The following is a 72,089-nucleotide window of genomic DNA, read 5'->3' as shown; positions in this document are numbered from 1 at the left end:
CCTACCTATTGGTGGTGTTGGTTTGCGTGGGAGAGCTATCAGATTCGTCAAATCGTCGTTTGAATCTTTGTTTATAAAAGCAGATAAGTCGTTTTGAAAATGTTGTCTTGAAATATTAGCGACGACGGACAAGCTGACTTGAAGAGCTGAAAAACAATAAGACTGCGCGGAAGGACCAGCTCCCGGTTGATCTTCTCAGAAATGGCAGCGAGCAGCTTTATGAAGTTATACACCATATTATGTCGAAAATATGGGTCAGAGTCATGAAGGCTTTTTTTTTGGGCAGCAGGGACTATGTCCAAGAGCTCGACGATCTCTTCCCAGGCACGCTGCGAGTTGTGGTGCCTGCGTAGGAATTAGTGGTGTTTGACAGTGGGCTCTGTTAAAGTTCTATAAAAGGCTGCATGTTTTCGCTTTTGGCTCCGCCAAAAAGACCGTATGCCGCTCAAAGTGCACAAGCTCAAGTCCTGCCCAAGTAACCATGAAGCTATATATGCTTGTGAAAAATACAGCCCTAAAAGTTTACTTAAAGTGGAAAAGGGCACTTATAAGACCGAATTAATGGTTCATTACAATGACATGTTGAAATAAAGCATCAGTAATGCATCGCTGCATTCGTAATGCTGATTTAGAGTATCGTTGTCTGACAGTTGATAAATAAATGCAACTTCACCCCGTTAAAACTGATCTAATGCAGTTAGCATTTAGCATGCCGATTTGAGATTGATTTATGTGCAATATTGTAATGCTTGGTGTTACTTGGGTGGTGCTCGGTGGGACACTAAATTGACCTGACACGACGGCTCTCTGACGAAACAGGAGGTGTTTATATAATAGGCTGCCTGTAAAACCACAAATTACGAACGAAATAAGAGATAATACGACTCGATATAATCAGCATGGACCTAGTTGAATGGAGAAGACTTTAATTTACCACACAGGCCTCTCCCGACTTAGTCTGATAAATAATAAATAAAAAAAGGCTCGGAAGCCTCCTTTCAAGAGGCTCGGAAGCCTCCTTTCAAGAGGCTCGGAAGCCTCCTTCCAAGAGGCTCGGAAGCCTCCTTTCAAGAGGCTCGGAAGCCTCCTTTCAAGAGGCTCGGAAGCCTCCTTTCAAGAGGCTCGGAAGCCTCCCTTCAAGAGGCCTGGAAGCCTCCTTTCAAGAGGCCTGGAAGCCTCCTTTCAAGAGGCCTGAAGCCTCCTTCAAGAGGCCTCGGAAGCCTCCTTTCAAGAGGCCTGGAAGCCTCCTTTCAAGAGGCCCAGAAGCCCTGCTCAAGAGGCCTGGAAGCCTCCTTTCAAGAGGCCTGGAAGCCTCCTTTCAAGAGGCCTGGAAGCCTCCTTTCTAGAGGTCTGGAAGCCCTCCCTTCAAGAGGCCTCGGAAGCCTCCTTCAAGAGGCTCGGAAGCCTCCCTTTCAAGAGGCCCGAAGCCTCCTTCAAGAGGTCTGGAAGCCTCCTTTCAAGAGGCCCAGGCCTCCTTTCAAGAGGCCTGGAAGCTCCTTTCAAGAGGCTCAGGCCTCCTTCAAGAGGCTCAGAAGCCTCCTCAAGAGGCCCGGAAGCCTCCTTCAAGAGGCCTGGAAGCCTCCTTCAAGAGGCCTGGAAGCCTCCTTCAAGAGGCCTGGAAGCCTCCTTCAAGAGGCTCAGAAGCCTCCTTCAAGAGGCCTCAGCCTCCTTCAAGAGGCCTCAGCCTCCTTCAAGAGGCTCAGAGCCTCCTTTCAAGAGGCCCAGCCTCTTTCAAGAGGCTCAGCCTCCCTTCAAGAGGCCTGGAAGCCTCCTTTCAAGAGGCCCGAAGCCTCCTTCAAGAGGCTCAGAAGCCTCCTTTCAAGAGGCCTCAAGCCTCCTTTCAAGAGGCCTGAAGCCCCTTCAAGAGGCCCGGAAGCCTCCTTCAAGAGGCCTGAAGCCTCCTTTCAAGAGGCCCGGAAGCCTCCTTCAAGAGGCCTCAGGCCTCCTTTCAAGAGGCCCGGAAGCCTCCTTCAAGAGGCTCGGAAGCCTCCTTTCAAGAGGCCTCAAGCCTCCTTTCAAGAGGCCTGGAAGCCTCCTTTCAAGAGGCCTCAGGAAGCCTCCTTTCAAGAGGCCCAAGCCTCCTTCAAGAGGCCTGGAAGCCTCCTTCAAGAGGCTCAAAGCCTCCTTTCAAGAGGCCTCAGCCTCCTTCAAGAGGCCTGGAAGCCTCCTTTCAAGAGGCCCAGAGCCTCCCTTCAAGAGGCTCGGAAGCCTCCTTTCAAGAGGCCCAGCCTCCTTTCAAGAGGCCTCCAGAGCCTCCTTTCAAGAGGCCCAGCCTCCTTTCAAGAGGCCTCAGAAGCCTCCTTTCAAGAGGCCTCAGAAGCCTCCTTTCAAGAGGCCCGGAAGCCTCCTTCAAGAGGCTCAGCCTCCTTCAAGAGGCTCAGAGCCTCCCTTTCAAGAGGCCCGGAAGCCTCCTTTCAAGAGGCCTGGAAGCCTCCTTCAAGAGGCCCGGAAGCCTCCTTTCAAGAGGCCTGGAAGCCTCCTTCAAGAGGCTCAGAAGCCTCCTTCAAGAGGCCTGGAAGCCTCCTTCAAGAGGCTCCCAGCCTCCTTTCAAGAGGCCCTCAAGCCTCCTTCAAGAGGCCTGGAAGCCTCCTTTCAAGAGGCTCGGAAGCCTCCTTTCAAGAGGCCTCGGAAGCCTCCTTTCAAGAGGCCCAAGCCTCCTTCAAGAGGCCTGGAAGCCCTCCTTCAAGAGGCCTCAGCCTCCTTCAAGAGGCTCGGAAGCCTCCTTTCAAGAGGCCCAGCCTCCTTCAAGAGGCTCAGCCTCCTTCAAGAGGCCCGGGAAGCCTCCTTCAAGAGGCCCAAGCCTCCTTTCAAGAGGCTCAGAAGCCTCCTTTCAAGAGGCTCCGGAAGCCTCCTTTCAAGAGGCTCTCAGGCCTCCTTTCAAGAGGCCCGGAAGCCTCCTCCTTCAAGAGGCCTCGGAAGCCTCCTTCAAGAGGCCTCAGCCTCCTTTCAAGAGGCCCCAGCCTCCTTTCAAGAGGCCCCAGCCTCCTTCAAGAGGCCTCGGAAGCCTCCCTTTCAAGAGGCCCGGAAGCCTCCCTTTCAAGAGGCCCGGAAGCCTCCTTCAAGAGGCCTGGAAGCCTCCTTTCAAGAGGCTCAGGCCTCCTTTCAAGAGGCCTCGAAGCCTCCTTCAAGAGGCCTGGAAGCCTCCTTTCAAGAGGCCTGGAAGCCTCCTTCAAGAGGCTCACAGCCTCCTTCAAGAGGCCTGGAAGCCTCCCTTCAAGAGGCCTGGAAGCCTCCTTTCAAGAGGCTCAGAAGCCTCCGTTCAAGAGACCTGGAAGCCGCCGTTCACGAGGCCCGGCACCCTCCTTCCACGAGGCTCTGAAGCCTCCTTTCAAGAGGCCCGGAAGCCTCCTTTCAAGAGGCCTGGAAGCCTCCTTTCAAGAGGCCTGGAAGCCTCCTTTCAAGAGGCTGGGAAGCCCTCCTTTCAAGAGGCTGGAAGGCCTCCTTTCAAGAGGCCTGAAGGCCTCCTTCAAGAGGCCTCGAAGGCCCTCCTTTCAAGAGACTCGAAGGCCTCCTTTCAAGAGGCTCGGAGGCCTCCTTTCAATAGGCTCGAAGGCCTCTTTTCAAGAGGCTTGAAGGCCTCCTTTCAAGAGGCTCGAAGGCCTCCTTTCAAGAGGCTCGAAGGCCTCCTTTCAAGAGGCTCGAAGGCCTCCTTTCAAGAGGCTCGGAAGCCTCCTTTCAAGAGGCTCGGAAGCCTCCTTTCAAGAGGCTCGAAGGCCTCCTTTCAAGAGGCTCGAAGGCCTCCTTTCAAGAGGCACGGAGGCCTCCTTTCAAGAGGCTCGGAAAGTCTATCATGCAAGCAACCAGATCGAAAGAAAATCCGTTTTTCTACTCATCTCACCATTTCGTTGGTATTGAGAAGTAGGCCGTTTTATGATTCAACGGCGAACTGTAAACCAGATATTATGATCAGGGATTGCAAAAACTACAGTCAAATTTCACTCGTTGGGCTATCTTTAGATGGGCTACGATTTAGTTAAGGCCCGTTAGTTGGGCTGTAGTAGCCCACTTAAAACGAAGGTGGACGTCAAATTATGACATCAACGGCAGTTTTTTTTTCTTTTTCGCAGTTGGCAGCTCTGAATTTCTATTGTATTCGCTGATTTGATAGATGAAATCTCAGCCCAACTAACGAAAGTCTTTCACTAGATGGGCTACGAGTTTAGCCCAACGAGCGAAAGTTGACTGTACTAATATGCAACCGATCAGTACATAGGTTTCGACTATAGGTTGAATTGGTTTGCGTGGGAGTGCTCTCATATTCGACAAATCGACGTTTGAATCTTTGTTTACGAAAGCATATATTAGTGTACATAGTGTACATAGTAGTTAGGTTATCAATTTTTCAAATAAACTAATGCCTCCTAAAGGCAAACCTGAAAAATTAGTCATACGATAAACCTTTTTTCTTCTTTTTCTTCACACTGGGACAGAGCCGCCTCACAGCTTAGTGTTCATTAAGCACTTCCACAGTTATTAACTGAGAGGTTTCTAAGCCAGGCTACCATTTTTGTGGACCCATAGTGGACCCCTTACCAATAGTGGACCCCCCAGCTATTTTTGCATTATTACAGCACAGTGTCAACATTTTCCTATGAAATTCCATCGGGAGAACCTACCTTACAGTCCTATGATTTGATTTCATGCATTGGAAATGCTATGGAAAGTAAAATTAGATGATTTTTTACAATTTTATGAAAAATAAACACGAGAGTGTCCATTATAGGAATATTTTGGGGGGTCCATAATAGGGAAGAAGAACGTCCCGAAACGGGACATGAAAATCAAATGAAGTGTCGACTATAGGGAAGCAATTTCCTATTATGGACCCCCAAGGGGTCTACTATAGGGCGAATTCAGTTAGACTTTAAAATGTTAATTTTGACGAATAACGTCGTGTATTTGGGTGTTTTATGTATGTATCGAGAAGAGGAGATACAGAGCTTGTTGTTCGATATCAAGGAGAATTATTATGTTGAAAATTTCTACTCCCCCAAGTAACATTCACACAGCTCTTTGGCATTCGATGTTATTTATTGCGGTTTTATTAAGGCAATAGTCATGCTCTTCAGCTTACAGAAAGCATTTACCATGCGTGAATTATGATCCTTCTATAGGTTGTTTTAAAAACCTTTTGAAGCAGGTTATATATTCCGGATACTATGAAAATTTTAATATGAATTTATTGAGGCACTCCTTGCCTTGATTAAACCCATATGTAAAGTAATAATAAAGCTTTGTGATGTTTGTTTTAATTGGTACTGTGAAATACTTCTTAAAGTCGTTTTGTGACTATAAATGTTGCTTTCAAAACAATTGACTTTACATGAGATGTATTGGCATTTATGAATGCTGTAAACATTGCATTTCTGATCGATTGAAAAAAAAAACGATAATTGCGAAGTGAAGGCGAGTAGTAGCTAAAAACTTCATTCTTACATCAAATATAGTCTTTAAATATTACTAAGCTGCGTGCTTACTCACAATATGCATGCTGAGCCATTTTCAGTTACATCAATTATCTCGATGCCGAAATTTGCGTTTCCAAAATCGCAAGGTGGAAAGACACTAACGATAGAAGAAATAACATGGTGTGCGTACCTGCCCCACCCATATCAAACGTTTCACATTTTCTTTGACAATGGCACGGTAGAGCACGAGATGCATTTTATTTCTCTAAAAGTGCCGTCACAAGCGACAACTAGTTTAGTATTTTATTTTTTACTTACGTGTATAATTGATCGATTCGGAATCCGTAATGTTCCGAAAACTTCCATCCATGCGGTTTGTTTATTTTTATTTGGAAAACTTGAACTGTCAAATTCTCTCTTATTATGGTGATCATAAATGTTGAAAAATGACCAATCGGCATTTGTAATAGCTAATGTATATAGTACATAAGCAATTACGCATGGAAAAAAGTTCTTTTATTGTCACATTTAAACATTGTGATTTTAAAGTTGATTTCATCGAAGCAAAGCAATTTGAACAAATTGATCACGTAAAATCATCTCGGATGCCATCGCCATATTTTTTTCACATAGCATCAGCAGACACTTTGAATTCAAATATGTATTTATACTGCATTTCATTCATCCTATTTTATAAACGAATTAGCTACGAACAATAAAAAATCAATAAATATTAATTATTATGCAGAAAAACGATTTTTTTTGTTTATCGAACAATTAGCTTTTTTAAAAAAGTTGTTAAATTGAAGTTTACTGAGAGCGCATCAGTTATATCAATGTTTTGCGCTAAATGACACAATAAATCTGGTTCGGCACCAAAATTTTATGCACCATGCAGCAACTCTGCTTCAAATATTTTTATCTATGGTTTAGTTCAGAATATTTCATTTGCATATTTGATTATGGCATTTTATGGTTTCATATAAAATAAATTTTAATTCATTTTGTTGAGACTGAACGTATTTTATTATTTCATGTGATTGTTTGAATAAAACTAGATCTAGAGAATTCCGCAGGCATCAAGATTAAGTAGCTTAGAAAAGGTTTTAACTAATGCCAACTTTCTTTTATAGCAGTTTGCACATGGATTTCGAAAGGTTTTTAATGCCAATTTGTTGTTCAGGTTTTGTCAGATTCTGATCTTGAATTTCGTCTTACATTTACACTTAAAAACCATTGCAAGAGTGGGCCAACTAGGCAAATACTACTCTTCAAGAGGTTTTGGTGTAAGCGATCGAGAGGCAAATGCCTTGGCTAGGGTTTTATTGTCGTAGAATTCAAATACTCCTGTAGCAATTCATAAAACTCAAAATGTTACTTGGCCTTATGACAGGAAGAGCAAAATTCCGCTACTAGGGTGTCCACTATTGGGCATTTTACCCTATATCATGAGGCTAACACGATGATACTTTTATGCCCAGGGAAATCGAGACAATTTCCAATTAGAAAATTGCCTAGACCGGCACCGGGAATCGAACCCAGCCACCCTCAGCATGGTCTTGCTTTGTAGTCGCGCGTCTTACCGCACAGATAAGGAGGGCCCCCACAGTTTTGCCTTTCTCGTACAACAAATTTGCACCGAAAGGCTATCATTTGACTCCTAAATCAAACTTTTCATAGAAGTCTCGGAGACCCATGATGTTATATACCAATCGACTCAGCTCGTCGAGCTGAACAAATGTCTGTCTGTCCGTGTGTGCACACGAAAACCGAAAAACATTGGCCACTTTTTCATATAGTAATTCTTGACCGATTTTCTCGCAACAAGTTGCTTTCGACAGGGGACAAAGCCTTGTTGATCACTATTGAGTTTGATAACGATCGACCATTGCGTTTTAAAGTTATTAAGAAAATTGAATCGAACTATATAAGCGCCATATAAGGTTGTTGTCTTGGCTAAATGCGAGAAAGGCAGTATCACCACTCGGTGAATTAAGTTGGTTTTTGCCTTTTTTTTATGTAAAATAGGGATTTAATACTATTTTATATAAAAAAAAACTTCCGATTCAGTTTCTACGATGAAGCGTTAAGCAACATGTTTTCTGTGAGTCGAAAAAACTGCTTCGGTGGGTTTTGAGTGCCCATAATGACACAATAGACATCTAAATAACATAAAAATTGACCAAATGATTTAACTCTGACAATAAAATGACAAAAATGACTTTAAATTATTACGAAGTTAGTTAGCATTAGACCTTTCTGACTATTTATGAACCTAATTCCCTTCGGTTCAGTTGCAAAAGCGTCTTCTTGGGCGACATATTCCGTGTACGGCTGGCAAACTGCATCGAAAGGAAATATGCAATGGGGCTGTCCACAAACCACGTAGACCGAAATTTCACTTTTCCAAACCCCCCCGTCCCCCCTAGTAGACTTTCGTAGACTTTTCCGAAACCCCTCCTCCACCCCTTGAAGTCTACGTAGACTTTTCCAAATTGTACAAAACCTCTTATGTGATTGGAAAAATATGGAAATAAACCACGTTTTATATAATTCAGCTATTCAATTCTATTTCCATGTAAACATTACAACAAAGTTAGTACATATTTCAAACATAATAAAATCAAAGTGAACAAAACCCAACAAAACGAAAATCAAATTGAAACGAAATCAAATTTAATCCTCTGTCCATAACTCCTGAAATCAAATCTCAAAGCCAATCAATTTAATTACTGTTGAATTAAATTCCTCCTAGAGGTGTGTGCCATCGCCGACATTTTTGCATCGGCGCGCCACTGATAAAATCTGTCACGCATCTGACCTATAATTCTCAACACCGGTTCAAAATTGTAAAACCGAAGAATTTTCAGAATTTGGAAAAATTTCGAGTTGAAATTCCGACAATGTTAATTCTACATTCCAATAAGTTTTGCGTGGAAATTTCGTAAAATTTCCCGATTGATAATCTTGAAATACTCCAAAGAACTCTCCGTGATAATTCCGATGCTTTTCTTGAAAGTTCCACGTCATATCCCGCTGAATAATCATCTGTTGAAATCCCAAGATTTTTCTTCTAAATTCCAAAAGTTTCCCCGTTAAGTAAGTAAGTAATTTTCCGTGGAAATTTAGAATGGTTTCCTACGATATTTTTTAATTTCTCTTGCAAATTTGGAACAATTTCTTTAGGAAATTTTAATAAATCTTATGGACATTCCAAGGAATTTTCTGAATAATTTTCGTCGGAAATTCTAGAGAGTTTTCAGTTAAAATTTTCATGAACTTCTCGTAAAAAAATCGAATAAATTTTCATGAAAACTAGAAAGGCTTTTTTACAAAAAATGCAATTTTTTCGGAAACTCAAACTGTTTTTGGTGGGAAATTCAAATAATTTCATGAAAACTAGAAAGGCTTTTTTACAAAAAATGCAATTTTTTCGGAAACTCAAACTGTTTTTGGTGGGAAATTCAAATAATTTCTCTTGGAAGTTTTCAAAAACTTATTTAGAAATTCCGAAAATTTTCCATCGATAATTCCAAAGAATTGGCATTATAACTGCCGAAGAAATTTACGAAGAATTTTCCACGGCATTTCGAATAATTTTGCTTTTATGTCCAAAGAATTTCTCGCGAAAATTCCGAAGAATTTCCAAAATTAAGAAAAAAATTTTGAGGACTTCCCAGAAAAATGTCCAAAGAATTCCTCGCGAAAATTCCGAAGAATTTCCAAAATTAAGAAAAAAATTTTGAGGACTTCCCAGAAAAATGTCCAAGGAATTCCTCGCGAAAATTCCGAAGAATTTCCAAAATTAAGAAAAAAATTTTGAGGACTTCCCAGAAAATCTCCAGTGAATATTCTGAAGGGTTTCTCGCGGAAATTCCGGAGAATTCCCTTTACAAGCTCCAAAGAATATCTTTTGAGTATTCTAAAGACTTTTCCTGGGATATTCCAAAATGCTTCCTTTGTAAAGTACGACATAATTTCCATAGTTTGCAAAGAAGTTCCGAAAATCAAAAGAAATTCTAGTAGAATCTGCAGTAACACAGAAGAACTCAACACAGAAGCATGGGCGTAGCCAGGATTTCGAGAAGGGGGGGGCCAACTTTTTTGGTCTTCTGAATCGTAGTTTTATAAAAACACATGAATATTAAAACATGATACCAAATCCAAACCAAATCGAAAAAATTATGATTAAAACAATAATGGATTTGAAAATGCGTGATTTATTGCTCATCAGATATTTTCAAATAAAGTGAGAAAAATATTAACGAAGTTAGGGATTCTTTAGGAATGCCTCCAGCAACTTCTTCGGCAGTGTCTTCAGGAATTCCACCTAAATTTTGCCGGGTATTGATCCGAAAATTCCACCATTATTTACTCCAAGAAAATCTTCACGAGCTTCTTTATAAGTTCTGCAGAATTCCCTGCAATAATTCAAATAATTTCGTGCTGTTTCCCATAATTTTTAAGAATAAGAATATTCCGTGGAAATTCCGCAGAACTGCCAGTAAACATTCCTGAGAATTTCACGAAAAATCTTCGAATTTCTTGTGTAAATTCCATAAAATTTTCCGTGAATTGTTTCGAATAATTTCTTTTGAAAATTTGAAAGAATTTCTCCAGGAATTCCACCGGAAATTTATACAGAAATTATACCGAAAATGAAATCAACAATGGAATTTTCGGGGGAATTCCTAGATTAATTCGCAATGAAATCCTGAAAGAATTCCGGATGAAACTTCAAGATTTCCACTGGGAGATCCTCCAGGAGTTTCTCCGAAAATTCCTCCTGGAATTCTTCCAGGATTTCCACCGGAATTTTCACCAAGAATTTCTCTAGGATTTCCTTTGAGAATTATTCGGTAGTTCTATCGGCAGTTCCTTTGAAAATTCTTCCGGGAATTTCGGCAGAATTGGAATTTATTTAGGCTTCTTCAGGAATTTATACAGATTTTCAACCAGAAGCTCCTCCGAGAATTTATCTGCGAGCTCCTCAGGGAATTCTCCGGGAGGTCCTCTGATAATGATGATGGTCCAGCTACAAACCCCAACAAATGTTTCAGCTAGACGAGATTTGTCTATAAGATGAATTTTCTTGTTTCCGAGAATGCTTCTGGTAGTTTCCCCGGGGTTCCTTTGAAAATTCTCCCGGGGGTTTCTACAGAAATTCTCCCAAAAAATTCCTCCGAGAGTTCCTCCGGGAATTCCACCAGCAATTCATCCGGGAGTTTCTCCGGATATTCCTCCGGGAGTTCCACCAGAAGCTATTCCAGGAAATTATTCAGGCTTTTTTTTTCAGGAAATCATTTAGGCTTTCTTCAGAAATTAAGCTGGGAGTTCCTCCCGAAGTTCTTCCGATAATTTCTCTGGGAGCTCATCCGGCAGGTCCTCTAGGAATTCTTCCAGGAGTTCCTCCTGAAATTCCTCCGGGAGTTCTTACGGGAGATCTTACGGGAGCTCCTCCGGCAGTTCCTTCGGGAATTCCTCCGGGAGATCCACCAGCAGTTTCTACGAGAATCCCTCCGGGAGTTTCACCGGCAGTTTCTCCGGGTGTTTCTCTGAAAAGGAACTCCCGGAGGAACTCCCAGAGTAATTTCCGGAGGAACTCCCGGGGAATTTTCTATAGGAATTTCCGGAGAAATTATCAGAGGAATTCTCGGAGGAACTGCCGGTGGAACTTCTGGAGTAATTTATTGAAGAACTACAGGAAGAATTTCCGGAGGCAATCCTGGAGGAACTCTCGTAAGAACTCTAGGATGAACTCCCAAAGGAACTTCCGTAAGAATTCCAGGAGGAACTCCTGGAAGAATTCTTAAAAGAACCTCCCGGAGGAATTCCCGTAAGAACTCCCAAAGAAATTCTCCGGGGAACTTCTGGAGGAATTTGTAGATAAATGCCTAAAGAAATGCTAAATGAATTTCTGGAAGAAAGCCTGATTGAATTCCCGAAGGAACTACTTGTAGAATTTTGATAAGAAAATTATTTTGAGCTTTTTAGTGGAATGTTTTCACCTGTCATAAGACGAGTTTAAACAATCCCATTGAATTCCACTTTAATTGTATCCTGACAGATACGTATTTCGACCTCAACAGTGTCTTCAGTGTCTCGTACTTGACTTGAGTCGAGTCAAGTACAAGACACTGAAGACGGCCTTACTGTTGAGGTCGAAATACGTATCTGTCAGGATACAATTAAGTGGTGGAATTCAATGGGATTGTTTAAACTCGTCTTATGACAGGTACTTGTAGAACTTTGAGGAACATCCGGTGTAATACCCTAGAGGAAGAAAAAAAATATTTCTGAAGGAACTTCCGAAATCCCATTTCCCGTGAAATTCCTGCCAAATATCGTCCAGGAATTCCCTGTAAAGTTCCTGGAGGTATTACCGGAGAATTTCTTGTAAAAACTCCCGGAAGAACTCCCACAAACACTTGCGGAGGAATTCCCTCATGGAAGTCCTGAAATAATTCTTAGAGAAGTTCCTAAAGGAATTTCCGAAAAAATATCTGAAGGAATTCCCAGAAAAATACCAGGAGGAATTAATGCAGAGATTCCCAGATGAAATCCTGAAAGTATTCCCAGATGAATTGCTGAAGAAAATCCCTGCGGATTGTTCCGAAGAAATTTCTGGAAGAACTCTTGGCAGATATCCGAGTAAATTCCGAGTGAAGTCTGGAAAGAATTCTAGTACACTTCCGCAGAAAATCTCCCGGAGAAATTCCTGAAGGAATTCCTGGAGAAGTACCTGAAGAAACTCCCGAAAAAATACCTGTAAGAATTTCTGGGGAAATACTTGGACGAATTCCAGGAGAAATTCATGAAGATATTTCTAGAGGATTTCTTGAAGGATATTCTGAAGTAATTGCGAAAAGAATTCCAGATTGGAATGCTAGATGATTTCGCTATTGAATATATGGAGGTATTCCCGGAAAATTTCCTGGAAGTAATCCCGGAGGAATTAAAGGAAGAGTTCCGAGAGGAATGCCCGGAGAAGTTCCTAGAAGAATTTCCGAAGGAATTTCTTATAGATTTACAAGTGAAATTATGGAGCTAAATCGGAGGATTTCCGTCATAAATTTTTGAAGAAACTTCTGGTAGAATTTTGGGAAGAAATTCGGTATGTATTCTTGATGGAACTCTCGAATGCATGCCTGAAGGAAATGCCGGATTCTTCCTGAAGAGAGAATAGCCGAGAAAATATCTAGAAGTAAATCTTGGAGAGAAGAAAATATATCTTCAAGGAATTTCCTCGTGAATTTCCTAAAAAAAATTAGTGGGGTGTTTCTAGATAAGGAGGAATTACAATTACATGAGAAGGATTTTCGAACGATATTCAGAGGAATTTGTGGATAACTTTCCGGAGGAATTCAGAAGCTTCTAGAGGGATTTCAAGGAGAATTTTTGAGCCCGAAATGTTTCGAGTTGTTTTGAACTTTCATATATTATGGATCCTGGATGCCCTAATAATTTTTGGGAATCTTTTGAATTTCAACCACCTATTTCTATATATGATTGGATCGTAAAGTGCACATGTTTGAGGGAATTCATTTCAGTACCCGTTCAATCTTTCCAAAATTTAGGGGGGGCGACGGCCCCCCCCTGCCCCCCTTGGCTACGCCCTTGCACAGAAGAACTTTCTGGTGTTTTGATAGTTTTAAGCCGTAGTTTAGACGCAAGAGATTATTTTGGTCAAGTCATGCAAAAAAAAGTAAAATCCTAAAAATAATCAAACTAGTGAACTCCGCTCAAAGCTGCTGTTTTCAAAAAAAAAATAAATAAAAAAAAATCTGCGTTGACTTTTGGTATACCCCCCGTCCCCCTTCGTAGAATATCGTAGACTTTTTCGAAACCTCTCCCCCCCTTCAAGAGTCTACGTGGTTTATGGACAGCCCCATGATATCATCAAAGGCCTAGTGCAGAGGTTTCTACACTATTCAGAGGGACGCCAGTAAACCTTTAAAAAAAAGGAATATATAACGTGGAATTTGCTGCTCAGCAGCCGCAACGGGTTAGCAGCTGTATAGGGCAGCCTCTAACACGGACGACCGTGCAGGTTTATTCAGATTCCCCCTACTGTAGGAATGGGCTAGTGCCTCTTGAGCGGCACACTGTTTTGGTAGTTCCTTCAAATATAACGCATATTTATTTGTTTGAAACAATTCTATATTTTTTATTGGGATTGAGTCTTCTTTTTTGCATTTCTTATACATTATCATCGATAAACTCTAAAAAAGTCATACTCTAATAAAGATTGTGATAAAAATAATGCTTTACAGTACACAAAAAAAACTATTGCGAAAATGATTGTGTTCGTTTTTCTCTGACACTCATTTATATAGTACAAAACAAAAAAAAAGAACCTGGCTGTTTATGGACTCTGGGTGTTTCCGACGTGCACTATTCTTATGGTGTTTGCTATTGTTGGTGATGGATTAGCTAAGTGCTAACTGGCTACCTGTTTATATATGCTGTAAACTAATCCGCGTAGGTTAGGGAAAAAACCAGTTCTACAACGCAGCAACCTATGGAAAAGTTTTGTGTTTTTTTTTTGAAAATATCACATTCTGCCACTATTTGGGGTGTTGTATATGTGTTGGATTATTTGCGTTTGCTTTTGTTAATGCGTTGACCCTATTCTGTGTAAATTATTCTACATGAGACGGAAACTTAACCTAATGTACAAATTACAGTATTAAAAAATTACGATATTTACAATAATAATTTTATAAAACTAGTGTAAAAATAAGGAAGATTTCGATTTCCAGTTAAAGCCAACAAAAAGAAGTAGAGAATATTCCACTAATAGTAGTAAAACAACTTCGACCCTTTTTTTCTTCAAACCAACAAAAATGTACTAAATAATACCATTACTAACTCACACATCATTAAATCGAAAACAAAAAAAAATCTGTAATTTTTTCTCTCGAATATAAACCTCTATGTCTTCATCACATTTGTTCAAATTTTGTAAATTTCATAATTCTATCGTGAAATGGAAGCCAATTGTGAAGGAAAGTTTTCATACTTAGCCTACTATGCATGTTTTAAATTCTTTTTCTAAAACAAACGAAAAATATCTCGAACAAACCAATAAGCATGTCGTTGGAAGAAAAAAAATCTAAATGAGTACCTTTTTCCTGGCTGGATCAACCACTTAACTGCTAGGTGTGTGTAGTCACAAAAATAGGGTGAACTCTACCTCTATGAGTAAAAAAAACTGTACACAAGTTGCCCTCGCTACGCTTCTATTAACAACATACTCGGTTTAAATCCTCGTTTTTTCTCCTATTCTGTAGATCGAAAACCACACTAGTTACAGCGATAGTTTTTCGACCGCAAAATTTCGTTTAGTAGGTATATAATACAAGAAATTGAAAAGATGAACCCTTTTCCGCGAAACCCATCGTGTAATAGGTGTAGAATATTTAACTACTAGTTTTCTCTCAGTGTGTTAGTGTTTCTGTACATTTTTCGAATTAGATTTCCCATTGCTCGATAACGATATCGACCTGCGAGATAAACACACTCATGATTGATTAAACTCTGAAACGATAGCAATAATGAGAACGATTGGCACATTTGTTTTTTTTCCGTTTTGGATATTTGTGTTTACAATTTCCGCCGTTTTGTTTCTATCACACGTATTTTTGTTTTTGCTTTATTTTTCTTATTTTTTTTTTGTTCAGTCATTTGTGATAAACACACGGAAGATAAAAGGATAGCCGATGTGTGGACCGCCAGCCAATGAGATCGCCTTTTCGCTCTACCGCAAATGGAAGGATGGCACCGGTGGTTGCTGAGATCTCTCGTTACGCCGGTCTCTGGCTGAGGTCCGATAGCACGAGCTATCCTCCGTCGAAGCGTCCTCTGTATGATGATTGTCACAACAATGTTGCCAAATGAATGGGAGAACAGTTGCCTATTTGTAGTACATTGAATCGGATTTGCTCAGATCCGTGGGCATCATGCTTTCGTCGTCGCTGGCTTTAACGACATGGTGGTGGTGCTGCTGTTGCTGGTGGTGGTCGACAGGCGAGGGACTTCGGTCCCGGTCGTGTTCTCGGTCATGTTCCAGCTTTAGTCGGTGTTCGTCGTCTTCCTGGTGCTGCTGGTGCCGTGCTTCGGCGGCCGCAACAGCAGCTGCCGCGGCAGCAGCCTGTGCTTGCAGTTGTTGTTGGTGCAAGTGGTGCAGGTTGCTGCTGATGGTATGCAGGGATTGAGAGTTGAGCGACAGATGACTGGGGGATGGTGGAGGTGACCCGTTCTCCTGTGAGTGGTGGGCTTGCTGTTGACGTAGCAGTTGGATGGTGGTTAAACCATTTGCGTTCCGAATCAATCTGAAACAGGTAAAAGGATAAATGTGAGTTGGTGCTAACGGTCTCCTCCGAAAAAAAAAAAAACTTACGGGTAACAGTCAACTCCATTCGATCCAGTGCCGTAGTATTTACGATCACTTGTGCTCAGGTCGGTAGGCTTCATCTCATCGAGATCGGTTTCCATCTTGATGTGGTAACCGTTGACGGCACCATTGGCGGATGCTGAGCTTTGTACTGACGATTGCGATGGGTGATGGGGGTGGTGTAACGCGCTGGGCGAAATCGGACCTCCACCGTTTGCCTGTTGATGGGAGGCCGCAGCGGCCGCGGCGGCAGCAGCTAAATGGTGAATGTTAGCACCGTTCGGCAGCAGTGACATCAGCGAGTGGTTGCCGGCACCTCCGGCCGATGCCGTGGATTGTCCGTTTGCGCTTTGACTGGCCATTGTTTGGCGAAGTAGGGAGATGTTCTTGATGCTCTTCAGCTCAGTGGGATTGCGGAGGAATCTGTCGGAAGGAAAAAAAAACAGTTTAGTCGATTGTGGAAAGTGACTCCTGGCTGTGGGGGGCTTACTGGTAACAGTGTCGTTCGCCTTGCACCTTTCGTAGAATGTTGACACGATAGTAGTACCGCAACGCACGAGACATTTTGTCGTAGTTCATCGAGAGGTGATTCTTTTGTTTGCCCCATAGTTTGGCCAATCCCGCTGGATCGACGATTTTGAACACTCCGGTATCTCGACACTTCCACGCAATATAGCTGCTGTACCGTTGAGATGGGTCATTCAAGAGCTGTTGCAGGAAATCCCACAGAAGTCTTCCATCTGGAATAGAGGGTGAAAATAGTTAGGTCTGAACAATGGTTGACAGACTGAAGCAAAAGTACTTACTTGTGTTAGGTTCAGGACCATCAGGGAAGAATTCTCGCTTGACTGGAAGGAACGCTCCAGGAGTATTGGGCGCTGAAGACGACCCATTAGAAGATGAACTGGATGGTGGTGACAGGGTTGGCGACTTTAAGCTGAGCGAATGGCCATTCGAGACGGCAGATGAGCCATTGCTGAGGGAAGCGTTACTGCCACTACTGCTTCCATTTGTGCTACCGTTGGCGGTGGAGCTCGTGACACCATTGTTGCTGCTTGCACTGGAACTATTGTTCAACAGTGACGATACCGGGTATTGGAGCGTCTTGGTGTCAAGCAACTGCAGCTGACCCAGATGTTGCGTTTCCTTGGAGATTGGGGTCAGTGGAGGGCTCTGGTTTTGTTGGGTAAGTAATGGTAGTTTGCTGTCTGGATGGGATAGTGGAAGGGGGTGATATTTGGCAGTGGAGTTGTCCTCATCTGAGTCGGATTGGTTACTGCTGCCTCCAGAGTTACTGTTTTGCGTGTGGATACTACTACTGCTGCTGGAGGATTTCTGGAAAACGTTCTGTAGCTGCTCTTGGTGGCTTTGTGGTGGACTTCCCGCTTGGGAATCAATAGATGGCGCTGGACTAAGAGTGACGGAATTCGATGCGGCCATGAACTGCTGCAGGTGGCTGTTGTGGAAGAAAGGGCTATCGGGGGGTGCTAGGGCACTCCAATTTGGTGTTGGAGGATGGCTGTGAGGTGACAGCGGATAGCGGCTAGTAGGAGTCACAGGGCTGTTCGGTAGATGGCGGTGTAGGGTCTGGGCATCACGAACCAGCATTTGCAGCACGTTGTGTAGGACGTCTCCTGCGCCTGGGCTACGTTCAGCCAGGTCGTTCTTGGTTAGTACACAGAGAGCTTTGCCATTCATTTGGAACAGATCTAGATCAAACTTGGGTAGGTCGAATTCTCGCTCACAGAACCGCAGGAATACGGCGACCTCCTCGCGACCCCAAATCCGTGGGTCGGTGTTCAACTGAGGCGGCAGTTGCGTCTTGAGGTCAGCAAGAGGACTGGGTGGTGCCGGTGGATACCGCCAGAGTAGATCCGATCCCCATATTCCAAGCGGTGCGGGAGGATTCAACGGTGACAATGGTATCGGTAGCAGCTTCATTTTGTTGCTGTGCTCGGTCGGCTTCTGAAAAAAGAAACGGAGAGATGATGATGGAAAATTAGTGTCTCCGTGGACTTGAATTGGAACGGGTTCAGGTAAAATTAAAGCGCGTATACACACATGGAGGAAAACTTGCTCTATAATGGGATAATTTTCTCACATCCCGCCGACAGTTGATCGTTGCGGTGGCCACTGTTGCCTGCAAAAGGTCATAATTTCATTACGGCGAGAGCGGAAAGGCAATCCGGGAAATGAGGACTGCCCCGAGGCTATTTTCGCTTCTCTCGCCCTTCTTTCGCTCGGACCTAGGAGGCCTACTGTGGAATATTGAGTGAAGATGATGTCGTTTCAACCAACTGAGTCGCCCATCTCGTCTCTGGAGTCGCTACCATGCAGACGACATATACAAACGAAGGAGGCATCAACACCGACAGCAGGACAGGCAGTGGAGCATGCTTTGGTCGGCCGAATCGGTCACGGTAGGAGGTACCGACGACCGGGCGAACGAATGAGTGTGTATGTGCATAGCCTAATGGAGCGCGCAAACGAGGTAAAGAACGAGGTAAGCCGGGACGTGCGAGATGGAAGAAGACTGGAGAGCAAGCACAGTGAGATGAAGTGTATTCAAATAACATCCGCTAGTTCAGGTTTTCAGCGGAAATTGATTTTTTTTATGATATGTATAAAAATATTTCTCATCTTCGTTCTTTCTTCGGCGTTTGGTTGTTGGAGAGCGTTGGCATTGGTGAGGGGACTCGCGATGGGGTAAACCGCAGAGATAAAGGGCGTGTAACCGTACAAGGAGAGGGTGAAAGTAGGAGAAGGTCAGACCATCGCATCGCATGTGTCCGAGCTGAAGCTGGAGCTGGAGAAGAGATAGCGCTAGCGCGTTTTCCTCTGGCCGTTTTTCTTTCTGTTAATTATTTTTTCATCATTGCTTTTTAAACAAAAAGAGCTCGTTCTGCGGTGAGCACAAACCAAAAGACATGGGGGAAGATTGAGAATCTCGCGCTTCTCGTTTGTTCGAGGAGGAAACGGGATGTGTAATATGTGTTTACCGTGCCTCCCTTCGAGTGTCCCCTCACCCGTTGAGCGTTCGCTTGGCCATTCGAAAGGCAAATATTTACTCGGCCCATCCTGGAGAAATGGTTTATGGGAAGAGAAACCGCCGATTTAGTTGTTCGAAGAAAACTGATTTGCTCATGCGATTTTGGATAGAAAATAGTCAACTGCTTAGGTCCAGAGCGGGATCACACGTTTGGCACAATTGGGGGGATAATTGTTGAAATGAGAAAGAGTAAACGAAACAAACAGGCCGCGGTGCTGGGTGGTGGTGTGAAACTATGGTAACTGTAGTAGAAGGCTTGCTTAGTTTGCATTTATAAAGTGCTGCCAGGGGGGTAACTCAAGTAGTCGTTTCCTCTTTTGAGAGGTTTGTTCTTCAACGAGGAATGCGAAATGATTAGCGCAAAAAGTGAAAACACTTGAATTATGAATTATCGACTAGGAGGTCACTAGCATTGGGATGGCATTTGTCGTAGCCAAACAAATCTTTACTCGATTCCATCTTTTTCGGAAAATTAGCGACTACTACGAAATGTCCTTACGCACTGAATGATCTTCATTTGTGTACTATGTCACGCTTTGAATAATCTAGCATCCCATGTCTGCCTACTGAGATTGATTTTTTTTGCTTTGCTGTCATTTCACATGCCTACTATGATTGAATTTCAAATTCGCTATCATTGTTTATTATTGTCAATTGAAATGTTTTTAGTATTTAAAGATGTTCATTATGAAATAAAATAAATCTATGTTTTTCGAGGAATGTTATCAACAAATTTGAATGATTTTTTTAGGCTCACTTTATTCCTCAATAGCAGTTTTAGGCGAAAGTTTGAAGTATAACGAGAAATTAAACTTATTTTCCCTTTGTGTCTATTGTAGTTAGGTTTGTTATTTATTTTTTCTTTATTGAAGAGATTTTTTCTCTGTGATTACTGCGATTACAGTGATTTATATTTCAATATAAGATAATTTATAATAATTGTTGACGTAGGACCTCATGTCCTGTTGGTTGGATACCTTTGATATCAGCTTTTGAACACTAATAGCAATCACGTTAGTGCGACCATTATTTCATAGTTCAATGTTAATAGTAGAAATAGCAGGAAGTAGGTTTAAAAAAAGGCTCAAATAATACGACACATTAAGGAACGTCCATAAATTTTGTCACGCGTACTGGGATTTTCTGATGTGTGACGGTCCATTAAAAATGTTCAAGTGTTTCATACTAAAATAGCGACATGGGGCATATGACACTAGAAATGTCCAACGTAATGACATAATCAATGCATTTTCCCATAAAAAATTATAACCCACCTAGTTCTTGAAGAGACATTCAAACAGTGATTTCAAAATAACCGCCAGGTGGACTGGATCTTCACCGTTCCGCCCGTTTCGCCGATGCCAAACACCCCAAACGGCACGCACATTATTGTTGTTTGACAGTTTCTGCGGGTAAACAGAATGGCATGCAGGAAACGTCCGAGAGCGATCGTTCCGTTTCGCCGCCCCTTCCCTGGTCCGTTTTTCGGATGACGTCTGATGTACGCCCGCTGAGGCCCCGCGAGAAGAGTTAAAGTTCTTATATTTTTTTTTCGGCAGCGGCGGCCCCGCCAGAGACGTTTCATTTTGGCTTGTTTTTCATCGATCATGCCAGAAAAAGGAGGAACAAAGCGAAGAGAAATGCCTTCATATGAAGGGTGAAGGTTGGCAACGGAATGGGATGGGAGAGGAGGCCGACTTTTTGACTAACGTGAACGAGTGTACAGGCGCGTCACGGCCGGCGACCCCTTGCAAAGCAGGCGCTGTTATCCGGTTACACTGTTAATATGAGTAGCACAGGTGAGCCGGCACCCTACCGAGCGAACGGGTGATCCCTAAAATGCTCCCGAACGGAATCAGTGTGTAGCTACGACGACGACGACGACAACAGAGAACGTCCAAGCCGCCGCGTCAAGAAATGCGGATGGACCGTGGAATGAGGTTTATGTACGCTTCATTAGTTCCTTCTCCTTTCATTCGCGGTTGCGCTGGGAGTTAAACCGCCCACCCCTGACCCCTCGAATCTCCGTTTCTCGTCATCGTTAACGGCCAACTGCGATCAAAGGACCGAGGGGCCATTTTTGCTCCTATGGTTGTTTTTTTTATCTGTTTCTTGTTGTTGTTCCTCCGATCTCTTTTCCTGTTTCTTCTGCGTATGTTGCGCGCTCGGACACAGAATCCGATCGCTAGCGGAGGTGGGACGCGCTCCTCGGTGATGACTTGTGGTAATTTGGTGTTTTCCCTTCTTCTGGTCGACTTGTTTCACGGGAAGTGAAACTTAATGTATGTGTTCGGCGAGTGAGTGAATGCTCCGCCGAGGCGAGAAGAGGCGATCGAAAGAAAAAAAGGAGATTCTCGAGATGAGAAAAGATCTCGATCTGACAGCAAAAAAGAGCATAACCGGTTTAAACGGAAACTAAAATGATATTATAAATAAAGTTCATAAAGTTTTATTCATCAGGTTGTTTCCATGGGTACGTCCCGCGCAGCCGGAATGTCCGGTGAGCAACAGCAGGCTCGTAATGCTCTCGAGAAAAACTGATAATGGTTAAACGCATCCAGGCCAACCACATGGACAAGGCAGGAAGATGTCGGTGGCACTCGGAGATTTAATTAGTCCCTATACGATACGCGGCGACCGAAGCAACGGAGCAAAGCAAGCGGTGCGAAAGAACATTCAGAAGACGTGAAGCCATAAAAGGTTGCCTGGCGGCTGTGGCAGTGGCGGCGGCGGCGGCGCTGCGCAACTGTAAATTTAAATCGCCGCAATTCCAAGGACTACTGTGTTGCAGGCACTGCATGGCTGCCCGATATGTACGCGGATGGAGCGGTACTCAGCAGCTGCGACAACGAACGATTGACGACTTGTACTGTCGTGGAGCATCTTCAACGATGAGTGCGTGACACTGCTTCCGCGTTTTACGCGCCTATAGCCAACGCCAGAACAAATAGGAATTGATTTTGATTTGCGTACCGTCAGCGTTCAGCTCGTGCGCGTTCGCGGCGGTGATTAATTAGGCATGCGGAAAATGGTTACACACACGGGAAGATAGGCGAATAAGAAGATAGATCGCATACGTCTGGCAGTACGCTCCGGCAAACGACAATTGGTTTATCAATTACTCTTGTTTTGTTTTCTTTAGAACTGCTGGCCAACAGTGGGTGAACTGATTTGTTTATGTAAATACTATTTGTTTTATTTTGTGCCTCTTATTTATGTGCTTAAAGAGTAGGAATTAATTTCCTGGATGTGTTATCGGCTCAGGCAGATAGAAAAAAATATTCTTGCGTCATCTTTAGATTGATAAAAAGTAAATCTGTACAAATTTCAATTTTCAATTTATTTCGAATAACGAATAACGCAGACAATAAGTCTTTCAACATTTCCTTTCTTGAATTTTAATATACTCTGAATCACATCAGATTTGAGTGTAACCATATAACAGACTCGCGGGTGTTAATTCAAAATATAAACTTCTCGCAACGATTTCCTGTTCCTCAGGTGTATAAAAAAAGATGCACGTACACGTTGCTGCGGCGATAGAACGATCTCTGAATGTAAACAAAGTTTCTTTGCATAATATTTCAAGTGCTAACGCTTTGCTTGTCTTCTCCTGACGCCGTTGAGCGCGCGATTATTGTTCGCACTCAACCGAACAGGAAGAGAGATAGCATTCTCGGCTAAAATCCGCGTTGGTCTGGTACTTGAATCGCCGAGTTAGACTCGCCCGTAGTATAAATAAAACGACTCCTCTATTTATTTATAAAGCAGCAATAACCTTCAAACGAAAAGAAAACTGCGACTCCACTCGATTGGAACTCGCACAGGTGAGCCTTTCTCCGCCAGTAACGTCCGCACAGAATTTAAATGCCTAACTTTGATTGCGCTCCCACCGACCGCAGGTTGCTTTGATTGCAAACACGCTTCCTTATTCTTTACCGTAGCGGTTTTTTTTTCAATTTTATTTTCTGTATTTTATTGACAGCCGATCACCGCCGCGCTGCGGCCGTTACGTGTGCCGTGAATTGCGTTGCGCTTGACGCGCCCCGCGGGACACAAGTAGAACGGGTTTCTCCGCGGATCAAGCAGGAAGTCGCGGAACGTTAACTGCTCTTTTCTTGGTTTGGCTTCTCGAGGGGATGATGCTTCGAACTCGTCGTCATCGTCGTCGTTCACGCGTTGTTCACCGTGCGAACGAGTGCTCACTTCCTTCTCCGATAGAGTTTCGATGGAGCAGCAGTAGCGCAACGCGCGTCCTGTTGGTATTATATGGAGTGTGTGAGTCTGGTTTGGAGAGCTCCCTAATCTCCCGCCGCAATTAGAATATACACTGAGCTGAATTGATAATTTCGCTGCCTGACTCGATCGACTACCGGCCTAATTTGCATAGCTGCTTTTCGAGATGTTCTCGATCTGCGTAAGCCAGGTGGAAGTGGAGCCTGCGGTGGATAGAGAAGGCGGTAATGACGCCCGGCGAAATTGTTGTTGCTACTAAATGGAGATATTAATCACCGGTTGTTCGGTCAGGAGACACAAAAAAATGTGAGATCAGATGAAGATACTGGCACATACAGTCTCACGCAAATTATTCCCGATATCGGTGAGATTAATTTACATCCTTTGTTAAGATGAAAATTCCTACAATCTTGGAGTCGGTATTCATGTGATCTATCGAAATATTCGAAAATCGAGTGAGTATTTTCCAAGATCGAAGAGTGTAGTTGTGCTAGAGGCAAAAGGAGCCTATTTGTATAGAATGTAGACAGCACCTTAATTTCATCTTAATCAAATATGATGTCCGTTATGATCTGTTCAAATTGTGATTATTTGTATGCCACAGAAGTAAAGGCTACTGATGACAGTTTCTGCATAATAATTGCCAAACATTTAGTTTAGTTATTATCAAACAGTGTAATAAACGCTGGAAAATGTAACAAAAGAGACTTGCGATTTACACTATTTGCAGAGGATAAAAACAATATTGCGTTCCATTCTATTTGCAACAAATATGGTGGGAGAAAAAATTTGAAATTATTCTAAAAAATACAAGAATCTCGGCCTCCACAACTCCCAATGGCAAATACGTGTGGTAAATTAGGGAAAAATTATAAAAAAATAATGTACAAGGCGAACTAATTGTTTCTATTACTGAAATCATTCTCTAGAATGCGCGCATACGGCTCTCATAAAAAAGAAAAGACCCTGGATATTTAAGGCTTACGTTTGCAGCGATTCAAATTATTTATAAATCGTTACAGCTGTAGGTATTTTTGTGGTTTGTTCCCTCTTGATTTTCTTTACAAATTCATCGAGCTTCTCCCGGGAGATCTTTGAGTTCGTTCAGGAATTACAAGAATACTTCCGTATAAGTTTATCCAGAAATTCTTCCAACAGCTCCCTCAGATTTGTTTGAGGATTGCTTCCAGACATTTTATTTTTTTATTCCTTTCTTTATTTGGTAGGCACTCTGTGTTTCTTAACCGCTACTGTACCGAGCTCTACTGTGGTATTCTGCTGTACAGAATCCACACAGAAACTATTTTTAGATTTCCATTATTCATTATTGTTGTCGTTGCCAGTCCAGCTCGTCGTGAGTCCATTGTGTCCATTTGTTCATGTCCTGAATCCAACGGTCGTTGCATTGTTCGGTTGCCATTTAATTCGGATAACCCTGACTGGTTGGAGGAATGCTGCCAAGAAGAACAAGTTGTCAGTCGTTATCAGGCAGCCGTGACGGTAAGGCGCGTACCCCAAAACGCCACCGTACGCGCTGCGGATATGGCGACTGACGAGGTTTTGGGGCCTGGGAATCGAACAACTTCCAGACATTCTTCGTAATGTTTTTTCGGGAGTTTCTATCGAATTTATGATGTCCTCCGGGATTTCCATACGAAAATTCCCAAGATATTTTTTCCAGGTGAATACTTCTTTTAGAATAGTTTTGGAAGAACTTTTGGTGGAATTTTTGTAGAAGGAAATTCCTTGAAATGCAGTAATAGTTTTTTGCATTAAAATTTCGTTAAATATTTTGGCTGTGCATATGCACAGCACATGTTTCGAAATGGACAAATTGATATTTATGAAATTTGCAAAAAAGAATCCATGTGTCTTGAAGGGACTCGAACCCTCAACCTCCTACTCTCTAGATAGGAGTGATAACCCCTACACAACAAGACCAAACGGAACATTTATGCAGAAAAGCCATCAGAATGCGAGTACCAACCTCCACCGCGGTTAGCTCTTTTTTGCAGATTCAATATCTTTCGGATGCTTGATTTGACCAATCGTACGGCCGAGTTGCCGAATAATATGCAATTAATTATTAAAAATTTGGAAATGCAGAATGAAATCTTGTAATTTAGTGGGTCACCAGCAATTTAGGTGTAATCGATTCGTTGGAAATTTGGCTTCAGCGGTAAGAATCATAATGGGAGGAGTTGATCAGTTAACGAAAATATTAGGCAGTTTTGACCATTGCAATTTTTTTTATCGTCAGAAAATTATTTAGTAGTCGATTGAAAAGCCATCCGCCTCATTATTTTTTTCCATAACATTCACGGACTGTAATCTACATATTTTAGAGGGTCTTCTTGGCATGCAGTCTCATTTCCAGAGTAGTCGAAACAGGGGCTCACTGCTGACTCAAATACGGGAATAATTTTTCTTAAATACCCTTAAATGCTAAATAATTCTTTAGGTAAACATCTAGGAATTAATTTGGTAAATCATTCAAAAATTTGCTCGTAATGCATTTTAAAATAATTCTCCTAGGAATTTCTGCAAGAAATCTTTCACAGATGAATCCAAAAATTTCTTCGGATTCCTCCAGGAATTTCTCTGGACTTTCCCTCAGGAATTTCTTTGAAACTTCCGAAGCGAATTCCTTCGAAAATTTTTGTGGAAGAATCTTTGGATATTTCTTAAGAAGAATTCCTTCAAAAAAGCTTTAAAACATTATTTTAGTAATTTCTACAGGAAAATATTTCAGAAATTTCAGAAATTCCAATTCTTCAAATCAGTTCATAGGCAATTCTTTTCCCTCGGATTTTCTCCAATCATTTCTTATGAATTTTCTCCTGGATTCCCGTCCTAAGTTCTAGGATAAAGTTTTAGAAATTTCTCCACGAATCTTCAAAAGAACTCCCGAAGGAATCCGCATTTATTCTAAGAATTTCTTAGAACATTCCTGTCTTTTGCAAAAATATATTAAAAAAATTCCTCCAGGGACTCCTTTAGAAAATCCTTCGGTAATTACATCGAAAATATATCTAGAAATTAATTTGGAAATGTCTAAAGATATTTAAAAAATTCATTGAAGGAATTCTAAGAACTTTTTCGAAATTTACGTCGAAAATTTCTTTAGAAAATCTTTTTTATAGAAGTCAAAAATTTTTATTCGCTCACACGATTCTCGGCTTATTTAAGGTCAACTTTCCCAAAGAACCCATATTTTTCGACGCCTCTAAGTATTTTTTGAATTTGAAACTAAAATCGAGTGCTGTTTTTTAAGATTGGCCCGATTTTGGACGAACATCGGATGAATTTTTCAGGCCGGTTCACACGTGCAGCACTTTTTTGGTTTTTGTTTTCGATTTTAAAAATTAAAAAAAAAATATGAGTTTTTTGGAAAAGTTGTAAATAAGCCAAAGAATCAACTGAGACAATAAAACGAGATACAATTTTTGACGGGAAAGGTCAATTCTTCCGAAAATTTCTTTGGGGAATCTTTAGAAAATCCCTCTACGAATTCGTTTGCACATTTCTTCGGAAATTCGTTTAGGAATTCCTACAGATGTTTTTAAAAATTTCTTCAACAATTCTTCCAGTAATTCCTCATACAACTCCTTCAGTAACTCTCTTGATAAAAATCATGGAATTCCTTTGTAAGTTCCCTTAGAATTTTTTTGAACTTCCTACAAGTTTTTTTTAGGAAATTCTTTAAGATTTTTTTTGGACATTGCTCCGGAAATTTCTGTAGCAATTCTTTCAGAAATTTATTTAAATTTTCAGAATATATTTTCCAAAGGAATTTCCGATGGACAAATTTCCGAAGAAATGGCTATTAGAATTAATCATCTCAATGATATTATTCGCCCAGAAATGAAGTACTGTAGACTCCGGTTGTTCGACTACTTTCTGAACACTTCAACTTTATTTTTGTTGGTTTGAGCAGCGTTCAAATTAAAAATGGTTCAAGCATAATTTTGCACGTAGAATGGAGAAAAGACAAACGAAACGAAGAATTAAAACAAGGTAGCAAAAAATGCCACCAAAAAATACTTGGAGTGATGCAAAGTTCTTGTTCCCAAGATCTTCCGGATTTGGAGATTTCAATCCGAAAGCTGTCTGGTACAAAAGAATTCGTCGTGGGATCAACCAACTAGGTACGAAGGGTCTGAAGATTGCGACGATTCGGTTTGTAATACTTTTTGTTGAGACACTTTCCCGAGAGGCACACTTTTCATAGGCAAGTTACTGTGACTTATGTGCGACCATATCGAGTCACATTACAGTGGCTGCAACCAAATCAGTCAGGGTTTGCGACTTGTAGAAAGTATTTGCTACTACGAATGTGGCTTCAAACCAAAATTGTCAATTCTGTTTGATCTGGTTCACTCCTCAACATTGCAAGAGTTTTTCCTGCATGATCAAAGTTGTTTATTTTTCTCTTGCTGGGAATCAACAGATCCGAGATCCGAAGAATTCATGCTCCTAAATGACATTAGAGAATGAAAAGCTACGTATCATAGCATGGACGCTCCCTGCGCAATTTCTTTAATTACTAGAAGAAAATTGCAGAAAAACTCCAGTGATTTGGAAAAAGTTTTTTGTTATATGTTTGAACCAATATATCGAACTAAAATATCTTTTAGCAAGGCACAGTGGGAATTCAGTATATTTATTAAGTTGCTAAAGCTAAATAAACACAAGTGCAAGAATGAGATGCTACGCTAAAAAAGTATCAGATGCAAAATTTAAAACAGGATCTATGCAACAACTTTAAAATCTTGGGCAAGTAAAAATCCACCAATAATGTCAAATGATTACCACAATTTGAACAGATTTGGTTGCAGCTGCTCAAACATGACTTGATTAAGGTTATCCATAGGTTTCAGTAACTGATACATGACAATGGTGCTGCCATAGGGTAAAGAGTTTAAATTGAAATTTTTAGCGAATGTTTGCTCTTTTGTGATCGACAAAAATATCACATGAAATAACTTCTCGTGCTTGTGGTTATAACCTTCGTGGCGCGTAGATTGTAAGCAAACCGTCCAAGATTGGGTAACGCGTTTTTGTCGTTACGACAAGGCTTATGCATTTCCGTGCAGTATAGATATATGATTGAACACCTACTCAAAAAAAGAAGAGTTATGAAGTTCGGAAGCTTCTGTTGAAGTTAAAAAGTTTACAATCGATAGCGTGAAAAAGTTCATTACTCAAAACTTGAAAACTAAACCAATTGTTGGGGAGGGGCTATATGCCCTAGCTAAGCATAGACTGCTCTGAGAGGAACAATAAATTCTAACTTTTTGTCATATCGTGCCACAGTTTTTCTTAAAAATAGAATTTAAATATGGTTCCTTTATTTATTTATTTATTTATTTAGGAGCAGGAAGAAAAGCCTTCCCTTTGACTTAGCAACATTACCCACATCCCTTTTAGTTTTTTTTTATAGAAGTAGGGGAACAGACGGCTTTGGCAGGTTTTGTTCTATTATTGGCAGGGGGGTTTTTGTCGACCGAATTTTATGAAATTTGGCCACAATATTCTTTGATATGCAAAAAATGTTTGGGCCAAATTTGAGCAGAATCAGTCATAAAAAAACCCCTGCCAATAATAGAACAAAACCTGCCAAAGCCGTCATTCCCCCTAGTTTATTCTAAGTGAAATCGGAATATTATGACCGGATTTTAGAAAAAAATATAAAATTGCAATAAGATTCTCTAAATCTATTCCGAAGGAAATAAATTTGTTATTATGATAATTTGTTGTTATAATTATGTTATGATAATTTGATTTTTGACTATTTTCTCTATTTTGCTCATGGAGCCGGACACAACAAAAAGTATTATATGGGACGCAATATAATACTTTTTGTATGGTAACGATTAATTACCACAATAAAACAATCCTTAATGGAGTTTCAAAATAATGGATGATTGTTATAACAAAAATCTGACAAGATTGACACTTGTATCAGATATCGATACGAGCATATCTACATTGCAAAGCAAAAACGTCCATTTCCGCATTGCACTCGACTGGGACGCTGCCCCCTTTATTGTCCCGATCTTTAGGTCCGGCCATCATTCCGCGCCTCGCCGTACATTTAAGTTATTATTTATTTCGCTCGATGAATATTCTAAATTGAAATGTCAAACGGTGCTCTGTCTCGTCGTGCAGTTGTTGCTTCGCTGTTCCCGGTGTGTGGCTGTGGTGTGTTCACAAGAGATGGGATGCTTCCTGACTCAAATAATCTCCGCCGACGACATACAGCTCCAAGTCAAGTTATTTAAGAGATTTTATCGCCTTTATTATCTCACGTCTCTTACAGTTTGCCCGTTTCTGGGACTACGGTGCCCGGCTGCCCCCTCCTTCATCAAACAGTAACCGACAACCAGCTCGTTTGCGTCGTCGTTTGCTTGTCTTATTTCAATAATAAATTTTATTATGTAGGTATGTATGTTATTTAATGCTTTTTCTTCGCCTGCTTCTCACAGGCGGCGGTGCGCCGGGGCCGGTCGCACTGGCCAACTTACGGCCACACGATTCCGGCCGAGAGATAGGTTATGTTTACAAAACCGAATCGAGCGTAGTAAGCGATCTCCGCGAAGCAGCACAGCGTCGCTGCGAGGCAGCGGCGTTACGTCAGAGCGCAGCGCAACGACTCCACCAGCCAACCAGCCAGCGGGAGGGCGAGCTGAGGCATTGTTTCTCAGCGTTTACCCTCTTGGGCTTGCAGTTTGGCCCGGTGTGGACCGTTTTGTAGTAGTAGGCAGTTACATCATTTTCACTTTTTCTCGTCGCGATCCGTATCGCCATTTGCCGCATACCTCGGCCTTCTCCATCATCCAAACAGGTCGTGTCACACTTTTGGGGCCTCTCAGCCGCGCGCTGCACATAACTCGCGACGCGACGAGTTGTCTCTTTCGCTTGCAGCCCCCGGAGCCGCGGCTAAGCGCATACGCCGTATAGGCGCGAGACCCGATGAAGGAAGGAAAGAAAGCAAACCTCGAAAGTCGGTCAAAATTTTAAATTCATAATATGATTAAGTAATAGCCCGCTCGCCTTGCAACTCGGGTAACAACCGGTAGGTGCTTACATTTGTCCGACTCGCGTGGCTTCCTTTCGCCACACACACGTTTTTATAGACGGCAGACCTCCTGGGGCGTGCGCTGACGCTGCTAAGTATGTTACGCACGCATATGTGTCCCAATTCAGTCACCCCGTCGTCATCACAACCGAATGTGTGTTATCGTTTGCAACCGATAGATTAGTCACCACATGCGACCCCTCGCCTACTTGGTGCATCAATAAGAATCGACCAATTTTACAGCTAGCTTGATTACAGGAAGGGATTGGATTCTTCGCCGGGCAAAGGCAAAGAACAGTAACGTTCCTAACGGGAGATCTTGCCTGCCATGACAGGTACCGAGAACCAGTTGCGATAACCGTATCGCTTTAATCGCCGTTTTCCGACGATGATAAAATCATAACCTTCCAGCAGCTGGAAGTGCTCCACGTTGAAGACGACGTTGTCAACCTAATGCAATGACATCTTGCTACACCGATGCTCTGGATAAGTATGCCGGCCGACGTCGTCGACTTCGGAAGAGTGACAGAAAAAGTTAACGGCTTTCACCGCGTTCGCCAGTGCGCACTGCTTTCACCTCTCTCTTCCGGTCCCATACTCATATCGACGACTGCTCAACGGCACAACAAACCCCATTGACTGGCTCGTCCGCAGGTAGTTGCTTGGTTGGTATGCAGAGCGGCATGATGGAGACAATTAACGATTCAATGTCAATGCCAATCGATTCAGTGTGCAACCATTTCTTCCATCTCTCTTATCTGCTCAACCCAACGTGCTGACTGCTGATGCTTGTTATCACGACGGTATACGTAGCTCAGTTTGGTCGCCCGCCGCCGACTGCGGATTGTCTTTGGGGCGCTTCTATCCATCGTGAGGGGTTTTCTCAAACGTGATTCCGAGAAGACAGCAAAAAAAAATGAAACAGAATACCTTTACGAGCTTCGGGCTTATTGACGGCGGACTTTACCCTATTTAGGTATTTGCGATAAAGTTGCACTGAAAGGTTGGCTGATCAGCAAAAAGACTTTGATCTTGGGGTCCGTAAATTATTTTTTGCGTACTTGGTACAGCACCTTCCTGACGTCTTTAATGAATCATTGAACTGAAAATCATTTTCTATACCTTATAGACCGAATATTGAGTGAAGTTGAGTTGTTCAGTGTCTACTTACGCCATACAATTCTAATGAATATTCTTGACAATTGGATTATTACCTGTAAATAAATCAGAAAAAAAAACTTATTAGCAAACTTTTGTTTAGACCATGGTTAGCAATTGTTATTCTAACTAAGGTATGCATTTATGTACTATGTATGTATTGTTAAATAATAACTAGATTATTATATCGGTGACGGCGGCGTTCTCTTCGTCACACCGAAAGCGACGGCGTTCTTTTATTGCACTGGTTTTCTAAGGATTTTTTTTCTGTTTTCTTCGGGATATTTTTAAGACATTGTCGGAAGGAATTTCTCTGGAAAAATCTAAGGAACTTCCCCAGGAAGGAAACTCTGTGAGCTTCTCTAAAATATTAATTTGAAAATTATTTTCTGATTTTCCATGGAAACTACTTTGAAGCTTTGAGATTTTTTTTTAATTTCCAAGAAAACACAAATTCCATGGAATTACATGAAAAAATCTTCATAATTTTCACGAAAAATTGTTCCAAGTTTCTACAGGAAAATGTTCAGAAAATCCACGGAAAGTTTCTGTTGAGTATTTTTCAAAATTTACACAGAGAATTCTTCAGATCTTCTGCGGAAGAAAATTCTTAAGAACTCGTGGAAGTTCCTAAGAATTTTCTCCCGCGGAAGATCTTTACGAAATTTCAATTAAAACAGTTCAGAACTTCGACGTGATTTTTTCAAAATTTGTGCGGAAAATTGTTCGTTATTTCAAGGAAGAAAAAATCGGAATTTTGGAGGAATTTCTTTGGATTTCTACAGCGAATTCTTTGTCTATCCATGAGAGTTTTTATTCGGAAATTCAATGGAAATTATAAAAAAAGAGGAAGGGTCGTTTGGCCGAATAATACGTTAAGTCGTAAATCATCAAGCCGAATTGCATTTGGCCGAAATGAACGTTGTGGCGAAACCGTTATACAACGAAAAACAGTTTGATCAAAGCGACATACGACCGAGCTGGTAATTTGACCGAAAAAGCACTCTTCCTCTTCCCTAACACGTCGTTTGGCTGAAATGGTCGAATGGCTGGTTGTTTGACAGAAAGGGCCATTTGATCGAAAATGTCATTTGGTCCAACGGCCAAATTTTGATTACTGAACGGGTTATATGGCCAAAAACATCCACCTGTTTGGCCAAATAACATTTTCAGCCAAATCACCTTTTTGCCAAACGACCATTGCGGCTTTTTCGGCCAAATGGCCAGTCGAACGAACGACATTTTCGGCTGTATGTCCATTTTTGGTAAATAAAATTTTCGGTCAGATGGGTTTTTGTCTAAAGGTTTGTTCAGCCAAATGACATATTTGGCCAAACACCTATCGGCCAAATGACCCTACCTGTCGTCTGGCTGAGAGTCATTCGTCGAGAAGTCATTTATTTGAAGGCCACTTGGTTAAATAACACGCTAGGCCGGAAGTCATCTAGCCAAATTCTATTAGGCCGAATTAAACGTTTGTCCGAAATGGTATTAGGTCGAAAATGGTTTGACCGAAAATGGTATTTTGCCGGAAGCGAAAAGCAGCCGAAAGGGCACATTCGGCCGAACTGGTAATTTGACCAAGAAGTTGTTTGCCCGAACGCTTCATTTGGCTGAAAATGTCATGTGGCCGAAATGGTCGTTTGACCGAAAAAGTCATTCGACCGAATAGATCATTTAGCCGAAAATGCCGTTTGGCAGAAATAGCCATTCGGTCCGAAAATGTCCTTTCTGCAAAAAATCCATATCTTCCAAATGGCATTTTCTGCCAAATGACCTATTCGGCTAAAAGGCTTTTTTTTGGCAAAATGACCAATTCAGCCATCTTGTCCATTAAGTCCGAATGACCCTTTCTGTCACACGTCCATTTCAGCCAATTGGACTATTCGACCAACTGTTTGTTTTTACCAAAAGGAACTGTTCGACCAAATAATATTTTCGGCAAAATAATTTTAGACTAGATGGGCTACAGCAAAATGGTTTGTTTGATCAAACGACAAATTAGGCCAAATAACTTTCAGCCTTACCAACAAACGATTTTAGCTATATGAGCTATAGAGGACTATTTTTGGTCATGTGAGCGCTTTATTCACTTTCAATGTTTGTTGGGTTGCGGCTTTCAGCCAATCGGCCTTTTCTGTCGTTTGCCCGAATGTCATCCGGCGGCAAGCAATTTGTTTCAACGACACATGGCCCAATACCACGTTGGCTGAAAAAGTCGTTTACTCTAACAGATTATTCGGCCGAAAATGCCGAAATGGTGGTTTGGTCAAGAATGTTGTTTGCCGAACATGTTATTTGGCCAAAAAAGTTATTTAGCCGAATCGGTTATACGGCCGAATGTGTCGTTTAGTGAAGAAGCCAAAATGGCCCTTGCTGCCAAGCGACAAACGACTATTAAGTCAGACGACTTTTTCGGCCAAATGGCCTGTTTAACCGAACATTCGGCCAAATTACTTTCGGCCTAATGGTTTGTTCGATCAAATAACGCATTTGGTAGAAAGTTTTTACGAAATGAAATAATTGGCATTGTCACGAAAAAAATATCTGATGTTTCAACGGGATGTTTAGGATCGGAACATTCTACGGAAAGTCCACTAGTTTTTTGGAATTTAATTAAAAATTCGGTAAACTTCTTCAAATTTGACAGATTTTAAACGCCGGAAATCCGATGCTAAAATGTCGGCGGCAGCGTGATGCCAAAAACTGTCGGTGGCATTGCGCGATGGAACAAACCTCTAGGTTGGGGCTGAAAAAAAAAACAGTGCTATTGTCATAACAGTGATATTAACATAAGTCCAATTTTTCCAATTTGCAATAAAAAACAAAGGGTGTCGGACTTGTGTGTATGTGCAAACTAACCCTCACTAGCAGGCAGTGATGTTATGAAATAAAACTGACGGTTTTACATAGTTTTACAGTTAGATTTAGTCCAGGAGTTAGAAAGTGCAAGCTCTACTGCAGCTCCAATTACCCATTTCAAACTGCCTGGTATTTGATGTCCAAGATCACTTTTGCTTACAATAAGCTTCGTCGGTTATGCTACCATTGTCAATTGGATAATAAATCCATAAACAAACTTCTGGGATTTTATAATCCAGCGCGTATTTGGTCACAATTTATTATGCAAATATAATATACATTTCATTAAATTTACATCAACATCAAACCTGCATTAAAAAAAAATATGACGTAACAACTACGGAACAAACAAACACGTTTTCTCCTAAGCGCAGCCCTCTTCGATCTCCTTTTAGAAACAAAGAGTATGGAACTTGTACCAAAAAATGTTTTTTTGTTACTCCATGGTGTATGAGAAAGGCTGAAACATCAAATTAAATGAACATTGTTTTGGCTGATAATTTTGTGTATTTTCATTTAAAGCTTAGATGATGATAAGGAAAGAGGTCAAGGACGTTCTGTTCCAATTACCTAAGTAAATTTGACAACTGCCCAAGTACTGAACAGTACTTATGAAATGCACAACGCTCATAAATCTCAAGCTTTTCTGAAATCCGGATCTAATCCAGTCCCGGTCCAAAGATCTTTGGCTAGGGAAGAACAATATTGAACAGTCGAAAACGCTGATGCCCTGCGCCTTATGGCTCCCATGTAAGCATGTGGCACGTTACCCCGCCTACTGTGCAAAACGGTCGCACCTTTCCAGTAATCAAATAATCATTTTTATAATTATCGAAAAAAAAATCACCGTCAAACATTCCATCCACTTCCTACATTCGTGATTAATCATAAGGCGCGGTCAAAGTGTCTTCCGCGCGCGCGTTGGACTATGAACCGGCAGTGATTTGTGTGTCCAGTCAGTCCGCTGCAAAACCTACATACACGCGCGCGCTCGAGTTTAATGGAGGAAACATTTCGCCGAGCAGGAAATCACTCGGTTCACGTTTTCGGGACCGGAATTAATTAGTAGCTATTAATAACGTGCAGCGAATACAGACACATAGGCCTTCCATCCAACAGGTCCCATTTAGACTAAATGGATATCCGCGCAGAGACGGATCCACATACCTACTTGAGGAAAGGGGAATGTTACCGCGGCAGCGGGTTCATGATTGACAGACACACACCTCAAATGACGATAAATTCTTGCTTGTTTACGACATTTTCTTCCTCTCTGCTGACTGTTAGATTCTTGCATACTTTCGAACTTACGTGCGAAATTCGGTATGGTAATTAGAAGGCAATCGGTGTCTGGGATTTTCGGCGATGCCGATAGTGCTTCAGCGGAGAGCTCTTCAGCCGTTGCCGTATGGCGATTGGCATAAATTATGCCCCCATGCCCATGCTCTCGATGGAGGTTGGCTTGGCACTCCATAGCCCTCCACTAAAAAATGTTGAGGGAACAACTTGGGAGTTCAAAACAAAGTGAAGATTGGGACCGGAAATGGCGAATAAAACTTAATATTTCAATTTTCGACCTGTTGTGTTACGGGACCGTCGGACTCGTCGCTTCTCGTTAGAGCAGAAGTGGGGCTTTGTGATTTTTTCTTTATCGTAGCTTTCTGACGGTCTCCGTCTAACCATTTATCTCCGCCGATCACCGTTTATCATTGATGGGAATTTAGGGTTTAGGGAAGCTTTGCGACGTTTCCAAGGATTACCATCGGGAACTGTGTCGTTGTTAGGAATTTTCGCTTCCACCTAATTAACTTGTCGGTCATTTAAAAATAATAACCCCCCTAACATTATTTGTATGTGGTCGGGTTTCTCTTTTCGCTCGGTTCTTCCGTCTAGGGAGGTCGGGAAGAGGATTAATATTTCTGCATCCGAGTGCCGAACGTTCGACAACGGTTTCGGAACGTTCTCCCCTCTCCTTCCTCGGACGATGATTGGCCGGATGTGCCAGAGGAGAGAGATCAAAAATCAATTTCCTCAATTTATATCGTGAACCGGATATTACTCTTACTAAATCTATAAATACCGGTCCGAAATGTGACGGTCCGTGTTGGGATTTCGGCGGTGGACGGCAGCTGGAAGCGAGGAATATTGGCAATGGTGTATTTCCGCCTGGCAGAAATCCCCATCCGGTATTGGAGCTCGCTCGACTGACTAGCTCGAAACTATAGGATTCGGCTGAGGGGCGCAGGGATCGGAAAGGGTCCCCACCGTAGTAGTTGTACATATAAACAAATGTGCTTCATATCAGACATGACAGCGATCGCAGTAAGCTGGGCGGCAGGTGGAAAGGAAGATACGGAAAATGGGTACAGTAGGAAAAACACAGCCCTGTGAGTCAATATTTTTTCTTCATCGTTAAACTGCCTCTATCTGCTTGTTATTATTGTTATGTGTATACACTTTTTCCTACACTATTTATAGAGAAAGAGTGATATCGGGTGCGTACTCTTTTTTGTTGTGGTTGCGCTCTTCGGAATCAATATATTTATGAAGCGATTATTGCGGCTCGGATCGCGACCCCCTCGTAGTGGCGGCAGCAGGCAAGCGAGAAGGCAACAGGAAAATGAGCAATTAATTTGCTTTGTGTGGCAGAAATAATTCCTGATATTAACCCCGGAATTGACAATTTATGTAGGGTTGGGGATGCTCCGCTATGTGAGCTGTTTGATTTCCATAACAATACAGGCGCGATAACGCAATCTGAAAGGGCGAATAGGGGAGTTTAGGGCAGGCGGCTTATCGCAATCGCGCGAAAGATGATTAATCAAAGCAAGCGAATGCAAATGCACCAGTCAGTTTGCGTACTTCACGCAGCGTAACGGTCGTCACGGAAGGCTTTGCCCAGGAGTCCCAGAGACAGGGAACAGGAAATGCATCGACGAAAAGCGTTGGGGAAACATGGGATCAACATGAGAATTACTCTGCCTGACGTTGACGAGGATGTTTGTGCGAAACAGGAGTTCTCCATTTGGTCTGGCACTGATGCACAATTTTAAGAAATTAGAACACCAATTTAATTACCAGTGAATCACAAATAAAAACACAATAATCGGATTTGGATCGCGCGCCATGTGCGCTGTGACTCAAGAATTGAAAACCGCTTGTTGAGCTGAGTTGAACGAGCTTCGACGAGATTGTTACACGCCGGCACGGGCAATGAATCGGAAAAATGCCCCCAAAAAAATGAACACAAAACAAACCTCAACAGCGAACGACGTCGTTGAAGACGAAGATGCGAACACCATAGCAAAAGTTAGACACATTCTGTCGAGGTCAAATTGCAAATAAGTTATTTCCGGCTTCACGTACCCGTACGCGAAAACAGTGCACGCTCTCCTCGCACATTCGTTCGGTCGTACCTACACCGACGAAGATTTACGTGGGACAGGCACGACATCGACAACCAAGACAAGACACTCTTGCCTGAATAATCCAAGCAGGCGGCGAACGAACAAGTAACCAAGCGACGTCGATGCAGCGGGCAAAAATGTCTGTTTCTGTGCTCTTTTCTGGTAGACTCAGCTGTTACGCTATCACCCCCCATCCCCCCGGTTGGGGGGAATGAACGGCATCGGTGTGTGTCGAAGGGGAGCACTTATTCTTATGAAATGATACACACAATGCTCACAACGGCTCCTCGCGCGGTGCTCTCGGCGTTCGCTCACCGTTCAAATTCGCGCGCGTGTGAGTTTCCGCGACGAACGATGTCTTCGTTGCGAGCGCGAGAGTCGAGTTTCTTTGAATGAACTCGCGCGCGAGACGCGAGCTGATGAGAGATTCGATTCCGTGCGCGAGAGCAATCTGCGAAAAAAAAAAACGGTACAAGCCGAATCGCGAAAGATGATGATCGAGAAACTGGCGATTAAAGCGGAAAAAAGTTAAATACCGGTACTGGTTTTAGTTGGCGGTGACAGAAGAATAATTGAACAAGTTTCCCCGCCATCCGCTACATTGGCGGGCAAGAAATATAAAAAAATAATATTCTCAGCGGTGGAGGAACCGTCTCTAGGAAACCGGTGTTTCCCCATTCGAGATGTATGTTTTCTGTTCTTTGGAGGCTCTGGAGGCGCACAAAAAAGCACGGTAGGATTTTTACGTAAGAGAACTGGAAGGTAGAAACGAGGAAAAGCAAACCGCGAACTCGCGCGTTTGCAATTGTGTACACAGAGTGTGGTGTACACGGATATTGGAGCGCGCTGCTGGGTGGCGTGTGTGCCGTACCATTGCGAACCGATTTGTACGGACGTGGTCGAAGACTGAAGAGGAAACGCGGCGAGGGGCTCCTCTTCAGTGAGCCGCGAACTATATGAAGGCGGAAGCTCTGCGGGAGTGAGTGAATAATAATACTTTTGAGTTATAGTATGTTTAGACTGCTCACTTGTAAGATGTTGTTGATGACATTTATTTTGCAGATTTTTTGATGAATTCGGCTATTGTAAAGGATGGTCTGAATTAACCAACGCAGTTGAATTAAATGGACTCGATGAAAGCTGAAATTTATTTCAACTCAAGTGAGTTGAATTGGAGTTCAATTCAAGCCGACTGCTGGATTCACTTGAACCGTCTAACCCGGGCATTAGAGTTGTTGTCTTCGTCGCTGGTCTGCGTTGTATTGCTGTTTTTGTTTACACTGTGATGATGGTGATCGTCGCGTGGGGCGGGTGTGGTGTGGTCGGGAGAGCGTGCAGAAGACGGTAGTTCAACAAGTAGGAATTGAGCAGAAATCCAGGAAGAGAATTGTTTCACCACGGAAAAGCGAACGTTTGGCGGGCTACGGCAGTGTGGCTCAATGAGGAACTTATAATTTTGTATTCTATTTCCGCAAAGTGGTCGCAGAATTTGAAACGTTGGATGTGGGGTAATATAAATGACTAGAATATATTAGCACCTAATCAAAAATACTTTTAATTGTGCTCGAAATCTTGATAAGAAAATTAATTTTGAGTGGAATATCTTCACTTGTCATAAGACGGTTCCATAACTTGATTGTAACGTTACAGATATGTATATGAAGACGGATAATGATAATGATCGGGATCGACTCGAATCAGGTCGAGTCAAGTACGTGACACTAAAAACAACAGGAATAGGTCGAAACACGTATCTGTAGAGTTATAATCAAGTGATGGAATAATGGGATAGTAAAGAATAGATAGCACTCGTCTTATTCTAACATGTCCATTTTTAACAAACATTTTGTTTAATTAAAAAAATGGGACAACACAAAAAAATCGAAATTCAAACAAAGCACTCAACTTATTAGTAATCGTTTCCGACGCAGCAGCGATTGATAATGGAAGCCGGGGTTGCCAATTCGCTGATATCCCTACGATCCCATCCCATCGCATGCTATGCGTCATTTGCTGAATTTCTGTTAGGATTTTTTGTGTTTGTGCGATTTCACGTCGAGATTTGACATTCCCACATACGCACATCGCCCCGCCGACCGCTGATGATTCCGCGGTATAATGATATCATCATTAGCAAGTTAGAATTTCTCATGTCGCCATCGTGTTGTCGTTGGGGAAGAAAAAGATGAGAACTCTATGAATACTAATTATGGCCTGCTACGACGCGATGGGACCAGGTTTGTTGAGGATAGCGGAGGGGGAATGTGGGGGTCAAGACACTGTGTAAGGCACCTCCTCGGCTCAGCAGCTCGCACTGTGTGTTCAAAAGAGTGTGCTCACATGTGCGCGACCGGTGGTGGTGGTATGGGCGCACTATAGGATTTCGGGCGGTCATTAATCGAAAATGTCATGTCTTCCGAATTATTTTAAAATATTTTCTCTCCATTGTCAATACTCTAATTAAGAGAAATTCTGAATTTGAAGTCTCTAGGTGCACTAGTTCCAAAGATATAAGGTGGCAAAGTCAGAAATGGGTAAAAAAGTTAGCAAATTTTCTGAAAAAATATTTTATTTTCAACTATTTATTGAAATATTTTTTAAATGTTTTTTCTTCAATGTTAATACATCATTACAAAGGTTATTGTATAAGCTTTTAAATGGTGTGCAAAAACTAATGGTTACACTGTGAAAAAAATTGAAAAATGCGGAAGCAATATTTTTTCCAAAACGACGCTATTTTCAACTTTGATAGTGAAGAACTTTTTTTCCTCAGGAATCCCAGGTTCTTTTATGATACACATCAAGGACAAAGCTTCGACTAAAATGTCCTGAAAGAATTTCTTGCCAGTATTTGCAATTAACAGAGTTAAGTCACTCTGATTTTTTTCATTTGTTTTTTACCGTGTTTTGCCTCTCTCGTACTCCAAGGTTAATGCTCATTCCAAAACGAATGTTTGATAGAAGGCCCGGAGACCCCTAGTGGTATATATCAACTAACTCAGCGCGAAGAATTGAGGTGATGTCTGTATGTGTGTGCATGCGCGTCTGTATGTATGTGCGCAAAAGAACGCAATCGCCATTTAGACACTTATTTGTGTCCGATTTTCTCGCAACAAGTTTCATTCGACGGGAAATCTAGTCCCATCGTTTCCTATTGAAAATGGGTCAGACTGAACTATGCGCTCAAAGGGTATGGTCAAAATACATTTATTGGTAATAACTTCGACTTTATTTATAACCATTTGAGCTCATTTAATTAACTTTTCAAAGGAGTAATGAATAAAACCCCCAATGCAATGCAGCACAACGGTAACGGAAGGATTTAACAGTTCGCTCATATATTTCCTGTCAAATTTTACTGTTTCCGTCGCCATTCCGCTGAAATGCGTTTGGGGCTTGAGTGGTTTGAGTCATTCTCTAAACCTAATTTTCTGAGCTATTCATTAGCTACTGATGGAGAACTAAATATGAGATTTCATAATATGTAAATATTTATAAATCTCCTGGAATCAATAATTCCCTGACATGTTTATTGCAAAAGTAAAGACGAACAATATCTTAGTTAGAACGGAGCGTATGAAATTCCTGCTAGTGTTCATGAATGTCTGGCTAATGGTAGGGAAATATTTATTCACTCATCTACACTTTGAGGTTCACTGGCTGAACAACCAGCGGAAAGTCAATATAAACAGTTGAAGAAATTTAGAACTCATAATGCAAGAAAATGATCAAGAGAGGCAAATGTTGACATTTTCCTTCGTGCCTTACATGAATCAGATCCATTTTAAGCTCGATTTGGATAACGAGGAGACGTTGGAAAAAAATTTTTCACTTAGTTATTCTTATGCCATGCGTAATTTTGTAATATTTGAAGATTTTCAAAAGTTCTTTATCTTATAATACTTTAGATGAATTTATCTCATCTTCCATCGTTGATGGAATTGAAGAAAATATCATTGAAGACTTAAACCTTGACACAGAAAAAGAATGATGCTGTATATAACTTGTAGAAATCATGAAAACAAATCAAAAGTAATTCAAATAGTGTTGTTATTTAAATTAAAAGAATTTTGCTTTTCGGAAGAATGGAGCATTCTTACATTCCACAATGAATGTCCACATTTTTGAGAATATATTAATCTCATTTTTGAATAACTTGTACACGTAAAAATGTCATGGGATTGCGATTTCTAATTTGCTAATACCCTTTTTCAAAAGTTATTTTCAATTCTGATTATTTGATTAACATTTAATGCTTTATGATCCTTCAGATCCTAGTACTTTGTCAAACAAATTGTTCTAAATACAAATTGTGAGGCATGAGAGTGAGAACAAAAAATATCACGGAATGTCATGAAATTAATGTCATTTAACATGATCGCCGCCATAATGTCCATAAATTGCTGAACTTAGTTTTTGTACAGCCCCTTCCTTCTCCTTAAGAAAACGCACGAAATTTCAACTTCCCAAATAGGTTTGCTTTGTCACGTTAATCGAACCTATGAAAAAATAATTACGTAATTCATAGACGATCCCCAAAGGGGGGTTGAAATTGTATATTCATGCTATTTCGACCATACACAGCTAAAACTAAGTGGAAAATCACTTTAAAAGTCCAATTTTATTTTTGACCGCTCGCTTGTATGGGGATCCCCCATAGTGGGGCGCGAGGAGCAGACTCGGGGAAGAGTGTAGTACAGTAAAACGAGCGAGTGAAGAATGCAGACACGGAAATATGAGTCGCGCAGTTTGCGGTGATGGCTTAAAAATAACCGCTCGTCGTCGACGTCGCGTAAGAACCGGACTGGAAAATTCAGATGATTCACGTTCTGCTGTTGGCAAGTCGGTAGGCAGGCAGTCAAACACACGGATGGAGGAGATCTGTGAATGTGTTGATTTCTTTTTTTTTCGCTAGCCATGTTTGAATACAGCGCGCAACAGGAAGTGCACTCAGCGGCAAAGAACGAGTTCGAGCGATTAATGTGTGTGCCGGAGGAGATAAAAGTTATATGAAAATAGGGTGACCAAAGGAAATGATGAAGACAAAGCATGGCAGCAAGTTACTGTTTGGATGAATTGCGATTTGGATGTACATTATTTTGTAAACAAAGATTGTTTAATTAATTCGGAAGAATGTAAATGTTTTTCTCCAAAACTAATTCCCTTAGTAACACAGAATTTGCTTTTCAATGTTTGTTAACAAAATCTTGTACGTCGAAATCGCATTCAACTCCTTTATTTCCAAATTATAGAAGCGGCAACGAAAAATATCGTGAAAATCTCATATGATGGTCGCACTAGAATATATCACAAGAAACGAGCGGCGGATTCGGATACCTGGCGGTGGGCCATTCCTTTAGAGCGAAAGGAAACAGTTATTCCTCCTCGGGAAGATTGTCCAAGAAATTTAAATGGTGCTAAAATAGTTGAGTGATTAGCATATATAAATTTACTCGTCGCGCTCCGCGTCGAGAAATGCATATCCGGAACGGAGCCGTCGTGCATTTATGATGCGGTGGATGCAACTGTCGAGGACAAGGGACGAGATGATGGGTGCAGTTGCGCGGGTTGTTAGTCATAAATGCATTTTACGAACGGAACCGCTCGGCTACAGCTCAGATCTTTAGACAGACGAGCCGATGGAGAAGCAAAAAAAACTGAGTAGGTGGGTGGTTCTGTTGAAATTAGACAAGCGGATGGCGTTGCAGATTTTAATCGCCGCCTGCTTTAATCGACGTGTCGATATATGTTTTGCTGCGTATTTAGCTGCCATGGCTGTCAGAAGTCAATCTTGGCTTGCTCGCGCGGGGCGATTGTAAACAATTTAGGAATATGTTTACGGACAAGAAGCGAAGATTAGCAGAACGAGCGTGTGTCAGCTATGTATGCTACGATGGCGGCTTTGACGACGGTATTATTGATTACGTATGCGGAAATCTATACAGCAGGAGCGACGGCTAATGGTTGACCATTTGCTGCTTCCAGGTCTATGGGCGGGCGAGCAGAAAAGTACTCACACGAATATTTACACAACAATCACGATAAAAATCTATGGAAAAAGTAAACACTGCATGAGATTAGTAAACACGCCGACAAAAACGAGCGCCCTGTGACTCTGAGAGGCGGCGAGGGGTGAGTTATATTGCCGGGTGCTTCACGAACTACCATACAAGTGCAGTGGCGGTATTCGTCGTCGTAATCGCAGTCACTATACACATTGTTGATGGGGGAGCGTAGGAGCAGCAACCGGCTTAACTGTAATTCTTGTGTCATACAATTTATTGCACGTTACACGTATTCTTCAATTGAAATGAGTATCGATTCAGAAATATCTAAATTAATAAAAAAAATATCCAGACTTTATTTGTGACTTTTACCGACACCCGCTGTGTAAAGAATCCGAGTTTTAGTTAAGTAGGCCTCTTCGCAACCAAAAATGTTGGACGTTTACCAAAGTTGGCGTCCTTAGTCATCGCGGCAGGACACTTTTTGGATGCTGTAGAATCGATGCTTCAATCGTCATTTCTGTATAAGTTTGGTCATAAATTTCCTGATTCATAGACTTATACAACATTAGGTTACCAATTTCGCATGTCATAACGACATTACGGCCAATAACGATGTTCAAAAATTTAATCTCAAATTTAAACATAACCTTCCGAATAATCGAGGTATGCCTGTAAAGCGACAGTAGAGCACACACTCGCACGAAGAACGCAGAATCGCCACCAGCAACCTGACGTTCACTTGTGCGGCTGTTTGAAGAGATCGAATTGTCTGCAACTGAACTGTTTGGTCGTAGGCGAACAAGGAACATGAAATGAACGCGCGCGCGCTCGCCCGCCAATAAAGCCAATCACCACACACCACGATGACGACGACGACGGCAAGCGAGCGAGCGGCGGGGCTCGGTGACTGGTTATCCTTGGAGCGGTTTCTCGATTTCCGTTATTTCCAGCAGACTCCGCTACGTGAATGAGAAGCAGGAACTATCGTGAACCAATTTGGAGGCACGACCAGTGCGACCGACCGTTGTTCGAACGAATCAATTGCCAACCGGAAGCGACATCTAGCCGTAGATGTAGGATGTTTATTGATGTGCCATCGTCGGTTTTTATTGTCACAATTTTAGCAAGCGGCGGCGGAGACGACGACGTCGGCGTTTCCATAGCTGCCAAAACATGCTGCCTGCTTTTCGTGCACGTGGTGGTTGGTTCTCAATCGCATCAACCTGTTGCGTATCTGTACACAAACTCGTCTTCGAGTCGTTGCGATGTTCTCGCGTGATAAAATGACAAGGGCTCAAAAAATGAGCAAACAAGATTTTAACAAGCAGTTCAGTGAACTATAATCTCAACCTGTGTGAGAAGATCGTACGTTCGTTCAATAAGGAAGAGAATTGGACAATTATTCCCTTTTTCCAGATTTCCCTCCCCTCAATTGAAAGTGGTTGAGAAGACGATTATCATTGCGTTAATTTGACCCATCATTCCCCGTACACATTTAAATAAGACAAAGTCTATAATCTGGAAACTCCAACTATTTTAATGGCGCTTGTAACGAACGGCAGTCCGCAGAGGAGAGAAAAGAAATGCATATTATTGTAATTGCTCGTCATCACAAGAAACGAGAAGAATTCTCCACCATAACTTCTTCTACCTTTAGGCGACAATCCGCGTCTGGATATCCGTGAGCCACCACAGGCACGGTTGTCTGTGATTTTTTACGACACCTTTCGTTTCCACAGAAATTCGTGATCAGCTTCGTAGCTTTCTCGATCATCATCATCATCAACAACAACAGCAACATCATAGCAGCCAGCGCCCAGCATCCAAAAAACGAACGGAAAAGAGAAGCTTCAAATTTGTGGCCCTTCCTTCCTCCATCCGAGGCAACGCGTCAGGCGAAATTTAAATCTTAATCGGCATTCTCGTTCTCTCACCTATCTTCAATCTTGGCCGTTTGCTGATGACTAGCTACTTACAACCTACTTGTGTTCCTATAGCTGATGCGAACGACACGCCTGTTTTCCCTATTCCCGCCCGTGTTAGGCCCATCTACGAGCTCGCTAGCTTAGCGAGGCTACTTCTTGTTCTGTGAGTCGACGAGATCTTAACCTTGAAATGTCAGTAACCTCTCGTGTGCGAGTTCTTCCTCTGCTTGTTTGTCGCACTCTCTGTAGAAAGACATCCCAGCAAAGGTATGGCAGGCTAGAACAGGAACTGGAAGTTGTCACACACAGGTTAACCTGTTCCAGTATACCAATCGCCTGTGCGGCGCGGATCGGCGTTGAGATCAACAACGGTGAAACCGCATCCTCATCGGCCGCGGCCGTTGTGTTGCACAGAGCGTGTGGCTTCTTATCAGCCCCCACCACCCACTTTTCGATTATTCCATCGAACTGCTATCTGTCGTCCACTTGCTCGATTTACCTCGATTGGTGTCCAACCGCGCTGGCGTCGTTGATGAATCGTAGCTTCACGGCACACGGGAATCGAGAGATGATTGATCGGATAGTAAACAAAAGAATGGACATATTCGGGAAGGTACTTCCCTCCTTCGCTTGACGTCAAATGGCACAGTGGTCGGAAGTGTTCATTCGTTCTGAGTTTATTCTGAGCCAAGGGCATTCGTAAAATGCCAACGAAGTTTTACATACAAAATATGTAGAAGAATTCAACGTCAGTATTGCTTAACTTTTTGTGGTTCCAATTTTGTCTTTCTCTATCATTTGATTCCACTCCACAATAGTTGGATAAAGGAAAAAAACGGCGTAAAACTAATTTAAACGAGTTTATTCGATGACAAAAGATATAGGGGAACTGTTCCATTTTCCATCTCACTGAACATATATTCATCTCATCGTAAAACAAAGTAAAACTGCACCAATCTCGTCGCTTCTTTTTGCTAACAAGCGTGTTCACTGGTGAAATAAGAAAATAAGAAACAAACTAAATTCCTTTTCATTGCTGTGTTTTTGATGGGATGGATATTGGAAATAGGAGCTATGGCATGAATTGCCGAACCGTTCCCCTATAAAATGTAAAAATGTAATAAAGTGAAGGACGATGGAAGGACCTTCGAGTAAGAAAGGAGGGCCTGAAGACCAGTACAATGAAATATCAAAATTTGCCACATCTGAAATCAATGATATTTGAATAAAACGATTTTACAATTTAAATTCTTCTAATAGTTCAAGATTTAATTCGAAAATTCTATTGAAATTTCTGTTAGAGCTTGAACCTATGAAGAAGTTGCGCCAAAAGATCTTTAGATTTTTTCTCTTGTAAAGATTAGCGAGTATTTTTTTCATCAAATTCTTCAAATTAGGACAGAACTTATTTCAAATGTCGGCTCAAGGACATATCCAGTTATAAAACAGTAACTCTGAAAAGCTGTTCAATGATCCATTTTTCAGTATGAAACAATGTGCTTTCACGAGCTGAGATCAAGGCATAAAACATGACTTACATACCTAATCAATTGGCTGACCTTTTTAAACAGACCACACCTCAGTTGAATGCCAATATTTTCGCCGCTTTCGGCATTCGCATTGGAATCAAATTTTATAGAAGCTGGATGGCTTCGCTAGATAGCTTTAAAATACAGCTTTCCGATATTTCTCCATAAATTTTTCTTATGAATTTTTATTAGGTTATGGGCCTCCTAAACGTTGAACGATGTGTATATAAATTTGGCTCAAAGCATTGATTAGGGCATCAAACTAAAAGAGCAGCCAATAACAAAAAATTGACAGAAGTTCTGTTTTGGTGACATAAAACATTTTCATCTTTACATGTTTAAATCGATTCCGAATCTTATATACATGTATATTTGGCGATTGAGCATTCGAATGAATGGACATCCTGCAAAAGTTTGTTGATAACATTTCGTGGAAGGAGAGCGGAAACTTCATTCCGTCTATTGGGTCTTTTTGTTAATGGGACGCTTGGCTTTTTTTTACAGTTTGTACGGAATTATTTCTAGAACGGGAATGTTTTTATTCTCCGAGGAATTGTCTGCGTACGAATTCTTTTATCCCCTTTTTGGCACTACTATGCAGATAAACTAAATAGTGAGGTTTTCCCAGCCTTATAAGACTGCAGGATCGGAGAAATATTTCCAGCGATGATTCAAAACGGCAAAGTTGCTGGTTTCACCACCAATTAAGATTTTTAAGGCCAGTATAAGACTCAACTATATGCCGTCTTCATGGAGACAAGTAAAAGTTATTCTTCTTATTTGTCAATGGATCATGCAATGAAGAAAAGAAACCTTGACACAAACATTATCAAATGAGTTCACATCATGCTTGCAATAAGAGAATTCTCTTCAGAGCTGGAACGTTTGTTTTCGTCAAGGAGGAGTCTTCTCACTACTAATTTAGTCCTTCGACGACCTTAGACGATCTTCTAGAAAGCTTAGAAGAAAACAGGTAGCGAGATTGTAGGCTTTGTAGATGATATAAGCGAAAGCAGAGTCAGTGATCTCAATGGCAATGGGAAACTATTCAACGGTGTTCCGAGGAGAAATTTTTCCTATAATGTCTGAATAAGTAATATACTGTCTGTCGTCGTATATCTGTCCCATATGAATATGAAATCCATCGCAGATGGAACAATTGTGCGATAGATTATTGCGATCACAGATAGCTAAGCCAGTCAAGTGGTATAGCTTTAAATGTACATCAAAACTTGTCTGGGAATGCATTCTTTTAATCCAAACTGCGTTCCAGGATTCTGCGGCATTGAAGGCAATGAAAAAGCAAACGAGTTTGCGAAACAAGGCTTAAAGTGTGTTGGCAAAGAACCTTTCTGCGTCATATTCTGCTGAACCGTAAAAAAGCTTGATGATCAATCGTTTGGTGTGTTTTAAATCAAGGAGAATAATAATTCCCAAAGTTTCAAAAATCAAAAAGATAGAAATCTAATTCTGTTAAATTCTTAGATTTTTTTTGTGAATTTTGACAGTTGGCAACTTGCTCTAAAGTTTGATCGCATCGCAGTAGCCATCGCCATAAGTTGTGTTTCGATTTTGTTGCCGTCATAATTTCTTCCTGCGCAAATTTCGGCGTTTTGTATTGGTGTTCCAAAGAAAACTTTCCTCTTTTCGGTTCAATTTTAAAACTACTGCAGCTGTAACTTCATACTTTTTCTTTGCTGTTTGGCATGGCATTCTACGATAAGAACGCAAAACACCAGGCTTTTGTTTCAGTGTATTGAAGATTTGCAGGCTTGCGGTAGAACTTTGACAGCTGCGAAAGAGCTTTGCGGGATCCGTAAAATGGAAAAGATCCGCAATATTTTGTGAAATTTCGAGTGAGAAACTGGCTCCACCTGCATCAGTGGCAATGATTACGACTTACGACGGCTTCCTCTATCGACTCACAGTTCCAAAGCACAGCTCTTACTGCGGAATCGTTCTTCTGCAGGAGAACTCCTACCGTTGGCGTAGGCCAAGCAGTTGCAGAGCACTTTCCAACTAGCAGAAAATAACTGACTATAATTTACTGAATTTTTGACCATTATACCCGAGTAGACGCAAATAGCTCAATAATAACAAATCGTGATTTGATAGTAAAATGAGATATGGACATGATTGAAATAAGACATAAAATATCAGACGATTATATCAATATTTTCCAGTGGAATATCATGAGGAAATCAGGTTATGTTATTTGTAGTAAGTCAATATCTCGTGCTATTAATTTGTTTTTATCCATAGCATATGTTGATATTGAAATATTTCAGTACAATTTTTCGATATTGTTGCCAGTTGTATTATCTCTCTTTATATCAATCAAGGTCATATCATTTTGGCTTCTGCCCGGGTATCATTGCCAGCTAGTTATATGTGACCAGATAAAAATTTCCGTGAGGAAAATAATTTACTCAAGTCGTGACTAATTTTGTAGGAAAGAGCGAACATTAGAACAAGATACCAAACATGAAATCTACTGTTTTCAATATTACATTTAAAGTTTTTTTCTTTTCTCACTAATGTCTAGCATATTATCACCGAACAGATATGATACTCAGTACTAACTGCATGTATCAAAGTGGACTGATTGTGAGTCATCAGACGAAGAACGTCCACCTCATATGTTCAAAGTAAAAGAAAGGGACAACAAAGAGAAGTCATGTTTATAAATCACGAAGAGCATAAATTAAAGCCAACTTATCAGTCTGTTTCTATCAAGCACGTTTGAATTTCTTTTAATTTCAACACGAAACGATTGCTAAATATAAATATGCTGTTTTTTTTAGCATTTCGCAGAATATTTGCAAGAAAAACTGGAGTATAATTTTGTTATGAAAGATAGAAGAACCACATTCCCACGTTAATGTGAAAATTTTCTTGTGAATGTGAATGAAAATCACATTTTTAAGCACACGAATACTGCCAGTACTACGCATCTTCAATGGAAAATACCACGCGATTATTTAGTTGAAAATATGTATACTTCAGATGTAAAGCAATTAAACGCAAAATGTATGACGTTTGCTGTATTTCGCGTCTCCATAAGTCCATGTTGTGTTTCTAACAATATTTAAAAATCGAGGAATATTAATTAATAAATGTGAAAATGTGCATTAGCATAGTGATAGCACACATAGTTATAAAGCAAGTTCCCGTAATAATGTAGATCCCTTTAAGAAGAAGAAAGTCTTCTTCTTCTTCTTCTTCTTCTTATTGGCATTACATCCCCACACTGGGACAGAGCCGCCTCGTAGCTTAGTGTTCATTAAGCACTTCCACAGTTATTAACTGCAAGGTTTCTAAGCCAGGTTACCATTTTTGCATTCGTATATCATGAGGCTAACACGATGATACTTTTATGCCCAGGGAAGTCGAGACAATTTCCAATCCGAAAATTGCCTAGACCGGCACCGGGAATCGAACCCAGCCACCCTCAGCATGGTCTTGCTTTGTAGCCACGCGTCTTACCGCACGGCTAATGAGGGCCCCTAAGGAGAAGAAAGTGCTTCTCATTATTTGAATACTAATAGACAAAACTATTGTACTGACATTAAAAAAATACTTTTTTAGAGTTATCATGGGACAATTTTTTCGCAAACCGCTTCTTCAAACTCCAAAAACTCAAGTGCGCAATAAATTATGTTCCCATTTTTATACTCTAATTGTTCGTTTGAAAATAATTATTACCAATTATATCAAACAAGTCGGTTGTTTTGATCAACTCGATTTGAAATTCATCAAACGTCGACATATTCTGATCACTTGTATCTTGACGGAATGAAAAATCTTAAGTATACTCGTCTAAGATCTTGTCCTCGTGCAATATAGCAAACATTCTGTTATCTAAGAAATTCTTCATTTTTTGCAAGTCATACCGACTAATGTTGTTTTTGCTGTTTTACCTCTAGATTTTTTTTATGAACTTGAGAAAGCACAAACTAGCCATGCTATCAAAAATGTCATTTGGGATGACTCAGGACACGTAACCAATGCGTAGTCCTCAGATTTCTAAGATTCGATAGCTCTGTTGCATTTCGCCGAACGTCATTGGAATTTAACGCTAATCTAGATAGCCACTATCGGTGCTCGAATCGATTGTTTATGGCACTCGCTCTACACCCCAAAAAAAAACTCCATCGGAACACTGTGCACTGACGAGTTGCGGTGCAGAGTGACAGTATCAGCGCACACGGGGAGAGCAGTTGATTAGATACAAGCGCTAGTGTCCAATATGTTATAATTTGCTTTCGGACAATACGGAAGCTGATAACAGGTGTGCCGCTACTGCGGCTGCTGCTGCTGCCGGTTCGATAACGAAAGATGGTCCAATTGACACGGGTTTTTTTCAGAGGATTTCAGGACAGATAACATTGTTACCCCGTCGTTGCCCCATTGGACTCAAGTCCGGAACCGTCGTCGTCGTCGACGATGAGTACACATATCTTCATCGGAGCAATTTAAACTTGATGGATTACATATTATTATTGGGAAGAGGCCCCGTCAAGGAAGACGCAAGTAGTACAACAATTGATGTTTGTTTTACCGCATCAGGAACTCGTCGAAGCAAGAAGAAGCGAGAGTGCCGCGCGCTGCCCGTTGATAACGAGCTAGTTCCTGTTTAAGAGTTTGTTTGTTCTGTTCTGAGTACGGTTCCTCGTACGTGATTGGCTCACTCGACCGATCCAAGTAGGCCGCGGGCAGGCAAGCAATAAGCGAGGACAAATTCGAAGAAGAGCGCCATCTATGATGGGTTATTAAACAATCTCGCGTCAACATTCAATTAAGAACGACATCAACAATACATTCCGGTTGGACCGCTATATTTTCCACTGTTAGTGTGGACAAATTAACTGTTATCATGGCCTCCGTTTGAACGACCACAGTGATTACTGATGGCTGCATCCCTCTAAAGTGGAGCATAAAGTTGATAGCCGGTGGTGCGCTGAGTGTCAGGAAGCAAGAGACGCGCATCGTTGATAAACCTGCCGCTGATTACCGCAGCTGCGCCGTTACTGCTCCTGAATCTTTGTCATGCTGATAAACGAGTTTTTTTCCCTTCGATATTCGATCGCATATTGACTGCAACATTACGCTAATCAGCTGGTTCACACACTAACAAGTTGCACAGCGCGTGACGACAGCATTAGTCTGGGACCGAGTTGCAACGAATTTGTGGAGTGTCAAATTATGCAATCCACATCGTCATCGGACATCGCGTTGCTGAATCCTATAGGGTGGTGGAGACAACCCGCGGTTGGTCGGGCCAGCCATCAACGGCGAGTCAGCGTCTTTGTGGTACCCAGCCCTGCGGGAACGATTTATTAGTCAGCCATATTGAATTTCAGTCGCACCGGGACTTGGAAGGTAATTAGAGCCATCCAAGTAGAAGGATGATTTCTGTTGAGCAGTTATATGCCCTGCATAGGCAGGTCATCCATGGCATTCATATTCGAACTTTGTTTAATCTCCAATGATTAACAGGCGTCAAGATTTCACTCGATTGTTGGCTCAAATATCCACTTCTCCCATGGTTAATTGATTCGTCTGTTTGTCTATGATGGAATGATTAGTGCGGTTCACATGAAGGACGCACGGCGGTAACTTACCGTTTAATGCTATTTACATTTGGAGGCGCATGGTGGCGAGAACGTAGGAAGGAACACAAAAAAACAAATTCCATATAAACCAGAACAGGAAGGTTCTTGTCCGTGCGGTTCCGAATCCACCGAGTTTGGAGATTTGCTGGCTCAGCGAGAATGGTGTAATTTTATTAATTGCACACCACGGCCGCCGTGCGTACGCAAATTTTGCATTTTGGACAATTTCGGCAATTGCTGGCGCGGTGGCCATTGCTGTGGGGAATCGGGGGACACGCTGATGGTGCATTATTTGGTCACCAACGGAGCGCACGCGGACACGGTAAATTTATGAATATTATTTCCTTTCTGATAGGTGCAGTATAATGGGTTGACAGCTGACTGCAGCAGTTTTGCCCGGTGCGGATGGCGTTCCTGGTGTTTTTGTTTCATTTTCCGCTTTCAAGCCTCCGATTTTCAACTTGAACCTTTGGACATCAGGGTAGACGATGATTGCTGATGGTGCGTCGTTACGCCGCCATCCAGCGCCAGAATGTTGAAAGCTTTCTCAGTAGCAGGTTCGTTGACCCTTCCGCTGCTCGCCTTCTACGATGGGCGAAGACGGGGCAGTGAAAGAGCCCTCGTTGCCAAATCAATTATAGGCACATTTACGGCGGCTTTGGCCATTTGGCCAGTGATTAAAAAACGAGAACTAGACGATTAGACGACCCGTTTTGGACAGCGGTAATAGGCGTTACGTGGAAACCGTAAAGGGGCAAGAACATAGGGAAGCAGCAGAGATGAAAAGATGCTGAACGATGGTGATCATGACCGGCTCGGCGGCGTTCGGCAGCCGGACACAAATCAAGCTGAGTACTGCAGCGTCCGAGAAAGAACTTGAAAATCATGCACCTTTCTCGGTCGCGGCCTCCAGCATGGCTGTTTCGGTTACTATGAAACGATTAAAATCATCACAAATTTGAATGCTATATGCTAGGTGTGTTGGCTCGGAGTGCCTGAATTATACCTTACTTGTGGTGTTCCTATGTAAAGGTGGTCGGGGCTTTTTCGCTGTGATGTTTGCACCTTCTCATTAACTGACCATTCCTTTCTATCTAAATCAGGGTTGCTATCACTTTTTTGTTCAAAAACATTCGATAAATCAGATAGAAGTCATAAATTTGTTGAGCTTAAGATCTCTTTACATGAATTGGAATGATGTACATGGCTCACGACCGTTGATTTTTTGACGATCTACCAAGCTTCTTAGAAGTTTGCCATCATCAAAAATCTTCCCTGTATAATGGCAACCCTGCCTAGACCAGATCCACGCTACTATTCAGAAGATGAACGAGCAGATCGCAGAAGAAAGCTTCAAATCTAAAAGGTAAATAACACTTTACGAGCATCCATTCCGGGCTTCTTCTAGAGAAAAAAAAATGCTCTTTAGGCTTTTTTACATGGCCTGCTTTTGTGTTGTTGATACTGGTTCTGGTGCTGCGACTCTGACCAAAGACCGAAGGCCCCGAAATATAAAAAAAGAACGCTTCACGCAGCATGGGATGAAAAATCGTTCCTCAAAGATCTCTTTCCCTCGGAGCCGGAGGGGCTCGGAAACGCGCTCTTTTCGTTCTTCCTTTTTTTTCTCGGATCGGTCAGACTGAATGAAAACAAAGGAACTGATCTTCCAACATTCCAGCGATCGTTTCTTTTTCGTTGTGAGGTTCTTCAATAACCGTCGGCACCACCACCGCCGCCTCCGCTGCCACCTTCAGCCACCCAATTCGGTAATCTTAGAAAAGGTCCTTCTCTTCATCATATTTCTCGGATTCGACGATTTTTTTTTCTTCTGTTCGGCACTGGGCCGTTGTGTTATTTTAGTTGGTTGCCGAATCCCTAAGCGGGAATGAAAAGAACCTATTCATCGAGTGCAAATAGAGAGAGGACCTCTAAAACCGAATCTAGGCTTTCCTGGGAAAAACGAGAACAGGAACAAATCTGATTTATGGCGTTTGCGTTCCGAGCGAGCGGGGTTCGAAGCAGAAAGAGGAAAAAGACTCGTCTGCCCATCGAAGTAGGCGATTGGGTGCGCGTTGGTCGGTTCGTGTCACAAGTAGGCCGAAATGACGTGTGCATTTTGTCAATTTTTCTGTTGAGATTTTTTATTATTTCGTGATTATTTTGGGTGTTGTGCTTCCAGCGAAAAGTGGAGGAAAACAATCGAGAGGAAAGTATCTGTTTCGTCCGCTTTTCTTCTGTCAGATGCTGATGGACGTGGTTTTGAAAAGGAAGTCACTTAAAATATTGTTTCTATCGGCATGAAAATGTTATTCTTTGCGGCTGGCATGTGGGGTGGAGAGCTGGTGCGGTAGCAAGAAGAAAACAAAAGTGAGGGAAAATGGACATCCTTGCTCGAGCATCGTCGTCGAATGTGGAAGAATTTCACAGGTAAATTGCGATGGCTTGGCATTGTATTCCTTCTATTGACACTGGAGAAATATTGTGCCTTATTGTACTTGTTTTTTTTCTCTTTGAAATCAACAAACCTTTTTTACAGTGCATTTAAACATGTTTACTTTGATATTATTTTCAAAAGTTAATGTCGATGGTTGTCATTCAATGCACTTTACGTTTTCGATAAAATGTGTTTGGTAGGAGCATGTGATTTATGAATCAGCAAAGCAGTTTTTTAATGTGAATCTCTGCACATCATTTGGCAAGAATACTTTTGCCTCTCTTTCTGTATACACAGGAGTTGAATATGCATCATCAAATCATTAGTCGAAAGCTACATGACCTTGAAACACTTCATCTACTAGTTTTTGCGTTAGATTTTTCACTACATTTTCCCCCAATTCCATATTCAGAGACTTGTCATTACGCTTGCCAGTATGAATATCGAATTCAAATACAAAGCATCTTTCGTTATCAGCTCTTGAACAGACCTTATAACCTCGCTTGGTAGGTTTCCGTGGCATGTATTGTTTAAGTGTCGATCGCCCTTTAAAGGGATTAATCGATTCATCAATTGATTGTGGTGGTGTGGACTTTGCTACCCTGTGACATGCAGAATTCAATAAATTAAGAACTGGACGAACCTTGAACAACTTGTCAAAGTTCTCAGCAGACATCTGCGGTGCCAAGCCATTATCATTCAAATACAAATTTTGCTAGATTTTTTAAATCTTTTGCACGGCATGATGGAGGCAATCTCGTCTGAATGAAAAAATGGTTCTTTCGACCAGTACAAATCAATTCTTGCCTGGGGGTTGAGTCCCATTAGGAGGACTCGAGGACCTCGTAGATAAACCAACCAAGCGGCAAGTTTTTTAATTGGATTTTTTGGAGATTATGGAGTTAGCTTCATGGAAAGCTTCATTTATTTCATTTCATTTATTTAGTCTACATCTAAACAGATAACACATCATGGGAAGCTTGTTTTCCACAAAACAAATGCATCACTTATCCCAAGTGACATTTTTGGTTTTCTAACCATAATTTGCTCTTTATGACTTCCATAAAACCTGCATAAAACCAAAATGTTACTGGGGAACCAAAATGTGACTGGGGATCCATATCCTTGCTGGAGCTGACGATTCTTTAGAGGCTGCTAACGTTGATAAGACCAAGAAGCACCAGGCATCCTTTAGTGAACCGCAACCACGTTCTTCGGGTCTCAAAATCATCATAAAATGTAAGCTCCTTCAAACTATTTATCAGCAAATAACCTACATTGAAAAGAGTCGTATGTGTCAACCGCTCTATGTTTTCCGCTGTCATGTTGATCTTTTGTAATTTTGCTTCCGTGTGATATTCATTTATTAGGTATCCAACAAGAATATATTGTGTCTGGAAAGTCTTTATCAAATACGGATGCACCAGACGTCAATGACGAAGTGAACCAATCAGATGAAGATGAAGTTGACTGGAAGAAAGGTGAATGGTGCCAAAAACCTAACGCAACCAATTTCTATAATGTAAGATTGCAGCCCTCAGAATCTCAGATTCCATTTCGAAAGAGGCAAAGCCTGTTTGCTATTTTGAACAATTTTTTGATAACAATTTTGTTGAACTTCTGGTTAATCAAACAAATATATATATATATATGCAACAGATAACCGAAGTCGACACTGAGAGCAAGTATCTCAGGCCGAAATCAAAGCATTTCTGGGTTATTGCATTTTCAATAAATGTGCCTTACCAGAAGTATCCAGAAGCAAGCAGCGTCTTGGGAAGCTTCTGCAGAACGGATAGTGATTAACTACCATCGAATCGGATAAGCATTTCACAATATTCCTGGATAAGATAATTGAGCTCCGCAACTCGTGGGGCTCGTATAACTTTCGTTATCACCCGCGGAATGATTCGCTGTAAATCATTATTAGGCGATGGACGGTAGTCGGGCCGAGTTTCGGGCTATCGTCGTCACCGCCAAGCGTCATAATGAGGTTGGCGAACGTGAAAATCCCAAACAGTAAAACAATAAAACCGCGTACGTCCGTTTTCAAATCTAGGTGGAGCGGAACTGCGGCCCGTCGTGTACAATATGACAAAGAAGTCCAAGACGACGAAAATAAACGGCAGCGTCCCTCGTCGTTGGTTTCTTATCGGCGCACGGGCTTCTGATTCGGGCACAAACAAGCGTAAATGTACACAACACACAGGTTAATCGATTGTTTTGGTTCACGGTGCGCGGTGCGATGAATACCTTTCCGGACCCGGACGCAAGCCGTCGGTCATTAGACGGGGCAATGGGGCATTATGTGACGCAGCGGGATAATTAAATTGGGTTTTGAGATAAAGGTGCAATTTGGCGCTGCTGGGGATTGGATTTTGAGTTTGAGTTTGGTTTTGATTGGATTTTGTTTTTTTCTTCTTCGTAGGGTTACTATTCCAGGATTCAAGCTCGTGTGCACATTCTAATTACACTGACGTCTAAGGCTCGAATGCAGGGTGTAAAACGAAGATTTCCTAATCTGAGAACGCCACGAAATTAGGCGATATCTCGCACACTAATAGCGCTTTATTTTTTGATGGATTTTCCAGATATGCTTATCAATTGATTTGAATACTCTCCACCAATTTGCCAAATCCATTGAAACAATTGATTAGCAACGTGGCAATTCTTTCCAAATACAGTAAAAATTACAGAACCATCCAATTCCGTTCATGCATCACCAACACGGACATCAAATTGATGTAAGTCATTCAAACAGTGAAGGTGTGGCTATGGTCATTAGATACGGTATCCATTACGAGATTCTGCCGCATCCCAATACAAAAATCGTTGAGGCAAGCGGTGTTGAGATTCTTGCCGTTCAAGACGCAACAGTATTTGCCGCACATCTTCCTCGACAATGCTTTCAATCTTGAAGAAACTCTCCAAACCAACTCAATTTAATAGAAGCTTGTCCATTCCCTGGCAGCGTGATGGAAGCTCAGGTCCGAACGGCAATTAAAAATGCCTAAAACTTAAAGGCCTTCTTCAACCTGCTTGCTGTCCAGCATGGCGTATAGATTTCTGGCAACAGTTCTGTACAGGTGCTTTCAACTGCAATATTGTCCGACCAGAAGGAAAATAAGGAAAGTCATGCCTATTCTGAAATCTGGAAAGAACCCCACTGCATCAGCGCAAAGCAAACAGTTCGAGCAACTCATCTTACAGCGGTTGATGACCCACTTCGATAAAAACGGTTTCGCGAAAGAACATACTTGCTCCCTTCAGCGATGGTCAACTACGCGATGCCAGTTTGAGGCACGTGTGTACAAATGCACAAAAACAAAAATTTCAAGTGGTCCAGAACCAAATTTGATGCCCCATATTGTTTGGCGGATAGTCATTTTGCGGAAAGCCATTTGGTCTAATGCCTCTTGGTCGAATGACACGTTAAGCCGAAAGTACTCTAGCCGCATTTCTTTTGGCTGAATAGGCGAAACGGTTATTAGGTCGAAAACGGTTTGGCCATACGGTCGAAAGGAACATACGTCCGAATTGGTAATTAGGTCAAAAAAGCAGGCCGTTTGGCAGTCAAAAAACGGGTCAAATGGCCGATAATGTCATTTGCTGAACGGCTAATATTGCTGGAAATGTCTACCGAAGATGGCCCCTTCTGCCAAACGACCTGTTCGGCTGAATGATCTATTCGGCTAAACAACTTTTCTAGCCAAAGGATTTGTACGGCGGAACCACGTTTTCGGCTATATGTCCATTGCGGCCAAATTACCTTTTCAGCCAAACGACATTTTCGGCCAAATGACCTATTCAGCCCTACTTTTTTTTTCGGTCAAATGGCAAGTTCGATCGAACAACATTTTTGTCCGTATGTTCATTTCGACCAAATGGCGTTTTGTTTGGACAGATGGGTTTCGGTCTAATTGTCAACTTTTGGCCTTCCATTTTCAGTCAATCGATGGGCAGCTGAATGTCACTTCGCCGTAGATACAAATCACAGTTGCTTGGCGACGTAAGACAGGTCAATCGCAACGATGCCGTCGGTATCGAAATCATGAGCGCGTATCGGAGGGAGGTGCTAAATTGATTATTTTTCCTAAATAACATAATAATCAGTAATCGTTTATTTCCAGAATGACCGATCATGCCCTTGGCCATTCAAGACAGAAAGGATTTACCATCACCAATCGAATCAAACACCTGAACAGAGGCTTTTTTACGTAATTTAAGCCTTCTGATTTTCCCGTTCTCGTCGCTTCAACAAATGAGTAAAGGATATAGAATTAAAATAGTATTTTTTGAATTTGTGAGAAGAGTGCGATTAAGACAACCAGGATTTAGTTTCTATATTTGATATCACTAGAATTTCTTCATATTCGTATTTCATTCCCGAAACTTTTGAACTGCGTGAAAAAATCATTAAACCCATTTTTTCTCTTCTCTTGAATGTCCAAAAATCATCATAATCGCATCTGTCGGTTTTCCGACCTTCCATCGTATCGCATATTCCACTTCCGAAGGGTTAGAACAAGTGCATCCAGCAGTAAACACCCTTTCCTTATATGAATTCAGGATCTCCATATTTTGTGCCAAAGCCCCGTAGCAAACGAGGGGCGATCTCGACTTTTACGGAAATTTGATTTTCCTACTGTACACATGACATACTTCCTTACCTCATGTAGAGATGTCGCAAATTAATCGATTACTTCGATTAATCGATTCATCGTTGTGATAATCGATTAATGTTGAATCGATTATTACCCAACGATCAATCGATTCAATAATCGAGATGAATCGTGAGTAATCGATTAGTTACTAATCGATTAATCAGAATTTTACGACATCATAAGGATGTCGAAAATTAATTGATTATTTCGATTAATCGATTCATCGTTGCGATAATCGATTAATTTTGAATCGATTACTATACAATGATTAATCGATTCAATAATCGACAAGAATCAAGAGTAATCGATTAGTAACTAATCGATTAATCAGGATTTTACGACATCTCTAACCTCATGCCGTCGCTTCGCCCAAAGCCTACTCTGATTGCGACAAGTGTAACAGCCGCGCGCGTTGCCGTCGCGTCGTCGCCCCGCTTGCTGCACCTTTAGGGATGAACCAATTGTTCGCATGTGTTGCGGATGACGATGACAATAAATGCGCTCATCCCCTTTCCACTTGGGCGGAAGGCATTCCGCTTCGCAAACCGGAGCGCGAGGAGCGGGGCCCGGGGTGTGTATGTTCCGGTTGTGTGTATTCGATTACGTACAATTCCGGCGAGCTGACGAGGGAAACTCATTTCCGAATCTGCCCTCGTCCTACGGCTCGGGATCGGAGCCGCATCCTTCCTGTTCGTGTCAGTGTGTATGCACGTATGTATGGGCAGGGGTAAATTGTTATTATTATTACATAACTTTAAAAATTGTTACAGCACAGTCAGGGTATGGTAGCATGTGTGCAACTTGACAAATACAGTCCGGTCCCACGTTTGCGTCGACATCCCACTGGTCATGATTTCCATCGGCATGGTTGGAATTGACTGTGCTTCATCTCATCAGGGGGAATTCTCTTGTGCAACTGAACGTGGTCACTGCTCGGATAATGCCATCATAGGGGTTGTCTAGCCGAGTGAGTTAATCGTCGGTACGACGGCAACCTCAAATGGGAAAGGGGGAGAGATCAGGGTCGTCTGCGAAGAAACGTGTGTAATTCATTTTCTATTGCTTGAAAATCTGTTTCGATTTTCACACACGCAGGCAGAACAAATGGCGCAAGGGAGAAGCAGACGTAGGGGATCTCGATTCGGTCGTATCAGGTGGTACGGTTTCTGGGTGCTGCACTTGTTCCCGGGGGCGTGAGAGGGATTGTGTTTACAGTTGTCACATGTGCCTCTCACCGGATTGTGTGTACGGATGAACGAACGTCCGAGGGCTCTTGTAAGCTATAAATAATTAATTTCCTTGTTCTTTACAGGAAGATGCAGCGTAGATAAGAGATGAGGGATAGATAAAACCGTTTGTAACACATTTTCTAGTTGTGCGGTTTAAGGTGGGGCGACAGATTCCGGTCAGATTAAGTTTGGAAGCCGGAATACCATTTGAATCTTTCGGCTGATAATTACAGTAAGGTCGTATACCTGACGAAGTACGGCACAAAAGAGTGAAGGTAGCGTAGATTCTAAAAGAGGCGTTTTACGATCCCAAACGTTCCAATAGCAGGTTGAATCTATTTACCTCGTCCAATCGAAGCAACCTGTTGAATTTTTACTGCCTCCAACCGATTAACGACGGAACACATTGGTTCGGATGGAGTTGCTATGGTTTCCGCCTACTTGACAGTTTGCTTCTTTCAAATTTTAGGAAAACGAAAAAGCGAACCGAAGAAGAAGAAACCGAGCGTTAATTGTTAGCACTTGATATTAACAACACGTTAAACATTTCATAAAACAATAAAACCGGTCGATCTTGGGCTTAAGGATCCTTGACGGGACAAGCGCAGGTACGCATCTCTCAACGATGCTCTAGATGCGTATCCTGTGGTGTTAAGCGCAGAGGCAAAAGTGCGAAATGGAAGAAGATGCTATTTATTTTCGGACTACCTCTGCTTAGGGAAATAGAAACCCGTCGGAGGGAAGGCACCAGGAAAAGATAATATTAACATTAGCCCCTTTTTCCGAAAAGAAGAAAAAAAAATCGAAAAAAAAACGACAGGAGCACCCCCGGTGAAGAACAGGTGAAAGCCGCTCTCGAGAGTCTTGAGAGCGGATCTTGAGTGTGAAGGACTAATGCCATAAACCAATCCTGCCAGGGCACCGGGATGAGAAAGGAAGTTCAAGAGGATGAACAATGGACGGATCTTAAGGTGAGGGATCGATTTATGGCAGGGGAGCTTCATGGCACTTGTTGCCCGTGATTCATATGCTAATTTGCAGCTCTGGGAAAGGGCATTGAGAGATGAGTGAGTGCCGTGCTACCTGTTGAACCGAGTAGGGAACTAATCGCTTCGGCTTATCTCGGACCGGAAAATAACGGCAGATCTGTTAAGAATCGCTCTAAAGTGATTATGCGAAGTTCAAAGCCGTTGGCAGGGAATTACACCTGACTCTAAGGAGATCATTTTTCTTCAGTTTAGTCCTATATTGTAAGCTCGAACAGAATACCACACAAGTTGCAAGATAACGTGATCGTTTTATATCTATGATGATGTTCAGCAAGCGGATCTTGAAGTACTAGAAGTTATGAGAGTAAATGAAGCCCAAGTAAATGTTCTTCCAAAATGGCTCCATTTTGCCTAAACGGTAGGCAACGCAGTCTGCTTTATCTTTATAGGCCTATCTGATTCATGCACTCCATCGTTCCTTGTCACAATTTGTTTATAGATGTGTTCTAAAGTTACCAGAATCAAGTCCTCGTCCTCAAGCCATAACATCGTTAGTCATCGCCGCTGCCACAGTCATAACCACGTAAACAACGAACGTGTGATATAATTTTGCCCTTCGCCCCGCGCGTACGCCGGCGTTTTCACAGTTTTGCAAAGTCGAAAGGCGGAAGTGGCATTGTGAAACACCAGCGAAACTCCGTCTGTGCCTTTCGCGTATGTCTGCTTTTCCTATACCTACGTAGAGGAGGAATCGGGGGAAAATAATGCATAACGTTCGCGAAAAGCGCCACAGAAGCCGTCAGTTTTACCCCGCGAGCGAGATTAGCTAAATGAAGGCACAACAGTGGGTTCCGTCGGAGACTGATTTGCATTGTTTCTGACTAGTGGACAATTTGTATCGATATTGAGGTCATGGTTTAAAGATGCATTTCGAGATGTGATTTATCGAAATGATCTCAGATTTATCAAACACCTTACGTAAGCTATTCTTACCAACCGAGGGAATTGATATTCTGGTAATCAAGAATCGTCTTTTTATGCAAAGATCCAATGGGATGAGAATGAGCAAAAGAATGCAGTTGTTTTCCGCTACTTTCGCGTTTGGTGCACAAAGTTCTGTGTAACCCTTTCGGGCCTGGATGGACCAAACCAATCCCAGTAGGCGATTCCGAACGTTTCTTTGTTCTACTCGCGAAGATCATCTTGTCCCGTTCCGCACCGTCCCGAGGGGGCGTTTCCGGAAGGGATTGCTCACATATGTTTTGTGCAAACTGGCTGACTAATGCAAGCCTAAAGAACAGGAGTGCCCGATCCGGGTCGGAGGAAGCATCATTACGGAGCGCACGCGGTACATTTGCAAGATACAGAAACAAGTTTTCTTTCAGTTTCGCGCGCGCTCGTTCAAGAGAAGCGCAAAAAAGTGAAATGAGAATCGCTTTTGAACGGAACCACACTGAATCGGCATACTGCATTGGGTAGGGTACAATAGGGTGTTTTGGTCAAACATGTCGTATTTTGCGACACTTGATTTGATCTCCTCTTACTGAATCCAAATCGCAATGAAAAGGTTCTGTCAATCCTCAATATAATTCGTGTTCCGAAACACCTTTGCTACCCTACGCCGGCCACCACTGAATGCGCTTTGCAAGTTGCACATATGCAAATCTGTTCAACCGAAAAGCAACAGTCAGTTGAAGGAAAGAAAATGGAAAAAGGCGCGCATATACCTAAATATATGCTCCACAGCGGAGCAGTGCCAAGTCAGACCAGGGAGTTAGTTTGCAAGAAATGATTTATACCGTTTCCGACTGATGGTGGTGGCGGCGGCGGCAGAATCGGCCGGCAACCGACGACGACGATGAGGACGGTGGGTGGCGTCGAGGGCGGGAATTGTCGGAAATGTGGCATGTCGGAAGACGGAAAAAATGGCCGTATCTGAACGTCAAACGCTCGCTGTTTCAGTAGGCCGGTAGTGCGATGACTACCGTTTCGAGCTTGAAGTTAGTTTAGTGTTTACTCATGGTTAGGGTGACCATGATGGGTCAAATTTGGTGATTTCTATGAAATTTCACACGAAACAAATTTGTAATCGTTCATATTCAGCATGAAATAGGATTTGGTTGAAACGACAATCTAATGTTGCACAAGTAAGAAGAAACAGAAAGATGATTTTCGTAAAAATATGCAAGGGGAGCATTAGAAGAAGGTTTTTGAACAGTTTAAACAGAGTTACTCTTCTCGAAAATTCTGAAAGCAATTTAATTTCTCGTACTGCTAATCGTTTTTATTAAATTGCTTTTAGATTTTATGAGAGGATCGTTCAATTTTCTTTATTTTTTGCCTTTCTAGTACAATCTTCCCCATTGTTTTATCGCACATTTGTGTGGATTGGACGTGATTTGGATTATTTTGTCAATTCTAGCGGTTGTTTGATTTTGATCCCGGGATGAGAAGAGGAGGAAGAAGGCCTTTTCGCTAGGGAGTTGATATCCACTTAGTGTCAGAAAAGGTGACTTATTTTTGAATAATTAATCACATTAATAAAGAAAAAATAGTGTCAGAAATTGATTGACTGGCCACCATTGTCGAGCGTTGGAAGCTGGTTTCAACGAAATTCGGTAACAGTATAACCGAAATTTAGTTTTTGTTACCGAGATCTCAGAGAACATTTGTTTTGCAGATTCTCGGTTAACTATTGAAGATGCCTCAGCAAAAGACTGAATTTCGGTGTTTTATTCTCCGAAATCTCAGCTGTTGGTTTCTGATTTCACAAATCTACAAATGAAAGATGCATTTTTGACATTTGTTTGGTCAGAAAATTCCTCATAATATTGGGAATTTATTTCCGCAACGCACGATTTGTCCTATTTAAGAACGGGTGACGTAAAACAGCAGATTTTTATTGTGCATGCTTGTTCATATTTGGAAATTCAAGTTCTTTTCCGCATAAGCGGATTGTGCACAAATAATGCTCCATTCGTAACATATGTTCGCTACCGTCGTCGGGGGTGACAAGCGCCTTCACCGACATTCTGGAGGTCAAATTTCAAAACTGTTCAAAAAGGTCTCTTATAAATCAGTTTTCTTGTCCTCAGTTACATTAAAACTATTCTACAAGCATTCTAGTTGAAACAGTGACCCATTTTCACTCCCATTTGACCCATTGTCTCCCCCAACGACGGTAGTTTACTGAGTAAGTTAGCGAGAACGGAAAATGTGAGTATCTAAAGCCGAATAAAATGCTATTTGGAAGTTTGGTGACGAGTTCAGATTTGAAGACACTACGAAATGTGGTCGAAAACTGGGACCTGTGGACCGAAATTTGGAACGGAAGATCAGGATGGTTTTTAAAAATAAAGAAAAGAGAATTCAGTTCGATGTGTAGCCAAAAAATGGATACTTCTAAGAGTAACGTTCAACGAGTCAAGACAAGAATGCTTCTGAGCACCTTGAAGTAGCATAAACAATCGAAACGTAGTGGAAAACACTAAACTGGAATAAGGGCCAATGTCGCAAGAGAGAATTTTCTTCGTCGATTTCCTCTCTTTGAAATAAAACTGAAAAGCAAAAGATTTGTTTGCACTTTATCACCTCAGAACGATAGAAAACAGTGAGAACTTGCAATCTGAGACGATAAATCACAAAGAACCTCTGCCTGTCACTTTTATTTTCAATATTAGAAGTCGACGAATAGAATCCCCTCTTGCGACATTCAATGTTTTTCTGCCAAATAGAGCTTGATATTGTAAATTCGACTCAAAGATGCTTCCGGTAAATTAATATTATACCGCGCGTGAAGGTCAGGATGTCGACGATGCCGGTAAATCGATTTTTACGGAAACATTTGGTGAAAAGGCTAATGCTTGGCTAGCTATTTGTGGTCAGAGCCATTTGTTACATCGGAGACAATGAAGGAAGATACGAATATTCGGAAGTGCACGATTCGCAGTTTTTTGAGAATGATTCGAAATTGTGATGGTATCTGTAGGGGAAGTGGGGGTAGCACGCCCATAGGGGTTAAAACGCGCCTCCCCTGAATAAGGTTAAATATCCCCATTTTGATTATTTTCAATAGTCTATACGATAAAGCAATGAAAAATATTGCCATTAGATACATATATTTCATGATTTTTCTCTAGTTATACATGAAAAACTCGAAAAAACGATTTTTGCGTGTTTTGATGCAATTCTAGCTCGGTGGAATTTAGTCTTTCTGTCGCTGTTATACATTGATAAATTAATAATTGAGCCATGAGCCATGCTGCTTACTCGTGTTCTTTATGTTCCACACGAAATCGTCGTCAAAAATGGTTTTAAAACGATTTTATGGGCCTTCAAACTTCTGAGGTCGGTGTGGGGCATTACGCCCATGCTCATTTCGTATGACCGAAACAGCTGAAACATTCGGTTAATTGCCTTAATGTAGACAATTAAAATGAAAATCAGTACGATAAGCACATGCGCGTTTTAACCCATCCACTGGCGCATCTCACCCCGCATGGTTTCAAAATCATTTTTTTTTCGGGTGCTTTTTAAAAATCAAATTTCTGTGCAATAAAATGGACAATTAGATATTTGTTATCGGTAGTCAGTCGCAGATATGCTGTACTTCAGTATGCGCTGATGAAAACTGGCTGAAATGGTGGTTTTCATTGATAAAAATGGCATTTTCCTTAACGTGGGCGTCCTACCCCCAGTTCTCCTACATTATGCGAGACGCATGGTTAACATGCATGGTGCGAGACTAAAAAAGTGCTTATATGATTCTCCAAACTTAAAGTCACCAGACGTCCCGCATTTCGCGGGACAGTCCCGCTTTTAAAAGTGTCCCGTGAAACGTCCCGCATTTTACTTATTTTCAAAAAATGCGGGACAAAATACAGAAAAAATGAATAAAAAAAACTGTCGCTTGGCAAACATTTTCAGATAATTAGATTTTTTTCTTCAAATCCATGAAATTGATTATCTGATGGTAAGCGCTTTGTAAGACAATTATATGAATTCAAGACAAAATTTTCAAAACGACTTATCTGCTTTTGTAAACAAAGATTCAAACGACGATTTGACGAATCTGATAGCTCTCCCACGCAATCAGATTCGTCAAATCGTCGTTTGAATCTTTGTTTACAAAAGCAGATAAGTCGTTTTAAAAATTTTGTGTTGAATTACGAGCTGAGAAAAATGTTAATTTCTCAAAGAGTGCCGTAGCCAAGTCCTTAGCTGAAGGGATAGAAAAGATGTTCAATTGGACATTTTATTCTAACAAATTTTCATATATGTCTTGGTTCTGAATACAAAAAAATGTTTGCAATTTTCACAAGCGTTTGACAATAATAGCTCTTTGACGCTCGACATTGGATTGTTTTCGTCATTTTTAATGTGGTAAAACTCGCTCGAAAACTGAGAATGTTCGAAAGTTTTGTCTTGCATTAGCATAACATTTATCTGGCCACAAAGCTGCCTTCAGGCACGGCTTAATATGTCCAAAACCTTTTTTTAGGAGTCTTATTTACTTCATATTATTAGAAAAAGCCATAACACTTGAGTGATTGTCATAATTTTGAGTTTCATAAACCATGGATCTCACCGCATGGCTAGGAAGATCCATTAAAGAAACATACTTCTCTAAAAATAAATGGAATTTATTCGTAGTACAATCAGATTTAAAGTTAGATTCAGTAGATTTAAAGTGGTTCAAATGTTTTTTAGAAATTTTCAAAATTTTGTTTTTTACGACTGTTCAACTACCAATCAACATTTTCTTTGTTTCGTGTAAGCAATTCTGACTTCGAGATAAATCGATAAACGAAACATAAATTGGATAATTATTTTGCGAGTTGAATCGTGTCATGGGAAACTTCAACTCTAACCATAAACTAGTTGGATGTCAGAAAAATATTTTAAGCTCTTTTAGTGGAATGTATTAAACAGTCTAAGACGAATTAAGTACTGTCCATTTAATTCCACCAGTTAATTTTCGTTATCTTTGTAGATACGTATTTCGACCACAACTGTGTGGTCGTCTTCAGTGTCTCGTACTTGACTCGACTTGAAGAAAACAATCGCAACTTACACTATTTATACTACGCTAGGTACCTAATCTAATCCTATTTGCCTACTTTATTTATATTACTTACTGTATAGGTAAATAAAGTAGGCAAATAGGATTAGATTAGGTACCTAGCGTAGTATAAATAGTGTAAGTTGCGATTGTTTTCTTCAAGTCGAGTCAAGTACGAGACACTGAAGACGACCACACAGTTGTGGTCGAAATACCTCAATGTAATACATTTACTAATTTTAGCGCAACTTCCCCTTTTTAGGCATTTTCTTTTGAGCATTTCGAGAGTTAACAGTAGACCCCGTAATCACATATTTGGAAGTCAGGTCTCGTAATGCTAATGTGGAATGAAATAAATGAAAACATGAAGAGGAAGTAGCATTACATAAACAGAAAATGTGTCAAGCCCTGAGGATTTATTATTTGAAAATTTTGATCTAATTTTAGAATAGAATAGTTTTATTATTATTATTTATTATTATACACTTTCATTTAACAAGTGTTAAAGCTAGTTTTCCCAGAGAACAAATGTTACATGATCAAATGTCAAGAACTTTGCAAAAGCATATTCGAACAGCGGCATCTATAAAATCTAATTTGCAGAGTTTCTAAAGTTTGGTTACTGCTTTATATTTACAATTAATCATCTAATCTTCCAATCACTTGAAAGACATGTTTATGGAAGAATAAGCTCCCGTAGTTAACTAAAACGTGAACTTACTCATATCAAAGTAATATCCTTTGATGGTTTAAGAATTACCAAAGTTGTTTTGATAAATTCTGATATAATAAGTTTTCTTTATAAAGTTGATGGCCTTTTGTAAATTTCTCAAAAAATGGATCTTCCTCTGCGATTATTGTCTCATGATTACCGACAGCTTTTCTTCGGAATTCAACATGGTCACTCTATTCATAGTCACGAAAATAAGGAATTAGCTATCGCTGTGACAATTTCCTCCCGCAAACGGTAGTTAGCGCAACGAAGCAAGCGGGGCTCAAAATTCGTATCGCGTCGCGGCGGTATTCAATCATTCCCGCAGTCTATTGTTTTCCACGGCACGGCTGAGTGTTCGTCTTCATCTTCTTTACCGTGATTGGAAGAGCGCTCTCGGCGGCGAGCCGACGGCAGAATAGAGGCGTCAAGAAGCGAATTTCGCCTGCTAGGAATCAATCAAACGTACGGAGACACCGGGAAGCGCACAATACGGGCTCGGTCGACCCTATTAACGTTGCGCCGCCCGGCCCGCACCACGAGACGGGAGGAGAGCACTTATACTCGTCTTGTGATCTCGTCGCAGTAGACCAGGAAGGCGAGCGCGCGGAGGTGGTAACCGCAGTGAGTGAGAAAAAATCTCATCAATCATAATTTATTATTCAAATTTATGTAGATTCTACAAAAAAGAGCCCGGTGATGCGAAGAATGCTGTAGAGAAGTGGGTGTGGGTTGTATGTGGATGTGAATTTGGTGTGTATATCATCAGGAAGAAGCGGAACGTATGAGTCTAGTTCCCAGAACGTCGTCGCTATTGGCGACGTCGTCATGGATTGCTTGATTGAGCCTCACGCTCCCGAGTTTTCGAGTGTTTTGAGGGGAAGGAAATGGAGATCACGTGGCGTGAGTTGATTGGTACGGTGGCTGCTGGGATTAGTAGGCAAAGGGTTCTAATTGAGGAAATGTACCCATGCGGGAGTATTGACAAAAGACTTACCTTGGATGTTAGCACAGCTTCGGCGGTTGAGTAATCCCTGCGTAGACTCGTAAGCATGAGTTACTTTTTACCAAACTTAGTGTTTATAACGAAAACAAAGGAAAATCTATCAAATGACAATGTTTTCCTTCCTATTAAAGGTCATTTTCCCGCTTCCTCGCGAGATTCCAAGTATCACTTTTCCGCGGCGCAGGTGACTGTCTCTATTGCTCGGTTTTGCGGTAATTGCAGGCAGCACAAACTTCCACACAGATATTTTCCTGCGTACAATAAATCACTTGCCGCGGCTGGTCCGTGAGCGTATTCTATGTACGAGCAAATATAAATATTTACACAAGTTTTTTTCCGGCTTTGCACACTCTTTCTCCAATCCTGCCGGTTCAAAGTCGAATGTCGGAAAAGCCCAACGTGAAGAGTTATGTTATCGACTGTTGAACACAATTTTTCCTCTTTCGGCTGAATTGCTTGGCTACTGCTAGCACCAATTGCGCCAGAAACACAAACCACACGCCCGGAATTGTGCGAAACTAGTTTTCGACTAAACACCCTCGCTCAATTATCGCCTCTCTTCTCCTTCTTCACAGGTGTTGTTGCTGTTGTTGTTGAGCGGTGATGAATTTCCGCGCTTGATAATTTATACACTTGCCGCGAAATATGCGATGGCGAATTCTGTAGCCCGTTGTCGCACTCGACACTGCCGTATCTTCGCTCAGTTTCGCAGAGCGTTCGTTCTGGCTACCCTTTTCTGAGACACTTCTTCACTTTGTTCGCGAATTCTACGATCTTTATTGGATCAACGAGCAGCGCAACCGTTGACTCCCTAGAAGCTCATCAATTCGCGGTTCGCGCGACTTCCTTGTGCTGTTCTTTTTTCCGTGTTCGTTGCTTTCCGGTCTTCTCTTTGAACGCCCGATTCCGGATTCTCTGATTCACATAACAGAAACCGGTTCTCCGTCGAATAAATGTAATATTTTTCGAGATGATTCCTTATTCACCCAATCCCGGAACCAGAATCACCAAAACGAAACAGAAGAATCCGGGAACTTCACTAATTTATATTCAAACTTCATAAATGATGTTTGTGTTTCTAAGATTCTTCCAGTACACATACACTTGTGCTTGTTTGTTTTCACTGCTTTATTCAAAGAACTTGTCATGTGCACCGATAGAACAACAGGTTCCAATAAACACACGTTCTGATATAAACTGACTGATTCAACAATAGACTGTTGTTGACGTTGAAAAGTTCGTACCGCAGGCGATATAGCGAAGAGGCACAAAATTTGCCGTCGTACGTCGACGACACACCAGCGAGTACTAAACCGACGTTGTTTGCGAAGACCGGACCGTAGCCGTTGTGTACCTCTTTGGAGGAGTACGCGCGCGACAAGTGGAAAACGTGCCTCTAGACTCAACGCGGACTCAACGAGAAGTGTGTAATGTGTTGAATGTTTGGGCTCTCCTGCTACTACTGCTTGGGCTGTGCTTCTATCCGATCGGATCGGTTGTTGGTTGGCAAACATTTCCCACTCTCTTTCTCTTTTTCGACATCGAATTCGACGCGGAGGCAAACATCAGATTCAGATCCGGCATTTGGCTCTCCTTCTCTGTTTGCTTATGTTCACGTAATCGCAGCCAACGCTCTCACACCGTGCACTTAGAAGCTCGATTTGTCCGATACGACGCCCGCTGGGACGAAGATGGAATGGAAGTTTATGCTCTCACTCTCCTTACCCACGGATGACGGTGCTGGCTGGTGGTGCTAATGCTGCGCCCGTAACCCGTCATCCATCTACCAGGAGGTAGACTTTGTGGAGCAAGTGTAAACGAAGAAAAGTGGCGATAAATTTCCGGAGAATGGAAGAAAGTTCTCACACTGAGCATCGAAAAGTCTTGGTCCGAAACGTGAGCGAGGGTTGCCTGTGCTACCTATAACATGGCCCATAACTACCACGCTCCACGCCAACTGGCGCTGGGGGCTGTGGACACTGATTGAGTCCGACTAATGATGAGTAGATGCGGGCACGGGAGGGTTGTTCCACTTGTGTTTGGAATCGATTAGAAGTTTGAATTTGCATTAAAACATTTTGTCAACAGTTGTTGATGCATTTGATATTATTGTTTAATTTGCATTTTTTTATTTGTTTTTCGTCATTATTTTGTTATAATTTTTGTCTCCTTTGTCTTTCTTTTTTCTTTTTCGTCTTTATCTGTTTTGCCTTCTTTGTCTTTTTTGTCTTCTTTGTTCTTTTTGTCTTCTTTATCTTCTTTGTTTTGTTTGATTTTTTGTCTTCTTTATCTTCTTATTTGTCATCTTTGGCTTCTTTGT

General features: G+C 41.7%; 1 protein-coding gene across 1 annotated transcript; it reads right to left on the bottom strand.

The window, feature by feature from the left end:
• Positions 1-15,029: 15,029 nt before the first annotated feature.
• Positions 15,030-71,348, bottom strand: LOC134213741 (ets DNA-binding protein pokkuri). The gene is made up of 5 exons (XM_062693062.1): positions 69,761-71,348; positions 16,611-17,769; positions 16,295-16,544; positions 15,811-16,227; positions 15,030-15,742 (listed from the first exon to the last, which is right to left on the bottom strand). The coding sequence occupies exons 1-5, from the start codon at positions 69,815-69,817 to the stop codon at positions 15,325-15,327; spliced, it is 2,301 nt and encodes a 766-aa protein (XP_062549046.1). The 5' UTR covers positions 69,818-71,348; the 3' UTR covers positions 15,030-15,324.
• Between the last annotated feature and the right edge of the window lie 741 nt (positions 71,349-72,089).

Source organism: Armigeres subalbatus, chromosome 2, assembly GCF_024139115.2.
Source record: "Armigeres subalbatus isolate Guangzhou_Male chromosome 2, GZ_Asu_2, whole genome shotgun sequence".
In the NCBI taxonomy this organism is placed as follows: domain Eukaryota; kingdom Metazoa; phylum Arthropoda; class Insecta; order Diptera; family Culicidae; genus Armigeres; species Armigeres subalbatus.
The sequence above is the reverse complement of the archived record's forward strand: the minus strand, read 5'-3'. Positions and strand labels throughout refer to the sequence as shown.

Bases quoted from the DNA above. Each gene is read 5' to 3' on its own strand.
- LOC134213741 (XM_062693062.1), bottom strand. From the start codon at position 69,817: ATGCTTACGAGTCTACGCAGGGATTACTCAACCGCCGAAGCTGTGCTA. The intron at 16,545-16,610 runs GTAAGTACTTTT...CCTCTATTCCAG, and splicing joins TGGTCCTGAACCTAACACAA to ATGGAAGACTTCTGTGGGAT. The intron at 15,743-15,810 runs GTAAGTTTTTTT...TACCTGTTTCAG, and splicing joins AATGGAGTTGACTGTTACCC to ATTGATTCGGAACGCAAATG.